This window comes from Plutella xylostella, chromosome 21 (genome assembly GCF_932276165.1).
Source record: "Plutella xylostella chromosome 21, ilPluXylo3.1, whole genome shotgun sequence".
NCBI lineage: Eukaryota > Metazoa > Arthropoda > Insecta > Lepidoptera > Plutellidae > Plutella > Plutella xylostella.
Window position 1 is genome coordinate 4,002,230 of NC_064001.1, and position 72,089 is coordinate 4,074,318.

General features: G+C 38.7%; 3 protein-coding genes across 3 annotated transcripts; all 3 read left to right on the top strand.

The window, feature by feature from the left end:
• Positions 1 to 10,604: 10,604 nt before the first annotated feature.
• Positions 10,605 to 11,636, top strand: LOC105394108. The gene has a single exon (XM_048628759.1). It carries the CDS (start codon positions 10,605 to 10,607, stop codon positions 11,634 to 11,636), a length of 1,032 nt encoding a protein of 343 aa, XP_048484716.1.
• Positions 11,637 to 14,131: 2,495 nt separating this feature from the next.
• On the top strand, positions 14,132 to 22,627 carry LOC105394100 (T-complex protein 1 subunit gamma). Its single transcript, XM_048628750.1, has 12 exons — positions 14,132 to 14,258; positions 14,336 to 14,397; positions 14,491 to 14,667; positions 15,069 to 15,266; positions 15,663 to 15,787; positions 16,989 to 17,184; positions 17,954 to 18,108; positions 19,018 to 19,186; positions 19,729 to 19,821; positions 20,444 to 20,558; positions 21,810 to 21,985; positions 22,430 to 22,627. The coding sequence occupies exons 1-12, from the start codon at positions 14,228 to 14,230 to the stop codon at positions 22,550 to 22,552; spliced, it is 1,620 nt and encodes a 539-aa protein (XP_048484707.1). The 5' UTR covers positions 14,132 to 14,227; the 3' UTR covers positions 22,553 to 22,627.
• Positions 22,628 to 24,450: 1,823 nt separating this feature from the next.
• On the top strand, positions 24,451 to 30,123 carry LOC119693239. Its single transcript, XM_038116095.2, has 3 exons — positions 24,451 to 24,599; positions 28,485 to 28,601; positions 28,788 to 30,123. The coding sequence occupies exons 2-3, from the start codon at positions 28,506 to 28,508 to the stop codon at positions 29,994 to 29,996; spliced, it is 1,305 nt and encodes a 434-aa protein (XP_037972023.2). The 5' UTR covers positions 24,451 to 24,599; positions 28,485 to 28,505; the 3' UTR covers positions 29,997 to 30,123.
• The last annotated feature ends 41,966 nt before the right edge of the window (positions 30,124 to 72,089 follow it).

Genomic DNA, 72,089 nt, shown 5'->3' on the forward strand with positions numbered 1-72,089 from the left:
CAAACCGTGGGTGGTGGAGTATGGTCGCTAATGGAACCCATTGTAGTATGACAATCACAGCCGGGTAGGTTTTGTGTTTAGAATTCTTATTTTTTATTAGGAAGTTCCCTTCACTGTTTGAGGATTGGTTTAATTCCTTGGAGAATTGTGTTTGTTGAGATATTGCAATTTGGTATATTTGAATATTTAAAGTTTGCTTTTAAATTGTGTATCTCTAGGATACTTATATTGGTAGGCCTGTATACTTCGGCTTGGTACTTACTTGAAACATATTTCATAAACATGCCCTTTGAACATAATGACACATTTTCAAAGCGTCTTCTGAAAGCGGTAGGTTAGTTGTAAAAACTAGTATTTATTAAAAACCAATAGTAGTAGTTTATTTGTTGTATCCTTCGATCCTTGCCAAATCACAAGCAATAGCCAGACCTTTCAAAGAGCCAGACCATAAATTCTATTTGATTTACGAATGCGGGTTCCAAAGCACGACATAAAATTCAAATATTAGCACAACATGTGACGTTCTAAAAGTTACCTTTTCAGCGGCAGCTCTTTTATTAATAATCCGGTGGATTTACGATCTCGCGGAGAAAACTTTTTAATATTTATGTCTTAGCAATAAATCTGCGGAGACAAGTTGGCAAAGAAGGGTTGCTCAATTATTTCTCGACGGGGGGTTCTGAATCAACAAGTTTAAAATTGGCTGGTTTAATAAGTATTGTATCATGTTCTTGTTGTATACAATATATAGGTAAGTACCGAATGCGTTGCCTGAAACATTATTCACGATTAACTTCGCAAATGGAAACTTGGTATCAATCCTCAACTCTATTAATAAGATCATTGAAAAATATAAATTAATAAACACACAGCTACTATACTTTAAGACATATTGTTAGGCACCCATGTTTCAGTCACATGAATATATTTAGACAATTAAATAGGGTATAATATAATATAGACTGTGGTAGTCTGTGCAAACTTCAACCACTTGGGTCGGCAGTCGTCGTGACTAACAATTATCCTAAGAGGCTGAGGTAGCGCATTACATTAATTTCTCAAGATGTCTGCTACTGACTTACTTAGGCTAAGGACCCATTCAGATTACTATTGTTAGATAATTTCTGAAAGAATAACAAAGAATAAGGCATTTTACAACGATCATAAATCATAATAATGAGTTAGGTATACGGAATTAAATCAGATAGGACAGCTCTACCGTTTACGAAATTCCCAAAATAAAATACCTACTTATCGTTTCAAAAGTTCATTTACAAGTACATAAACAAGTATTCAAGTGGTGCTTTTCTGGACGCTTCCGTGCTTCGGACGGCACGTTAAGCCGTGGGTCCCGGTTGCTGCTTCGGTAGCAGTCGTTAAGCCTAGTCAGAGGCCTTCGGGCGGCTTGAAAACATCTGACAGTCGGGTTGCCCACTTACCCGACAACTCTCTCAGCACAAGCTTGCTTGTGTTGGGGTCCACCAACCCGCACTTGGCCAGCGTGGTGGACTAGGCCTAAACCCTTCCTTCATTGGAAGGAGACCCGTGCCCCAGCAGTGGGGACGTAATGGGTCGTGATGATGATGATGAAACAAGTATTCTTCCTTTTGTATCGACTATAATAAACTGTCAGTTACTAATCTACGATTGTGCTATTCCATGAAGATCGTTTTTTTACGGAACTGTAAGTACTTATTGCTAAAAATCCCAGGGTCCATTACAAAGCTCCATCGGGTTTGAGTCTCGAACCATCGCGTTATTAGCCAAAGACAATGGGTGGGGTGTGGACGGATTGAGATTAACGCAAATCGCCGAGGTAGAAGATGAGATTTGCAGATACCATTGTCCTGTTTGATATTACAGGGACTATCGCTTGGCGGTTCACTGTTACGATTTTTGGAATACCTAATTAAATTTTACGTTAGTCCTAACGAAATATCTGGAGCCGGTGGCAGGTTATTTTTTAGATGAAGTAAGTTCTTTAGGCATACTCATGGCTATTGATAATTCTATTAAAAGTACGTACCATCTCAGTAAGGAATTTACTGTATTTTAATTCCATCCATAGCAAATCTGATCCTCTCCGAACAATTCCCTCTTACATGGAAATAAAGTCGGCTCTGAAACGGTTTTAATAACTCTATAATCTACCCATCACAGCGATGATGGCTCTCGCATCCGTCGCGAAGTGCTCTACAAGTGTAAGCTGACAGAGATGTTGTGAGGGCAGATGCGTTACGTAAGAGAAAACAAAGCGAAAATAAATAGCGTCAGGTACACAGGTGTACGTACATTGGACTAGACTCGCACAGGACCGTAAGATATGGCGTGATAGGGAAGAGGCTTACACCCAGCAGTGGGCAGATACGGGCTGAAAATGATGATGATGATGACACAGGTATTTCTCTACGATACTATAAATTAGGTCGTGTATAATTATATCAATCACATAAACTTTTCCGCGAGAGTTCCGGGATGAAAAGTAATATATAATTATGTGTGAATCCAGGTTATCAGGCTCCTCAGTACAAAATTTTCATCATAGCTTATAGTCCATTCAGTAGCTTTTGCGTGAAAGAGATAAAGATAAATATAAAATACTCTTTATTGCACACAAACAGAAACAGAAAAAGAGTAACTAACATGCCCATCTATTCATAGATAGATAGAATAAGTATTATTGATTTGTACACTTGCATTTTTCACGTTTATACACCTGTTTCACGAGCAACAATAACAAAGTTCCAATGACATAATATGGAACGGCAATGGCAGGTGGAACTATTTGACTGCTCGCGAGGCGGCGACAACCACTACGACATTAATCAATCTGGCCAACATTTAAATAAAGAACTAATAACATAATTGACGCATCTGCATACATTTCCCTACAAAACGCATCTTTGTGCGTTCAGCTCCCAGGGCCCATTGAATAGAAGACTCCCTCACAATATGTGGTGCACTTGAGTATGAATATCTACCAGCATAATGCCTGAAGGGGCCGGGGGGGTGAGGCGAGGGGCCGAGGGGGGGAGACGTTTTGTTTGAAATTGTGTCGTCGCGTGATGTTGATAGACAGAGTATTGTCGAGGTATTTGAATATTAGGGAATGGGAGCGGAGCAAATCTCCTTCAGGAAACAGGGTAATGTAATAATGATATGATAGCAATGATTTATAGTAACGTTTTCAGATTATTTCAATATTTATCTTTTTCAAGTGCATTCTATTTCTTCTCAATCGAAAAATATGAAGAATTATCCAGACCTCCTCTATAATCGAAAAAAATGTCAGCCTGTACGTGAGGGAGGAATACTTGATACATCACTGTTGGTTTTCCATAAATAAATAATAAATAAATAATCCCTCAAAGAGGATTACTTTGTGCACGCAATGCAAATACTGATAACTTATTACTTACTCAGGTAGTATTAGGTACTAAGTAAGTCCTAAAATAGAGAATTCTTCTTTAAGTTATTTTAGTTTTTTTAGAGATCAAACTGGTTTGAGTTTGTAGTTTGATTTCGGACACGCAAAAAACACCGGTACAATCTCTGCTATTTCTCGGGTCTCTCTAGCTTACCAAAAATTTGGGTCATCAAGCTCTGCAGCGACTCTATCTTGTTGTATTATACCGATTGCATGACAGCTCTCATTTGTCCCGATTTTTGCAATCTTACCAAGGTAGTGTAACCCTCCGGGCCATTATTTTGTTCCGCTCAGACAGCTCATCATCACAGCGGCAGCGGGATCCTGCATCGGGGTTACTCTATACTGACGAAAAACGAACGAACGAGGGCTGTCATGCAACCACCGGCACGTTTATTACAACAAGTGATGTAGTTAAGTTAGTTTTTCGTCATGTAGAGTGACCCCCAGTAACGGCGTTAAGGGCGGCGGCGGCGGCGTCACCCGCCCGCGGACAATGAGGCTTTCACTCGCCACCGCTATTGTCTGCCGGTTGTCACTGCAACTGGAACTAAGCCTTTTATGTAATACCTCGCAATGTACTCTGTGGCTATCGTGAAATGTATATGGTCACACTATGCATAGCTATATGAGTATTATGTTCCTTTTATAACAAAACAATAATTTTATTTATTACCCTACCTTTGCATTTTTGAAAGGTACTACTGGTTACTTAGGAATTTATGATTAAAAATAGTTTTTGCTGCTATCGATTAATAATTTTCTATACTTCTACTCATTAGATTCTGATTTCCCATACCCTAGCCTTTTTCACATTTGTGGGTTGAAAATATATAGTCATGAATTAAACGTCCCTCATAGAAGGAATTTTATAATAAAATCTGGATACTAAACCGGGTAAATCTAATGAACAAACAGTGCACGCAAATTGAGTCTGCTGTTTACATTGGGGGATTCACCTGTCTGCGCCGGCTTAGACGAAAAACCTCTTCACGGCTTTGTCTCTCTTATACCAGCGATGTCTCCTATCAATACGACTATCTAAATATATTATGTGACTCACTGACATATCACAGCACAGTATCACTCTAGCTGGAAGCATTGGAATGGCTGTTTCATGTTCGTGATTTAAAAGTTGATTTCAATAAATAATGGCTCAAATTACCTACCGACGGGAAGTTTAGACCCTGACCATATGACCTTACAGGGTTAGCGATGAGTAGTATAAGTCGGTTACTAAAATAAAACATTGTACGCAATCTAGGTATGTACATTATGGGCAAAGTACACCTATTTCGTTTACATGCTCTAAAACATTTTACTCTTTCCATTTATACACTGAAAAAACCCCAAATGAAAAACATGCAGTTAAATTTTGACTCTTACAACCTACGAGTTAGGAGCGGCAAAGCCCAAAGTATTTTACATTACAGATATAAATCTACCGCACTGGGGGTATCAGATCACAGCAATAGAACGCAACACGCAAATACACTCTGATGTGTTCTCAATCTAAATGTACCCGCGTCTCCGAGACGTGTGAATTTACATTCTAGTACTGTTGGGAATAGTCACGTTTTCATTGTTAATCGTCTATTTTAATACAATCACATATTTCGATTTATTTAGGCGCTTTTTCAGTCTATTTCATTCTTCTTCTTTGGGTACCATCTCCTATCGGAGGTCGGTAATTATCTGGCTTATTCTTTCCTTCGAGACTGCTGCTCGGAACAAGCATGTGGTGTTGGTGCTGTATCAGCCTACCAAGTCTTGACTACCAAGTCTACGTCTACCAAGACGGCCCTTAATTTTCCCTTGTAGGGAGAGCTTGCAATAAAACGTTTAATTATTCAAAAAATATAATGAATAGGTGCAATTGAATGGCAGTTATTAAATTAGTTACTAAATTAACTAATAAATTATGTATGTAGACTAAAATTTTATTTCTTTACTTATTTAATATTGATAAATAATTCATAATATTAGATTCAAGAGATGAGAAAAAAAATAACAGAAAAAAATATCAGTATCAGAAAATGGCTACGAGACTACGCCGTAGCTCGTAGCACATTGTAGCTCGTAGCGTATCGTAGCCGTACCGTAGCACGCCTTTATTGCCTGACAAAGAACGTTGTCAAAGTGAAATCTGAGTATGAAGACAAGTTATTAGTAATGGATTTTCACACAATCTTCTGGTTAAGGTTAAAATAGTCTTGAAGTAGTAGTAGCAGTAGTTTTACTTTCATTGTACGTTTCTAAAATCTCATCCAAGTACCGTTCTAGGAGAGACAATTGAATTGAACTACTACTCGTACAAGTAGATTAGTAGTAGTTTTGCTGATCGTTTCATGAGTATGTGTTCACGACAATTTTTTTTAAGTATAATTAACTTATATTAATAGTACAATTTACTTGAAAGCTTCCTTTTTCACAGTGATCTCAAAGACTTGAGTTTATACCTAAATGGAAGATCCGCCTTGTTTCGTGCATCCTTGCCGGAGATACTTTGACGGAATGTAAATGGATGCCTGCTATTGTGTTGCCATATTATGTCGTTTTTATTATTATCCCTAGACGCCTTTGAAGGCACAGGCTATGAAGCTACTGGTTGGTAGATCTTAGTAGGTAGGTATCTTTGAAATTCAAATGGAATAGCTAACAATTAAAAACTTTCGCGATTCCCGATAAAGGATAATTATGCTTATTAGTAAGTATATATGATACACAGCATATATAATCAAAGTACACATCACATTTGTATGATGCTAAGAAGACACTCCCTAACATAAATACTTCATAATATAACAACAGAGCCGATAATCAATCTGTAGCAAACATCTCATTAAATAATTTGACGTCTTTGACTAAAATTGAGGCGCGTCGGAGAATGACGTCTAATTAATTAATTTAAACCAGCGTGTTGAATATCGCGAGGGGAATGTTCACAAACACTCGATAATTATTTATTAATTAGACATGGTTGTTACTTTGAGATGTGTGGGAGTGAAGTAAGTACTGCGTAGGTATACGAATTTTCCACCGAGATAGTCTGGATGAAATTACTCTAGTAATAAGGCCGCCAATTGTACCGTGTATGTTGTGCATTTCGTTTTGTAATTTCTGTTTGTGTGCTATAAAGAAGTATCTATCTACCTCCATATTACCTATGTCTGCGTTTTTATTCAAAATCCGCTACCCTATTATATATACCAAGCTTTCAATGATGGCGGACCCCACTGACATTGAGCTGAGCTCATCCACCGTGAAAGCCTGAATTGCGGTAATTTCCCGTCGATATTTATCAAATCCTATCGCAGAAGAGGTACCTGCCTAATGAAGCAGTGAAAGAAGTATATTATTGTTATTATGTAAGCATAGTATCGTAGGTATACTGTAAGATAAGATCAGTAAATCTGACGTAAAAGGTGGAAGCAGTGTTATTTATCTGCGACAGCTAGAGTACATCGGATTTTTCAGCAAGTCCAGGGTTAAAATTATTTTGGTCAATATTTTTATTGTATGTATATTTTTATTGGTGCATTAGCACCACTAGTGGATTCCTTAAGTATCAAGCATATTAGCGTAAAATATAAGTTGATAAAAACATTAAATACACAAAATGATGTAAATATATTACTTAATTGAACTAGAATAAGGAAATGTAATAATTAAAGGTTGGTCGCATACGAACGGCAAAAATTCAATTTTTCGGGTAAAAGCGCGCTGTGGTGATTACACCGTTCCCGCGTTAGGTTTTTGTTTTTTATTTGCGTTCGGGAATTGACACAGACTACTAAAAGCCTAGCGAACAGCCTGATGGATCTCTCACACTCGCGTCCGCGACACAAAATGAAAGCTGTGAATTTATTTCACAAAAAATGTGTTTCAATTTTATTCCATGTAACTTTCCTATCGCCCACCTAGTTCAAAAATATATACCTACTGTCTTTTGATTAAACTGAAATATTTTTATTAAGCTTCATTTCATTCGAAATCAGTTTTTTTATATATAAAATACCGAATCTGGCTAAAATTAAAAACACCCGATGTCTAGAATTAGAATTTTCTGAAAATAATTTGTTCAGCCGTTTTGAGAAACCAAACAAACAAATCACAAAACTTACATCACCTATTTTGATTTAAAAATAAACCTGACAATCGCAATCCTCCATCAACTGCAGCCGTCGCTAAACAAATATCGGCACAATCTAAGGTAAAAGTACACTCAGACGGGTAATAACCGGGTATATTTTAAAGCCGTTCGTTCGTGCGGCTTACCGCCTCCCCGCGCCCCCGTCTTGCCGCCCCCACCCCGCTGGAGGCGCTTTACGTGCGTTTTGACAAGATTATCATACCCGCTCCGTATCTGAGCGCAATATTGTTTGCTGTCGCGAGAGCTACGAAGGTTGTCCGAGAAGGGTGATAGAGACACACTACACACCGCTGTGACTAGTGATATAGACTCATAGTATGTCGTCGGTACTGGTGTCTAACTATTATAACGTAGGTACCTACAATGTAGTAGTGGTATCTAACATAACTAATTTTATAAAAGACTTTTGATCTAAAAGTAAGACAGTGTAAGCTTCCATGACAGCGTTGAATAGAAGTAGAAGAACGTAAAAGAATTAAAGACAACTTTTAATTAACTAATCACGGCTACGTTCCGATATATTTAAAAAACTATTTTTACTACCTTCTTATTAGACAATCGTGTAAACTTTGAATACCTATATGCCTTTTTACTATGTAATTTTTTCACTTTACCACCTCCAATCCGATTCCGAGCTCTGCAATAGGTGTTCTAACCACCCCACTTGGTTTTTGAATCTGCTTCCTCTTTGTGCGGTTTTAATAATATGGAAATTAGCGGTGGCGTGTGACGTCACGGCGAATTTCCCGCCGAAACTCGACAGGTAGGTAAGCGTCTAATTGAATTTTTTGAAAGCGACGAAAATGGTACGGATAATTTCAGGCATTTTCAATTTCATGTATATTCCAGAACAGCGTTTTATTTTGGTAGAATAATTTTGGATAGGTAGGTAAAGAATAAATCATCATCACTGCCATTAATTTAAAACATCATGTAGAGTATCTAGCTAGATGATACGAAACTTTTATTGCTCATGTCCAACTATTAAGTGCTTGATGATGATGAAATGATGAAGAATCCACAACTTGCGAGTGGTAGGTATAACTATCTCATAATATTTTGATTTTGACATACCATTTTAAATTTAACTGTTGTAGGTACGTAGCTGGGTAGGTACTTCAAATTATCACCGGAACCAGAAAATGCAATGAAAAATAGAATCGTCGTCTATTTTTTGCTTTTAAATCAAACAAAAAAAAGTCCAGTCTCGCTCGTTGAAATGGACATCCATTTTCACAGTGTCGTTGTTTCATTTCCTTTTTGACGAAACCTGTGTTTGTATCTTGTTTCTCGCCAATGAGTGACGATAGCATCAAATAGAGACATTTTCCGGGGGAAAATACGAGCATTGATTTAGATACTATTTAGGCAGGTTGCGGAATTGTTGTGTCTTTTCATTTCATTTCTGCCAAAAAAACATAATATCTTCTTGTAATATTGTAGGTTTATAGGTTCGCGGTATTGCATATCCAGCAAGGTAGCCAAATTGTTCTTGCGAACAACAAATACTTTTTGAATAAAACTTTTTTCCAGTTTGTAGCGCTGCCGCTGGCCTATACAGGCACTAGTGATGTGCACATGTCGACTCGTCTGTCGAGATCGATTTTTCACTTCATCGAGGTTTTATTGCCAATATTCGAATGACGTCGCGTTTCCGAATTCCGATAGCTTGTCGGCTCTGAGTGCTTTTGCAGATTTATTTTTTAGATCGTGATTTATTTTTCTGTAAAGGGAAATGAAGTCTTTAAATATTTATGAACGGAGGCACAGATAACGTGGAATACGTATGTTTTGAATTTACACGAGCGATACGATAGACGCGTGCCTTTGAATTCCAATATGTTATTTTTCAGTTCTGAAAATGCCTACAGCGTATGGAATGGCAAAGGAGGGAGTTATTTAGAATAACAAAACCTACTCTACTTTTTTAAACACAAATATACTTAGACAGGTATATTACTTTTTGGTTCAAACGATTTCCTTTGAAACCGTGTTCAATAGGGCCTCACAAACTTTCCATTCAATATGGCTTCCCCTAAATACCCAACATTATTGAATCTGGAACAATACCTCAGGCATAGGTATCTACACGAACAATGATCGGAGATAAGTGACTCACCCCCAGTAATAGGAATTAAATGTGGTATTAACATATCGTTGAGTGAGTTTCAAGTGAAAGCGATACATCGGATTTGGCTCACGATTAACAATAGGCGGAGGGGGAAGGGCTCGTGTCGCTTGGTGATGCTTCCATTTGGATGGATAATATGTTATTGATATTGATACCTACATTGATACTGAAAACAGGATAGATTATAAATTATGGTTATGTAGTACACTTTTGGTTATGTATGATAAATAGGAAACCAGACCATTCATATTTTGCATGAACTTATCTATATGTACTGCATAAACCTAGGAACCCTATGGGATGTAGATCGAGTTTTCACCTATTCTTCAGCATTATCTTTTGTTGATCGCTATTGTAATACATGCCTTCCTAATTCTCCAAGCTCTGCCTATATACTGGGTATAACCACAGGCTAAAAATTTAATATATTATTTTACATATTGAAACATAACTAAGAAAAGACTTGTTTTTTGGCCAGTCTATACATAGGTCAAACTTACCACTCATCTTTATTTCAGTGGTAAAAAAATACAAAGTACGAAACGCGTGAATACCGAGTCGGCACAAACCTGCGGAGCTCACAATAAATTCAGACGAGCGTATCTCTATTCAAACAGTTGATACGGAGCGTGAATGCAGATCTTGGCGACGATGAGCAAACACGCCACCCCGCCAGACTGCCTCCATCGCGGGGAAACCGTTTGAATATGGAATGTGTGTTCGAAAAGATTCCGAATTTAAAATTAATTTTAGTTTTAACTGCCGAACGAATAGGTGTGCATTTTGTGCCAGTAATGTAAATCTTTAGATATTTCCTCAGACACGTAAATATAGGACTCATTTACAAATTATCTTGATTGTGTTAATTCAATCCAAACCGTTTGTTACAGATCATGAGCTCCGTCCAAGAGGAGAAGCCTCCCACCGAGGGTCCGAAGACTCGCATCCACGAGCTGCGCAACGCGGAGCTGGTGTCGCGCCTGCTGGCCGCCACGCCGCCCTACCTGTACAGCGCGCTGCCGCTGCAGCCCCACGCCTTCTTCTTCAGTGAGATGCTGCGCTCCTTCGTCAGCGCCCGCCACGGCTGCCGCCCGCCGCACCACCACCGCCGCTTCAAGCGACGCTCGCACAAGTACTTCGCCGAAAACGACGATAATTGGCAACGACGCGCCGACTGGGCTAAACCGGAAGAGGATAAGAAGGACCCTGAACCGATACGTCCTGAAGTACCGCTAGAATTGACAGTTGACAAGCACACAAAGATAAGAGATCCTTCTCCGACCAGACTGTCGCCGTCACCGAAAACTGAGGACACAAAACCCAGCAGTCCGGGGCGCCCGGAGCGGCGATCGTCGTTTGTTGACGTCGGGACGGAGGACCTGGCCAAGCCGCTGCCCAGCGTGGGCCGCAGCCCTGTCGAGGCCGCACCCCCATCTAACTTGATCCTCCCGCCCCCCCCGCCTATGTGGTACCCACCGATCTACAATCCCCAGTTCGGTGTCGACCCTCTCAACTTCTTCATAGACCTACGCGTTTCAGGCCACATCTACGATCGCAAGCGAGCAGCGGCTGAGGGTCTAGACACTGGCGTGAGTGCCGAGGTGAAGACAGATGACATTCCCAGCGTTGGCAAGACCTTGGGCCGAGATTTTGGACAAAGGCCGCGACATGTCTCAGCATTCTCTGTCCCGGTGCGGTCTAGTAACATCTCCGTCGACGCTCCAGCTAAATACTTTGACCACAGCCTCCCAGAACGAAGCCCTATGAGCGGGAAAGTGAATGGTACTTCATACGTGATGAGGAACTTGAAGCGCGTCTACGAACATTTGCAGTCGGCGCAGAACGTGAAAGAAGATAAAACGGAAAGGGAGGATGACACTAAAGAGGATTCCTCAGATGTTATTGATGATGACATTATGGAATAAGCTAATGTATGAAGTCAAAGTACCTATATGTATAGTTATCAAATAGCAGTAGTTAGTCGCATAATAAGCTCACACGGTATTAGGTATTTCGATACCAATGATCTCAAAACCAAATCATCTTATGTAAATAAATTAAACTACCTACCTTCTTACATTATAATTTTATGTTTAGTGGTTATTTTAATTATCTATGTATAAAAATATTGTAAATACTAGGACTAACTTGTACTTATTTAACTTAATTCTCATATAAATGTTCGCAGGTAGGTGTATGTAAGTATCTATCTGTATGTATAGCGTTCTAGTCATAAGCACGCAAGAATTAATACCCATTTAAAAAAACTAGTTACCTAGTCATAGCAATACCCTACATAATAATTACGTAACTACTTACAGAATTCAAATGTTAAATATCTATAAAATCTAGTAAAGGCATTTCTAAACTATACCAGTCACCTACTTATTTATTTACCAACTTTTGAAATATAGGTAGAAAAACAAACTAGATATTAGTGACAGTACCTACACTGGATCGACGATCTTGGACAGGTTGTAAATAGTGGTTGACGAGGAAGTCCGAGAACAGAGCGTTGTAGCGCTATTTGGTATAAAGGTCTATGTCCAGCAGGGTGCGACTATAAACGGATGGTCTTTGCTATGTTATTATTGACTACATTATCATGATTGGAGAAGTAGGTACCTAGTTAATCTTGGTAAAGTAGGTAAGTACCTTATTAAGTAAGTATGTCACCCATGTGCCTTCTGGGGAGAGCGGCGGCGTGTTGGTTGCAGATGGTGAGGGTTCTTTGAATTTTAGGTAAGTAATAATCTATCAAGTCCTGAAAACGGAAGTGGATCCTAACTAATTCTTACAGACCGTATTTAATCGATGTATTTTATTTATTAAATGACAAATCCGTTAAAATGCTATTGCCAAATGGTATTTTATTTTTTAAATGTATGTAAATACTTAACTGATAATGATAAAAAGTTTTTGCAAAATCGCACTCTTTAATATCAGCTAGGGGGGTTCCCCTCATCTCGCCTAATCTTTATTGCCCAAAACTCGTTTCGCATAACTCGTAAGGTCTAAACTTTTTTGGTCAAATCATCACCTCGCCTAGACTTAAGTGGTATAAGACTCGTTTCGCCTAAAACTCTTTTGGCACAATCTTGAAACATCTAAGACTCGTTTGCTCAATTTCCCCTAATATTATCTAAATAAATAATATAAGAAATACATGTTGTAAATGTACAAACTGTGGTATTTTTCTCCTACATCCCGAAAATCACGATATTGAATTATCAAAATATCGAAAGTGAATGATCATGACTTGTTTATTACAAACGCCATTAAACCCCATGGGATTGAAACCTAAAGATAGGTGCGACGACGAGCAAAGCGAGGAGGAGCATGTTAGGTGCACATGTTCGTCAAAAGCAAAGCGGAGCGGAGCGGAGCGTTTCCCACATAGAACAATACAAGGCACCAGTTTGCGCTATGTAAGGAGACGCTCCATCAAAGTTTAAGACAAACGAATATTATTAATTTGTATATAACCTATGCCATAGCACTTATTAGGCTATTCAAGATTTGACCATACCATTATTAGGCTAAACAAGATTATGCGAAATAACTTTTTACTAAACGAGATTTATAGCCATACGATTTTCGGTGAAACGAGACAATGACCAAACGTTACTATGCAATACGAGATTAGGCAAATAAATCTTAGCCCAAAAAAGGTAGAACCCAGCTAGGGTTTTATATTTATACCGTTGGTCTGATGATCTGCGGAAGGTAGCGGGAAGCCGCTGGATGCAGATGGCGGGTGACCGTTTGGGGTGGCGATCGTTAGGAGAGGCCTATGTCCAACAGTGGACTACAGAAGGCTGAGAGAGAGAGAGAGAGAGAGTGGTGTGCTGGTGTGCAATATTATTTTTGCAATATCCTGTAGGATGACAAATCGCAGCTTGATGTCTTCTTACCCATTTCCGGTATTTCAGGTTCCGTTTCGAAAATACCTATATTAAAAGCGCTCGAGCGCTTGACAAAATCTACACACCTACAATACATATTTTAAGTCTGGCAATTTTCAGAAAAAAAATAATGTTTTCTACCCTTGCCATAAAGCAAAATACTTTGAGTACCTTAGAGGGCGCTATTATTCTGAGATCTAGGTAGTAAATTTTCGGTGAGTCTATCCGTTATGATTCCTATACAAACGTTGTACAAACTGTTTAAAAAAATTATACCGTCTATGTAGTAAAAAATCTTTGTTAAATGAGATAGATTTTCATTTTGTTAGACTTTCCACGAACTCTGAGCACTCAATGCCCTCACAACGGCCAAATAGTGTATAGTGATGCAAATCCATATTATTATTATAGTTGTTCTTGTGGTTAGCAGCTACAGCTATTCAGTAAAAGATTATTATTTTAAGGAAAAGATATATAAAAAAATATTTTGTGGTAGTAATTTTTTATAATTTTTGGCAACACCAATCAACACGCGATTTTCAACTTCAAGTTGAGCCTAGAGCAGTTTAACATTTTATTTTACGATAATACTCAAGTAAATTTGTGTAAAAATGTTTGGTGGTCAACCTATTTTAGTCCTGAGTAAGTTTAGCATCCGTTGAATGCATAAATTTGACTATTTTCACAGATTTAATACAACAATGAAATTCAACTTTCAGGCCAAAACACAAAACGTGAGTCCGGCAGAAAAGTTCAACTCGAGAATATCAATGCTGGAAAGGTATAATTGCACGGCAAATGAATGTTTACGGTTAATTTTCACCATACTCTGTCATTATAAACAAACTCTGATGCAATTACCTTTATATTTTAGACAATAGCAGACGTTATCAGAACATGCCTCGGACCTCAGGCTATGTTAAAAATGCTCATGGATCCTATGGGCGGGATCGTGATGACTAATGACGGCAATGCCATCCTCCGGGAGATCACAGTGCAGCACCCAGCCGCCAAAACTATGATCGAAATCGCCAGAACTCAAGATGAAGAGGTTAGAATTTTGATGTGTATTTGTTAGTCATCAGCCTCTAGCTACTGCATTTCCTAAACTATTGTTAGAATGTTCAGTTCTATTTACACTAAAACAGATATTCGTTGATAGGTAGTTCATATTTGATTGCCAAAATGTTTATTAATTTTTTTTGATAGATAAGTTTATCCATCACTTAAAATAGAATACTGACTATATATAATCATGGCAGAACTGACACAAAGACAGAGTCTTACTGTGCTACCACAAAAAACTACACTATTTAACAAGCATTTATAACAAAATCTGACACATTTTGTAGGTGTTTCACAGTGCTAAACATCTGTTAACTGTCTAAGTTTTTGTGGTAAGGCCCTTAAGTTTTAAGCACAATAAACAAATACAAAACCTACTAATTCCAGGTTGGAGATGGCACCACATCCGTCATAGTCCTGGCTGGAGAGATGCTAGTGGTGGCCGAGCCGTTCCTCGCTCAGAACATTCACCCGACAGTCATCATCCGCGAGTACCGCCAGGCGCTCGAGGATGCCATCAAGCTGCTCGAGGACAAGATCTCCATTCCCATTGACATGAACGATCGGGAGAAGCTGAAGGAAGTTGTAAGTATTATTAAATTTATAAATATATGTGTTAAAGATAATTGATCTATGTTTTAGCATTTAATACTACAATTAAAAAAAGCATATGTAGGTATTCAAAACCATCAACAAAGTTAAATAGGCTTGATTTTTGAAATTTTGTGACTTATTATTTTTGACTGTTGTAGGAGACAAAGAAAGATAGACACTAATCATTGGAGTGGTCCAACAGATTAATTTGGTGAGCCTACCATTGAAAGAGCTATATGCACCAGCATTTTTTTCCCAATACTACTAAATCCTCTCAACTTTGTTGTCTTCATTAGGGGTCTTATGAATCTATTAGAGTGTATAATGTTGTGCATAATCATGTACCTCATACCACAGATAAACTTCGATTCTTCTACTTTTCCCCAGATCCGTTCCTGCATCGGCACAAAGTACATTGGTCGCTGGGCAGATCTTGCCGTGGACATTGCGCTGGACGCAGTCAGCACTGTCACCATCAACGAGAACGGAAGAGTCGAGGTGGATATCAAGAAGTAAGTTCAGTTTGTATATTTTATACAAAAGATTATTTGTTATAGTTATGTAGTTTTCTTAACACTTAATGAAAAAGAAAACAATTTATCTATTGAATAGCCCTAGATGCCAATTTTCCATCAAAATAGGTTTCCTTCTAATTTATCAGACACTTTCTCCTCGACCTCAGCAATATACCCGACATACTCTACAACTTTTATTTATTTTACACAATATGCAGGCAGGATTTGCTGTAAAATTGTAGTATAGTATATTACTTTATTGATTACACAGAACACAATAACAATTTTATACAAAGGAACATTACTCAATAGGTGGTATTATTGCAAGCGATCTCTTGCAGACAACCTTTGGGTGTAAGAATGACTTAAAGAATAAATGAGGAAGGTGTACAAATATTATGTTGTTTACATTGTTATTATATTGTAACTTACGGGTTCCGCTCATCTGGCATAATCTTTATTGACCAAAACTCATTTCGCATAACTCGTATGGTCTAAACTGTTGTGGCCGAACCATCACTTTGCCAAGACTTATGTGGCATAAGGCTCGTTTCGTCTAAAACTCTTTAGGCACAATCTTTAAACACCTAAGTTTCGTTTGCTCAAATTTATGTTCGTCTATACCTGTGTATAATCTTGTTTCTCCTAATGTTATCTTAATAAATAATATATTAAGTATGTAGTAAATGTACAAATTGTGGTATTTTTCTCCTACATCCCGAAAATCACGATATTGTATGATCAAAAAATCGAAAGTTAACGACCAATATAATTATTACAAACCCCATGAGATCGAAACCTAAAAATAGGTGCGACGACGAGCAAAGCGAGGAGGAGCGTGTTAGGTGCACATGTTCATCAAAACCAAAGCGGAGCGTTTTCCAAACAGCGGAAACAATACAAGGCACCAGTTTGCGCTATGTAGGGAGACGCTCCGTCAAAGTTAAAGCCAAACGAATATTATTACTTTGTATAACCTATGCCATAGCATTATTAGGCTATTCAAGATTTGGCCATACCATTATTAGGCTAAACAATGTTATGCGAAATAACTTTTTACTAAACGAAATTTATGCCATACGATTTTCGGCGTAACGAGACTTTGACCAAACGTTACTATGCAATACGAGATTAGGCAAAAAAATCTTATGCCAAAAAAGGTAGAACCGTAACTTACACATACCCTCTCACCCACCAGCTACGCTAAAGTTGAAAAAATCCCCGGCGGCACCATCGAGGAGTCGAAGGTCCTCAACGGGGTGATGATCAACAAGGACGTGACGCACGCCAAGATGCGGCGCTACATTGAGAACCCGCGCATCATACTGTTGGACTGCAACCTCGAGTACAAGAAGGGGGAGAGCCAGACTAACATCGAGATTGAGGGGGAACAGGTATGGTTTTATTATTAACTAGTTGTGCCCGCGAGCTTTGCTTCGCCTTAAAAAGTTTTCCCGTGGGAATTCCGGGATAAAATCCGGCCTATGTTCTTTCTCAGGGTCTAGACCATATGTATACCAAATTTCATTCAAATCCGTTCAGTAGTTTTGGCGTGAAAGAGTAACAGACAGACAGACAGACAGACAGACAGAAAGACAGAAAGACAGACAGACACAGTTACTTTCACATTTATAATATTAGTTAGGATAATTAGAGTTAAGCTTCATTCCCAGTAGGCTAACTGTTTTCCCGTTTCTAGGCGCATGTATGCCAAGACTACCGACTGTTCTCCTCTGAAGCCAACTAGCTTCTTCTTTAGAACAATGAAGTCTGTGGAGACTCTTACTTATTTCCAATTTCCAAGTTGAATTGAAGCAACATCACTTTCAGATCTTGTGGCAGCTCTCCAGCCTCTTATTAACCACAACTTATAACAAAAGTATGAAAAACCAATTCAAAGAACTTTCGAGGATTATTATATATTTACTAATAGTCTACATTCTTTGTCTTTCGTATAAGTACGCCAACTTTACTACCTACTAAAAATGTATGTTCTTACCAAACACGTATAATAGATGTAACGATTAAAGGCTCTGTCAAATACCTTTTGCATCCGTGAAATACCGTGTGAAACATTGCCATGCCTGTCCTACAATGAGACAACTAAGGTGGTTTAATCATTTTTGTAAGTGGAGTCATTAACCCTACTTCCCTCCTCAACAGGACTTCACCAAGCTCCTGCAGCTAGAGGAAGAGCATGTCCAGCGCCAGTGCGAGGACATCATCGCGCTGAAGCCCGACATCGTGTTCACTGAGAAGGGAGTCTCTGATCTGGCACAACACTACCTGGTTAAGGCGGGGATCACCGCTATTAGGAGGTAACTATAGGGGCTTCTGCTGATTTCATGACTTGTCATCTGTAACATAGTCTAGTCACTAGACTATGTTACAGATGACAAGTCATGAAAGGTTTTCGGAGCCACGCACTAGACTCTAGTGCGTGGCTCCGAAAACCGAATACACCTCTCAACGGAGCTGACAACTTTAGGATGTGAGCGAAATCTGCTATTTACTGTCGAGTGTACGCATACTCGAGTGTAGTACACACGCATTATACATTACTAGCTGTTCCCGCGAGCTTCGCTTCGCCTTAAAAAGTTTTCCCGTGGGAATTCCGGGATAAAAAGTAGCCTATGTTCTTTCTCAGGGTGTAGAGTCTAGACCATAATATATGTATACCAAATTTCATCCAAATCCGTTCAGTAGTTTTGGCGTGAAAGAGTAACAGACAGACAGACAGACAGACAGACAGACAGACACAGTTACTTTCGCATTTATAATATTAGTAAGGATTAGTAAGGATGAATGGAGTCCGCTAAGTATTACATATTTTTTATATCGAATCATCGACTCGAATATTCACAGGTAAGTGATTTCAGTTAAATTAACACCTCAAGTACTACCTTCATCTTATCTCGGTATTCGTGATTTGCGCCACCCACCGGCTGGCCCGGGCGTGATCATTTATACTTATCCATAACGTTTTAAAAAAAACGTTTCTTTATTTGTTTTACCAACAAATACCCAAATAAACTAGTTCAGGGCTCAAAATTATGATGGTGATTTAGTTGACTAAGAAGAGCTGCTTGAGCAATGAGCAGCTTCTAAGACAGGCAAAGAGAGATAATTTTGATATGGAGGTTTTATTGGTTTCTCTGTTTATCCATTTTTCTAATAAATCAGTAAAATATGTAACTTCCAATAACCTCCACTCTATTACCCCTCAGACTCCGCAAGACCGACAACAACCGTCTAGCCCGCGCGTGCGGCGCCACCATCGTGAACCGCACGGAGGAGCTGAAGGAGTCCGACGTGGGCACCGGCGCTGGCAAGTTCGAGATTAAGAAGATTGGCGACGAATATTTTACATTTGTTACTGAGTGCAAGAACCCTAAGGTGAGATTTTAATATCTATACTTGGTAAAATATAGCCCTATGACAGCTCCAAATCTATAAATTTTATTTGTAGTACGATTTCAATCCAACTTTATTTACCTGGCATCAGGATGTGTCATGAGGCTCATGCTTTATTTTACAAAATATAGTCTATAAGAGACTGTGGGGTTCGTGAAATACACTTCTGCGTGCGGAGTGGCGTGTTTTTACACCGTTCCACTAGTAATAAGTAAACACAATGCGTGGAAGACTCAACACGTAGCAATACAGGCGCTGCAATAGCTCCGCACCAAATCTGCGTCGATTTTCACGGTTCCATCTTGTAACAAAAATCATCACCATCGTGAACCGCACGGAGGAGCTGAAGCAGTCCGACGTGGGCGCCGGCGCCGGCAAGTTCGAGGTCAAGAAGATCGGAGACGAGTACTTCACCTTCGGTTAATATTAGTCCCAAATGGTGGTGCATTTAATGCAATCCTAAGATCAAACATAATGTAACCATAACACACAATTTATTTAATAAATAAAATGTAATGTTTCAGGCGTGTACGATCCTGCTACGTGGTGCGTCCAAGGACGTGCTCAACGAGATCGAGAGGAACCTGCAGGACGCGCTGCACGTCGCCAAGAACTTGGTACGTATCATTTATACCTATTGTTTAATATACAGGTGTAAACAATTTAAACTTACCTTACCATACTGTCTGAAACTATACAGACATACGATGTCTTAGAAAGCATTATCATGTACTTACTTAATACATTTTAATGGCAAGAACAAGTAAGACTGAAGAAGTATTATAACTTGTTTGTGTTCTCTACCCAATTTATCTATAGATGTGACGGCAAAACAGAAACAAATACATACTGCCTGTCTCCAAACTTTCCAGTTACCATACACATTATCGCACCCCAGAATGAAAGAGCTTGATAAGCTCTTTTCTTTTTGAAGTTGCAATGGTAGCTATTCTGAAGTGAGAAATTCTAATTTTAACCCTGTCAACCTATAAGGGTCACTATTACCAAACGCTAAACATATTTAAATCAAATTTTATATCAATACATTTTGTACTAACTCACAGACATTTGACAGGCTACTAAATACGTTCAGCGTTTGTTAACTTACGGGAACATTCATAGAGTTGAATTCTATTTAAAAAAAATTAAGGTTTTGAGAGCACTCAAATTAAAGTTTCTGTCTTCAGAATCGACATCAATGGCTCTCACTGTATTAACCCGATGTTCTGTTACCCTCAGGTGCTGAACCCGCGTTTGGTGGCGGGCGGCGGCGCCGTGGAGATGGCGGTGTCGCAGGCGCTGGCCGGCAACGCCGCGCACACCACGCCCTACCGCGCCGTGGCGCAGGCTCTGGGTAAGACGATAGAGATACATGTTGAACTACATATAAAAAAACACTAATATGTAATTCGAAAACCATTGTGGTAGATAAATAGTCTACTGAAGGGCTAGTACGGGGCGCATTTAAGACGTGACAAAAGTTTTGCATCGCGCAGCCTCAAGAGCGAGCGCGACGGAGAATTTTTGTTACGTCTTAATAGCGCCCCGTGCTACAGGGCTTGATGTTTATTTATTTATTTATTTATTATAAGCCTCCTATAATGTAACATTCAAATTAGTATTTAAGTATGTATAAAGTAACACAATTCATGCATTATTCATATTAATGGTAATTGTTTAAGTTTAGTTTTATATAATTCAATATTATAATTATTACATTTATTTAATTTATTCAGTGGTATTTATTTGTATATCATAATAATATATTTATGTGTATGCATGCACTTGAACTATATATTTTATAGGTCATCCCATTGCTGGGCAAAGGCCTCGGGCTTGATGTTACCTAACCTTTTATGAAGAAGATAATACGAGGATAAAAAAAAATGCAAGATTATTTAAAAAAACTCGCACTCACGCCTTGTACTAATGTACTCCCTTGCGGGGTAGGCAGAGGTGCATCGCTGCACCCACTTTTCGCCAGAGTGTTATGTTAGTCCCAATGTAATAGGGGGCGGGCCTATTGCCATTTTACGGGCACATCCAAGACCCGAGAACAAATATCTGCCCCAGCCGGGAATCGAACCCGGGACCATCGGCTCAGTAGTCAGGTCACTAACCACTACGCCATTCGGTCGTCAAGATTATTTCAGTACATACATGATTCGTATTCGTTTTCACTGCCATCTGTCGGTAGTCTTCGGTACTTGATTTGTAGCTAGGGTAGGAGTGCCTCACCAATGCTCCCATCAAGATTTCACTGTTGCTGTCGTATCTTCATTGGTTAATATTGGTAAGGTCTCTCCCAAGGAGCGCCACTGGATAGTGATCTCGGATTTCCTCATGCAACGACTTAGCGGGTAAATTCTAAAAGATAAAGTTCTTCGCTCTAGTTGGCTGTAGAGTGTTCGCTACTGCTCATTACAATGAAGAACAATTCATTTTATTGTTATATCTAAATCTACAGTAAATATTCTGTAAGTGAGTTAAATTTGTATAAATCCCTATAATTATGCCGCATTGTAGTACATACTAGTAGTTCTCATAAACAAAATCACAAGTTTCGTCGTCACAATCTTTAACCATATCACCTTTCTCCTTGCAGAGATCATCCCGCGCACCCTAGCCCAGAACTGCGGCGCCAACACGATCCGCACGCTGACGGCCCTGCGCGCGCGCCACGCCGCCGGCAACTCCACGTATGGTATCGACGGAGAGACGGGCGCTATTGTGGACATGGCAGAGAAGCGTATCTGGGAACCCCTTGCTGTCAAACTGCAGGTTAGAGACCAACATACTGAATACAATAATCAAAGAAGAAATGATAACAGTCGGAGCGTGTGAATGCTGAAATAGAGGAACAGTGCGCATCAAAGACGCTGTTGCTCGCACCCCACACCCCGGACCTGAACATGAAAATAATCAGCATAAATTATGTGCAAAGCTACATATTTACGATACTACGCCACATTAACTTCACTACGTATAACTAGGTTTGGACACAGGGCTGTAACTGTTTCTTTACTTAAGTTCCCTGGCTTACCTACTCTACCAAAATGTATTAATTATTAGTAGGTATGTAGCTTTACTATTTTCCTTCAGAGAGTTCCCTGATACCCCTCCTGAAGTTTCAACCTGTAGACCCGTCCAAATTACAAGTTCCACAGCAGCCTCACTTACACATCCACAACATCACATTTTCAAATCCCTAATCTTCCATTCCAGGTGTACAAAACGGCGGTCGAGACGGCGATCCTCCTCCTCAGAATAGACGACATCGTCTCCGGCTCCAAGAAGCGGGAGGGGCAGGAGGGCCCCACGCCCGGAGCGATGGCCGGCATGGAGTAGGGCCTGTCTGCGTCTATAATTGTTCATTAATCACTCGTATTACCTTACCACTGGAAGCTTTTTGAATTGGCTGACTTTTGTCTGAGAATTTTTTAGAAGTAAAGAGTTGTGGTAACAGCATGTGGAGTTTACTTCTCGGCCTGGTTACATAATCATTATTGGACATTTGATAGCAATAAAATAAAGTCGGAATTTTTAAAGCATTTTGTGGTAAGAGCTTAGTTAGGAAGGGGTTATGCTGGGGGTAACTAATAGTAATTATGATTTAGTTTCTCCTAAAACTCGAATGAAGTAACAGTAATTAATTATTTATTTACTGGATGTGAGGAGTCAAATGAGACAAATCAAGTTTTACTGTGTAGTGAGATCCCATCAGCGTAACTCCTAACTCCGTTACAATTTAATGCTTAACTCGCGTAATTTTAGTGCTAATAACGATGCCTTACTTATCATGAGATATTGGTGTTCTGAAAAGAACGTTTTATTTTCGATCTTAGTAACTTTTAGTTGTATTTATATTGTATTTATGGTCACACGTCTATTCACGCTAGAATTCAAATCTTAGAGACTGAGGTAAATTGCAATTTGTGGTAAAAATATAAAATAACATCGAATATCTGTTCAAATAAAAGTTGTTATAATTTACCTCGGGTCATCTAGTAATCGAGTATTTTGTATATCTCAATGCATTTAATTTTATGTTATCTAATCTATTGCTACCGTTATTTGAAAAGGAACAACAATAGTATTAATAAAGTTTTATATATGTACTAAAACTACACATTTGTTTAATTTATTTTATTTAAATCAAAAGAGTAGTACTTAATAGTTTGAACAACAGTTGTTTTAAAAGTAGTTGGTTGAAACAAGTGCTAAAGTCGCAATATTACATATCCAGACTCAACAATTTCAGTTAACATTTAACTAGTACTTAATTTCACTTCGGATTCGAAAAATTTAAATTCTGTAATTTGTAATGTAGAATTATTTGAGCAGTAAAAATAGTAACATTACAATTAAATAGTGTCACTATTACCCGTACTAGGTCATCCCTGTATTACAGGCAACAGTGCCCTCCATAAGGTAGCACAGTTTGTGAGTTTTACTAGTACAATTTGGTAGATTTATTTAATTAGGTGTAATTAGTACTCCGGATTCCGGAAAAGTCACCAGACATCCCGTCTACGCCTGTGATTGGAGATACATTTATTTATTTTGTCATATCCTATGTTAATTCAGTTTATCACGTAATTTATGTAATCTTTTTTGCTAAATCCACTAAATAATGTAAATTCGTGTATGACTCTCCGGTCACTCAAGCTTACGAAAAATTCGGGTATAACGCTGCGCTAATCACCCCTGTATCTCGTTCGCTCGCTTTTATAATCTGCAGTAACCCCAGTGTACAGTTGTACACACATGTAAATGGGCAGTGCAGTGCCCTGATGCCCGATAGATGTACGCGCGGCTATTGTCATGTCAAATGTACGAGATGCGCCGATAGCGGGCCATCGCTACTCGACGCGTTTCCATAAACCCACGGCTAGTGTAGTTAGTTAGGAAACAAAGTAAATTGATACCAAGCAAAAAATACGTTTTATGGTAGGCTAAGAACGGTGAGAGCAGCGCAACTTAGCTGCTGGGGTCATAAGCTTGTGATTGTAGATCTGCCCTCCTATTGAAAATGAACAACCTTTAACTTAGCGGGACTAATTAGCTAGAGCTAGAGTCATTATTTAATTTACATGCAGATCTGTCAATCGGTAACAGAAATATACGCAAAGTTTGAGAATAGCGGGATAGTAGCTTGATTCCTCCGTGCAAAAGTTATCATATTCCCATTTGTCCTACTCAAAACGTCATACCTATTGGGGGTTTTCAACTGCACTCATTACGACCTGTGGCCGTAACCCGTAACCTATTGGGCACGGATACCGATTGTTGTTCAAACAAAGCGTGCGTCCACCGTGACGCCACACGACAGGCGGGCTCGCTGCTCTCCGCGCCACTAGTGCCTTGGACGCCGGCATCAGAGGACTATGCTGGGGTGAGTACCTACCTACTTTTATAAGTTTATTTTGGATAAAAAAATTATCGTAATCCCTCCACATGCCACATGGACATCCTCATTATTAGTCTTTTATTCACCCAAAGTTTGCCTGGAAGATATCGATAGAAGCGATAAGGCCGCCTATTGTGCTTACGCTTACCTACTTTGTAACGTAATTTATGTTGTGTGTTTTTCGGTAAAGTTATATTGTATGGACAGAGCGACATAGGTACTCTAATCTCATTGGGAAATTTTATTTCTTTTATAACCAATTATCTGTGATCACGGTAACAGGCCCTAAGCTAATCTGCATAAACAAATGTCTGTCTCGGCCCGGAATCGAACTTGGTACCTTTCAGCGTTTTGATAATTTAGTAAGTATCACGAACAGAGTCGCATTGCTGGCTTATCGTGAACAATGACCGATTTCAAGTGGTTCTTTACTGGACGCTTCCGTGCTTCGAGCGGCACGTGGGTCCTTGGCCTTCGGCAGCAGTCGTTAAGCCTAGTCAGAGGCCTTCGGGCAGCTTAAAAACATCTGACAATAGTCGGGTTTCCCATTTACCAAATCTCTCAGCACAAGCTTGTTTGGCTAGCGTGGTGGACTACCCCTTCTTTCATGGTAGGTCGCTCGCTACTAGCATTATTAGAGATTACCTATTCTTGGATCTACAGAGTGCCTATCTCAGCTCTTACAATATGCTTGCTTGCTGCTCCAATTTACACGGGAGCACAGAATAATAACTAGTACCAGACGGGAGCTACGCCGGCTGTAGGGGATATGTACAAAGGTTGCATTCCAGAGAGCCACGTACAGAAGCTTCAAATATGTATAAGTTATGTTACTTATGGCTACGATAGCGATGCCATGCGATTAGTTGTCAGTCACTGTATCTACATATTATTATTTTGAATCGTTATTACCAGAATAGCCATCATGGTCTTCCAAGAATTCGATATTACTCGGTCCTAGGTCTTCCTCATGGTGGTTGACCACCATCACCCTCCTGTGCTGCCTGTTTAAATTCAAGCGTATTATTAGGTACTACCTGAGAGCGGAGGTAGCTCTTTCGGGTAAGCGCCCGCTTCGAACTCCAGAGATGCGGGTTCGAATCCTGGCGCTGACATACTAATAAGGTTTTTTGGAATTTAAGTACAATGCAAACCGTCGCTCTTACAGTGAATGAAAATATCGTGAGGAAACCGGCACATCTTGATTCTAGATATGTACCCTAAGTGAATTGTAGGTCCTTGTAGGTACTCATTTAAAAACGGCGGTACGGCTCGCACGTGATAGGCACGTGAGTACAAAATATACAGCGAAAAGCGGGCGACTGCACCACCGCTGAACATTCATATCACCCGAGTCGATGATACGCTACTATCCTATACGATGCTGAAAAAGTGGTGTTAGTACTACACCACTTTTGCAGCTTACTTAGCTTTTCGGCTTATTTAAGCCGAAAGGGGGTGACTCAGATGGTCATCCTAAACAATTTTTGTTCAACGAGACAAAGAAATCCTCTCCAAAGAAACTTTGTGAGTCACGTGACTTTTACTATGGCGAGCACATTAAATTATATTTTTGGCTCACCCTGTGTAGGCAAAAACTTCTTGACAAGGCCAAATAGCCTAGATTGATTAAGGAAAAGTGCATAATTTGGTCCCTTATTAGATTAGGAAGACCGTAGGTAGTGGACACGGACACATGAACAACCTGATGATGATGTTGACTACTGCTTCTAGACTGCAGCCAAAGTAGTGGGATCGAAAAAGACTTATGTATTTTTGTAAGTCAAAAGGAAATCTTCACTCTACAAATTCTTTGGGAAATCGATTTTCATATTACAGTTTACTTGCATTTTTCCTCATTTAAAAATAATATGTCATTTAAAACTTTAGATTCGAATTCCGTATGTAGCTTTGGACCGACCAATAATAACTTCTAGAATCTACACTGTTACCCTCGTATGTTTCTATGTACGAAATGGTACCTATGTACTTTCGAAAAGCAACTGAAATTTACGATGTGAACCCCTAAACTGGGTCACCTAACAGTCGTTTCAGGGCTATTTGCAGTGACAAACCTGAATGAGCATTTAATAGAGTTCATATAACGGTGATCGATACAAATAGACAATCGCATTGTCAGTTCGTCCATCGTCATCGCAGCTATATTTATGGACCGGAACGACAGGTTGCAAGGGCTTATAGACCGTGGGATTGGGATTTTCGGTGCTCCTTTGTACATTTTCCTAATAGTTCTCTTTAGTTGAAGTCTAGATTGAATAGGTCATCTGGTTTAGGCTAGGTCTCTTGTTAGTGCTTGCTTTATGGTTTGATGTTTACAAACATCCGTAATATTGTAGTGGCCCTTATTGTTTTGATTTATAAACATTTTCTGTGCTACCACAAAAAACTTTAAACACTGTTTATCAAGTGTTTAAAACGAAATTTGACAGATTTTGTTGGCGTTTGACAGCGCTAAACACCCGTTAAATACTGTCTAAGTTTTTGTGGTAAGGCCCTTTGTATTTTGCAGTACTTACATTTTAAAATTAAGTAAAATCCGATATACCGTCTGTCAATACTGCCTCCCATGCTCTTGTTTGCTTTCTTCTCATCACATCCAGATTTTTTCCGTTGACAGAATCTTCTTGGTTTGTCATGTTTGGACAGCTAGACCGGTATATAAGTCTGAAGTAAAAATAACATTAGGTATTTATCACCACTACATATACCTACGTACGACATATGTATAAGTTCTCTCGTAATGATGTCGTATAATTTCAACATTGGCGTGTTACATTACAGCGGTCATCATCATCGTAATTAAATAACAATCCGAACTATTGTAATTCGCTCTAACCTAGATCTAAATCTAAACTGCGAGCAAACTACCACCATTTTACCATGACCTACATGTGCGGGGGAAATTCTAATAGGCATTGCTAGATTAACCGTTTTCGGGGGTCAGGTTAAAGTGGTTTGATGGTGTTTGGTAGCAGTAGAATGAGTAATATCGGAATTAATGCGAGGCCAGGTGTCGCCAACCTTTTAAATAATAATGTTAGAATATTCACGGTTGGTCGCTGATTTCTCTGCTTCCGCTTTGATTTCATCACCAAACATCCGTGTGTGTCGACTGTCTAGTCAGTGCGGTCAGTGTGTATGGGAAATGATCGTATGCAAATTTTGTGGTTTTCCACCGCTTTGTTTGTGTTATGATGTTTATGTTAACAGTAGCGTTACGTTAATTATATTCACCGTTATAATGAATTATGTGAGTGTGACAGACCATTATGATTCGATGTTACACAAAAACACGTTGTTAATTTACACAAAAATTCGGTAATAAAGAAATTTTAGGGATACAGATTGACTTGCCAACGATGATTTGTGATAGGGACAGGGCATTTTTAACCCGACTTTATAAATCAAAATGTTTTATAACGCAGATAATATATCTACATAAATAAAGTCTATCCTTCCTCTCAGCCTATCGCACTACCAACCACTTCCTCGACACCACCAAAGGTTAACTGGTAGAGAATGCTACTAGCATTAAGTTCGCCTTTGTACAATGTTTTTATGTGCAATAATCAATTTATAATAATAATATCCTTGTCTATCCCACATCGATCTCTTGCTCAAAGCTTCTTATGTTACAATGAACGAGTGCTTATAAGAAAACAGCTATTTGGTATAGCTACTATTGTATACAAGCACGAAACTAAAAGTTGAAAGGAAAATTAGTATCATGAACCCTACATTATACATACTTACCCTAACATCAGTATTTAAGTATGCTATTTATGTATTATCTATCATCCTATTATTTCCAACACCAATAAAACATCAACTGAATCCTTTATGTTTCAGAACTCCCGAAGTGTTGTGAAAATGAAGTGTTATACGTTGTTGCTGCTGTGTTGCGGGTCTGTGGTGGCGGCCGTCGCTGAAGACACCTACCAGCTTATGGGCTTTGAGCAAACTGATGTAAGTAATACCAAGTTGTTAAACACTTTTTATGAAATGCTGACTGACAATACTACACCTCTAAATCGTCATATGCAGTTTTTATACTGGAAAACAGATAAAATTGTCAAAATAATTTGAACAGCCACATATTTGGTGAACCTACTAAATAGAAATAAAATTAAACATTCCATTAAATGTTTTCAGGAGGACTTCGACTCAGAAGCTGCGAGGGAACGCCGCGACGTCATCGAAGAAGAGAAGTACTACAACATCCGCGAGCAGAAAACCAGTAGCGCTCCGCCGCCGTGGGTACCTGGGGCCCTGCCCCCCGACGACCCCACCACCCGGGTCTCCCTCACCAACGACGACCAGGTACTACCCTTATATCACACCACGGAGAAGCCAGACAAACCCACCGGCCGCGGCGCGCGCGCCTCCAACGAGAACTGGATCAAACTACCCTTCCCCGGACGTGACGAGGTCGAGCGAGACTCCCTCACCCCCCCGCAACCCTCCGGAGACCTGCTCAGCTCCAGAATGCCCAGAGTCAACTTCGTCACCCAAAACAAACCCCTAGACACCTCCGAGTCCAGAAACGATAAGGAGATCGTTCAGCGGTCGTCCAGAAACGACGAGCTGAGGACAGAGTTCGTACGCCCTGGTGAGGACCCTAAAACGGTTAAACCTGTGTACCCGAGACAGGCGGTTTACTACCCTGACGAGTCCAGGCGGTACTACGACGACCGGTACGTTCCACCCGAAGAATATTACCGACGGGACCCCTACTACGATATGTACGACAGAAGGAGGCTGTCAACTGTCAACTACTTCCCCTCAGGGTACGGCCCCAGGGTCGACAGATTCGACGAGCCCTACGACAGCTACGCGTCCAGGAAGCCGAAGAGGATAATCTACTACGCGCATTTGCCAGAAGTTGTGCGGACCCCTCCAAGCGTAGACTTGAGGTACAGATACTCTGTTGACCCTTACCGGCGTTTCGATGATGATTACCATCCAGGCTTGCCTGTCACTAGGGCTGGGAGGTACGACTACAGGTTTAGACCGAGCAGGTATCCTTACCCCTACGCTCCGCTTAGGAAGGAAGAAAGGATCTACAGGGATTTAGCTGGAGCTGGTTCGACCGCTAAAGATAAGAAGGTCGAGGAGAAAGTGACAGCGGCGCCGGTCCTGCCTCAGAAGGACGACAAGTTGAGGTCTAATGTGAACTCTAATAGGAACAATAGGAATATGATCAACAGTCATCAGTATCATGACGGCGTGGCGGTCCACTACAATGATCCCGCGTCACACAAGAGCTTTCAAGACGTGGTGAGGCCTGACGACAGCTACCTGCGGTTTGAAGAACCTTTGTTCCACAGCGCCGTCGACACATCGTACCGGCAAAAGTATTAAGCAGTCAATCCATTTAATGCTATTTTTTTTAAGATCGGTGTAGCATTTATTCATAGAACAACTGGGGGAGGCTGATTTCCAAAATTAAAAACTTATGTAAAACGTCGCTAATAAACGTAATGCCCAAGCATGAGTTTTAATCAGTCGGTGAGCCGCGACAAATTGTACAAGCAATAAATCCTCTCGTAACTGAGCATTTAAATTAAAACTGGCGAGGGTGAAGACGAATTTCATTAAGAATTAATTAATGTCATCCTTAAGCCGTTTTGTTTTTCCCACTCACTCCTACGAATAAAAAACATCTGTTGAGGACGATCTAAACGGCGACGCGTTTTCTTAAGGTAATTAAGCAATAAATTTTGTTTCTGGCAACACTTAGAGGTGGGGGCAAATTACATCGCGCATTAAAGAAAATGGATAGCGTAAGCTGTGAGCGCGGACTTTACAAAACCAACGTGACTAATTAGAATGGAGGGCTTAGAGAAAAAATCCTGTGACAGCTTGTAATCAAGGGGATAGATTTGGTGTTTTTTTTCTCGTTTCTTTTTTTAATAGCAGCCAGTGGTTGCGGAGTAATGGTGCGGCTATAAATTAGCCGGTAATTAAATATCTTGTCCCGAGGGTTCTCTGGGAATCGAGAAACAGAAGAATTTAACGTAGAATTGGTCCGTAAGTGTATTTTAAGATAAGTGTAAGTACTAAATAAACTAGGATGATTTTTATTTAATCTATATCATAATCTTTTAAACCATAAAATCGACTTAGTACCTAAAGCATACACAGACACGAATCCATTCGGAGTCTAAATTAAAGATAAACTGGCCAGATTAATTTCGGTCCTACGCAAACATTTTTAATAACGAAGCGTGCCGTCAAAGCCTCAACCCGTCCGTTCAAATATTGGCCATGATTTGACAAATACAGGGTCGGCCAGTGAAAAGTTTAAATTTTAAAAAATCACAGAAAAAAAACTATAAGAAATATTTCAAAAAATCTTTTTTTAATATAACGTCAGAAGTCGGGAATTTTTTTTGAAATAATTTCATATGACCACCGTCGCGACTTCGGCATTCTTCCAAACGAGAATGGAAATTTGTCAATACTCTTTTGCATATTGTTGGTATTGTCACCATCTCTTCCCTAATCTTTGCTTTTAATTCACGCAGCCTCTTTGGTTTATGAATGTACACACGGTGCTTCAGGTATCCCCATAGAAAAATAAACTACTGGGACAGTTCAGAGCTCCTGGGTGGCCAGGATATCGCCTCTCCGTGAAATCAGCTTTTCCGGGAAAATTTCTAAAACTACCGGCATGGACTCAATTGACGTGTAACAAGCGGTTTCGTGTTGCTGGAACCACGTTATCGAATTGTAACCTCAAATTCCTATAGCTTAGGGGACAGAAACACTCGTAACACTTCCTATGGCAATACCGAGGTCCCTATGCAACAAAATTTCCATTCTCGTTTGGAAGAATGCCGAAGTCTCGACGGTGGTCATATGAACACTATTATTATTTAAAAAAAAAATCCCGACTTCTGACGTTATATTAAAAAAAGATTTTTTGAAATATATCTTATAGTTTTTTTACTGTGAATTTTTTAAATTTAAACTTTTCGCTGGCCCACCCTGTACTATCAGCATAGCGGTCAATAACTGAAATGATTGGCCACGGGCTGAATAAAATAATTATAAAATATTGTTATGTATAGTGAACTCTGGAATTTGGAGTCATGGTGGTGTAACGGATAAGGTCTCGGCTCTCATTCGTGCGACTGTGGGTTCGAATCCTGCCATGTGCAAATTAATTATTTAGAAATAATGAATTTAACTACCTACTTTCATACCACGTTCCTACGCTTACGGTGAAGACAACATCTTGAGGAAACATGCACATCTAGATTTTTCACTTTCAGATACTTTTGATTGAACCTTTGATTAACTACAATAGTCCAGTCAAGGAATGAGGTGTAGAGTGCGTGAGCAGGTAACTCAGCGATTCCTTCAGAAACTTGTTCAGGGGGCTTAGGTTGTTAACATACCAAAAGTCCTGACTCCTAGGTGATGAGCGGGGGGGAGGAGGGGGGATAAAGATACGAATTTTTGGTTTTTTGCTTATATCTCAAAAACGGTGCATCGGAGACAAATATTATGAACTACTAAAATAGAGGTCATAAAATTATCTAAAACTTTTATATCATATGTTTTTTTCTAATTACTAACCGTTTTCGAGCTATTACCCTCGGAAAAAAATTAAATTTACAAGAAAAAGTATTCATGTCAAAAAATTCATAAACATTGCATCATATTGTCTTAACCAATACATAAACGAAAAAAATGAAGAGAAAAGAAGTTGTAGATTTTTTTATTCCCTTTTAGAATATATTACATATGCTGGTCAATGTCCAACCCGCCTAAAGTTAGAGCTATTTTAAACTTGCATTTTGGTAAAGTCACTGACATAGCTCACCGAATTAGTAAGGTTAAGTGTGAGTAAAATAGCTGTACCTTTAGGCGGGTTGGACATTGACCAGCATATGTAATATATTCTAAAAGGGAATAAAAAAATCTTAGGAATTAGAAAAAAACATATGATTTAAAAGTTTTAGATAATTTTAAGAACTTTATTTTATTAGTTGAAAATATTTCTCTCCGATGCACCGTTTTCGAGATATAAGCTAAAAACCAAAAATTCGTACCTTTATCCCCCCCTCCTCCCCCCCGCTCATCACCTAGGAGTCAGGACTTTTGGTATGTTAACAACCTAAGCCCCCTGAACAAGTTTCTGAAGGAATCGCTTAGTTACCTGCTCACGCACTCTACACCTAATTTTGAGTCATTTATTGACTGGACTACAAACAATCTTAGACCACACAACAAAGACAAAGACGTCCTAATCTGATTAGAAGGTAAGTATACATATTTTTTCACTTGTATCTTTACCTACCACGTCAATGTAAGATTCATTAGATATAATACATCTACCAGTAATATAGTATTGGTGTAGGATGACCACAATATCAGCTGATGAGTTGAATAATGCATGGGGCGCGCCGCGTCGGGTGACCACGAGGCTGTCTTGATTGCGGATTGATTGGGAAAGTTTCGTCGTGATCTAATGGCATTCTTCGGACCCTCACAAACAAATAAATTAATGTACTTACCCAAACTATATAAGTGTATAGGTAGTAAGTACCTAGAGAGTGGAGTGGTAGGTAGCATTCATAAATAGAAGTAGTTATAAAAAAATTGTTGAATAGCTATTTTCAGCGTTTTATCTAGTGTTGCCCAAATGCAAGAACAAGACGAGACTTAGCCAGTCTTGGTCTTGGTCTTGCGCCAATACACCTGGTCTTGGTCTTGGTCTTGGTCTTGCGCCAATACACCTGGTCTTGGTCTTGGTCTTGGTCTTGCGCTCCCAGTCTTGGTCTTGGTCTTGGTCTTGCAGCAAGAGTCTTGCAAGTCTTGCAATTACCTATTAGTCTATTACTATTTATTAAAGTTTACTTTTTGATTTTAATAGATATTTTTTTATTCGCTATGTTTATGGTATTAGTCGTAATGCGCATAGGTCCAGTTTTTCATTTTCTTTGATACAGTTTTTTGCATCTCATAGAATTCCTAAGCGTACTTACCTATACACCGAACTGTTACACCTAACTACTCAGTGAAATAGCGCTCTGCAAGACGCAAGAGTCTTGCAGGCTATGTCTTGTTCTTGCTCAAGTCTTGCACGGTCAGTCTTGGTCTTGGTCTTGCTAAAAATACGCGGTCTTGTTCTTGGTCTTGGTCTTGCAAAAACGCAAGAACAAGACCAAGACTGCAAGACCAAGACTGAATTTGGGCAACACTAGTTTTATCGGACTTGGGATTTAATGTTTGAGCTATAATTGAATATTAAATATATTTGTAGTATTACATTCTATGTTAGTATCCTAATTCTACACACATTTACAGGTACAACTTATATTATAAACAATTAATAAAGACCTTTCACAACAGCAAAAGCACATACACAACACATTCACAAGCAGCAAAGTGTTAAAAAAATAGGGACGTACGTTTGAATTTATAATTTTCAAACAGTCGCCTTTACACTTCGTGCCGAGAACCGTTCTCAAAAAAACTGTATTTAATTTAATTTATACTGTTTAACCGTGGTTTAACCAAAAAATATATTATATTACGAAGTCACAGCAACGCATGGCCACCCTACTGAAAGGGTGAACGCGACAGATGCCGCCCCCGCAGCTATATCCACTCCAGCATCACAGAACCGAGCAAACAGACCCACCAGCCTCGGGCCCATTCGTTACCGTCTCTAAATTGCCTACCTTAGGTTGGTGGAATAACTTAAGATACTCTACAAACGGATTTGTTGAGATAATAGTTTAAGCATCTGCTAGTTTAGTTTGTTGGTCCTTGATTAGGTTACGTGTAATTATGTTATATCAAAATATTATGCAGAATTCATGTGAATTCTGTACCTATGTAGGTTACGTTACAGCTCCAATATCGTATATACCAGTTTTGCGGAACTGAAGTAACTATCTACAGCTAAGGGAATAACAAAACAAGCTACTGACACTAGAAACACAGAACACTGATACAAGAAAAATGCCCGCTCCTTTTAGCTATTCCTCGCTAAGTCCAAATTACACTACTACTTAGTTCACAGAAGTCGGAAAAAAAAATAAAGCCAAAGTGCGAGCCTTCCGATAGCCTCACGGTAAGTAGCCGTGTGACACTGCGCTGGAAACTATTACCATGCCAATAACAATTTGCTGAATTGCTTTTATGTTGTTTTGGTATCCTACAGGGACGCACTTCAAAGGGGTCAGGGTACGGTTAGCAGTGTAGGCTAATAGTAGTAAATATGCACGTTTATAATAATTGAACAGAAGTTAAAACCTCTGACTAGAAATACAAATGAAACTTGGGTAATAAATAACGTAATACCTAATACTCCCAAACGAAAATTTATTACGTAGCCTATTCAAATGAATACTTACCTTTTAATTCATATCACCCTTCCCATCATTTCTCATCCAATGGAATAAAAAGTGTACACACCATCAAATCTATGACTCAAAATTGTTCAAACATACTTAATTATATATTTAACTAGCTGTTCCCGCGCGCTTCGCTTCGCCTTAAAAAGTTTTCCCGTGGGAATTCCGGGATAAAAAGTAGCCTATGTTCTTTCCCAGGGTCTAAACCGTATGGATACCAAATTTCATTCAAATCCGTTCAGTAGTTTTGGCGTGAAAGAGTAACAGACAGACAGACAGACACAGTTACTTTCGCATTTATAATATTAGTTAGGATTAAATTATATCGATGAAGTATCGCTTCCGAATTTTCACCCTCTCTGCTAACCGTACTTAGCCCTGTCTCAAAGTCAACCATGTCAGGGTCGTAGGGTAAACAGGCGACATGGCGACCCCCCCCCCCCGCCGCCGCCCTGAGACATGCCGAGACACGGGACTCGAACCTCGACCAAATTGATAACTCGCCTTACGTCATAACAGTTTCATTAGTTATTCATTAAATTGGGCCCAGCAGTGAGATAGGTACCGGCCGGTGGTTAAATTAATATTTATCACCTAATATACCCTTTTATGTCATGTTCTAAATTAATTAGTGGATTGTTTGAATTGTCAGTTGGCCCCGAGATGGATACTTCGGACAGTGTTATGGTAGTTTGTAAGTCTTGGATTATGCTCATAGTTTTGGGTTGATATTAATAGGGTAGTTAGTAATAGTGGTGTGGAATTGTAGATTACTTAGGTAGGTACCTAAGTACTTGTGGGTTTTAGAAAATAACAGTAGACTTTAGTTAGTTAACGTCAACACGGCGAAAGACAAATATACCATGGGCTTTTGATCACAATGACCATTGTAGAGAGACAACTATAACTGTAGCCTGAAACTCTTCAAAACGAAAAAATACACAGTACCAAGACATAATTCTTAAAGTCCAGTCGCTATAAGTCATCGTTCGTAATGTTTAGTGGTAATTACTTTTAAATAACACGCTTGTAAAATAATGACACACGCCTAACTTATGAATCATTTAAATCCATACGAAATGTGTCATCGCGCATAAATTAAATAAATTAAGCATGTCAACATTGTATCCAGACTTGTTCTCGGAAGAATCGAACCCGCTATATCTCATATGGGAAGACAAACTTACTCATTCATACTTTATGTGACATTTTATTAGAAGTTAACAAAGGTATTTCATTCGACAAAGGAGTTATTTGATTTCTTAGAAGAATTTGGCCATTCGGCCGGTGACAAAGCCTTACGTATGTTACTTTGTAATGTGAAGTAGTTTACGGTGTCATTTCAGCTTTTATGGTTAGGTTTAGATATTTAAACATAGCATTTAATCATGTCCAACCTGCAAGTTTGTAATGAGCCGTTGTTTATTAATATTAATGAGGGTCGTCTTCTAGACGCACGGGCCTCGCCGCGCCATGTAAGACATGTCACTGACATTTATTGCAGAAAAAAATTACAACATAAATATGCTACAAGAAACAATATTCCCACCATAAGATAATATAGGCTATAAATAACAAAAAAATGGCCGGTTTAAAAACAATTGATACGTTATACAGGGCATGCGACCGTGTCGGCCGGACGGGTATTTATTAGGGCATGCAATACCGCAATACCGGTATCCGTAATACCGGGATCCCGGACAAAATTCCCGCTTTTTTCAATACCGGTATTGAAAGTTAATACCGGTATTGAAGTAATACCGGAATCGGACTTTTTTAGGCTATAAATAAAGCGATTAAGATTTAGTTAGCCTTGGTTTCCTATATACTGTGAATGCGCACTTGTTTCCAATCGTTTAATGCAGTTTTCGGCTGCTAGAAATCTACTGTTGACCATGCGTAAACCGACACCGGTTGTAAAAAAATAATTTATTCTAAAATTTAAACTCTAAAACTTAATTCCCGTAAAAATCTACAACAAAATACAGAATATGATTGCATTTTCTTGTTTTATTTTGACGTATACGACCTTTAAACACAGTATATGCCATTTATTACAAGGAAGTCTAATACCGGTATTAATACCGGGATCCCGGTATTGAGTTGTAATACCGGAACTCAATACCGGTATTGAAAATTGTTCCGGTATTGCATGCCCTAGTATTTATGGTTAGTGGCTCATCGACGCAGGTTCGGTTCCCGGCTCGGCTGCGCATTGAGTGACCGGGTACAGTGCCGGTAATATAATGCGGGATGATGCCCCGTAATGTGTGTATGGATGGTGCGAAATATTGCCTCCGAGTCAACGCGGAGTGAAGGCTGCTCTACCTACACGTAGATATGCTGAAGCAACGCCAACATTTTCTACAAGAATTTTTTCACTTTTAAGTTATTTGTTCTTGACGATTGAGTCACTTACATCAATATTTTCAGGAAACTCTGAAACTTCAAGCCTATGTAAAGATCGATAGAAAAGCACATGTATGCCTGAGCAAATTACTGGAAAGATAAGGTAAGTATATTTTATAACGTAAGTTTAGTGCATTATATTGCCTGCGTTAGTGTAGCTAGACTATTGATACGCACTTAACAACAAAGCTGCAAAGTTAACAGTGAAGTAGAGCGCTATTCCCGACAGCATACAGTCGAACGCAGCGGAGTAACTTTATAGCGGTGTCATATCAGTTAATGGCCGGGGCTTTGTCCGCGCCGCCGCGGCACGGCGCGTATCGAGACATCGACAACCGCGCCGGACTTATGCACTGCGATCTAGGTGCAGGTTAGGGAGAAATAGGCTAGAAGTTCTAGACGTAGGAGTACAAGGCTGATACTTAAAATAAGATAGAGAGACTCTGGAAATACTACCCAATATCTAACTAAGTATTTATTTTTATTTATATACACTTTATTGTACATTATAAAGTTACAATTAATAAAAGGTGAAGAACATTAAAAGAAAACTAACAATGTACAAAGGCGGGCTTATTGCCAAACAGCAATTTCTTCCAGCCAACCCTTGTTAGGTTGGGAGAAGAGGACATTAACGCTTTCAATCAATTAATAGCACAATAAAATATTAACAAATTAGCCTATCAGTATTTCCTATAAGTATCTTCTACAGGTTCTAATAACTAACAACGTTTCCGTTGTTTATAGGTAGTATCCTACCGTTTTGAGAGTATTTGGGACATTGAAATTTGTATAGCCCCACAGACCTCATCCTGCCAAGTAAGTAAGTACCATGCTATATGTAATAACATCATGAGAATGAGAACCGAACAGTTTCCATAACACTCCCGAAAAAGAGAGCTGTTGGACATGGAATTGTATAACAGCAAGTACTTTCCAATTTATGTTTACCATTATTACTCTATGGTGTTAGTAAAGTAGCGTGATTCACAAGGAATGCCCCAGTCCCACGCGTTGAAGCGCCGCGACCAGGCAGCTCACTTGATGACCTGCGCCCGGGACCTCCGCTGACACTGCCGCGAAAAATGTGACACCCGGCTGGGTTTTATACCGGTACAGTGTTAGAGGAGTGAAGTCTATGTTCCGGTTTGTTAGGTCCGTATTATTTTGGATTAGTTAAATTTATACATAGTACTTAGATGAGGTAGTAAAGCTAGATGACTTGATGAGTTTGTTGGAAATACGAAAGAAATAAAATCGTCTATTATGTGTCTGCATAAAAGTTCACCTCAGTGGCTAAATTTAAAGCTGAAAATTTCCTTGCAACGATAGAGTATTACGCTGTATCTACCTACACCTTCCCACGTATTTCGGTCGTCACTTAGAAAACGAAACGAATATTCAAGTAAAGTCTTAGCTCTATAAATCACAACTGCCACGTGTCGTGAAAGTTTAACACCTGACAACTTTTGACCACAGAGCAGAAAACTTGGGCCCGAGATAGCAGGGTAGCGGGTAGCACACAGAGTAGAAAACTTTCAGCAGGTGGAAGCTATGGAAGCAACTTTACGACGGCACCGGGGGGGTCACTCTTTCTGACGAAAAGTGCGAGAGCCCCGACTCTATCTGGCCCTGTAGCACAGGGCGCTAATAAGACGTCACAAAAGTTCTCCGTCGCGCTCACTCTTGAGGCTGCACGATGTGAGTGAGGGCGATGCAAAACTTTTGTCACGTCTTATATGCGCCCCGTACTAGCCCTTCTGGTTGTATTAAACGTGCGTAGTGCACGACAGCTCTCGTTCGTTTGTTTTTTGTCAGTGTAGAGTAACCCCTGTCCCTGCTGACTCGTTCGTCACGGATGGCTGTTTAATATTCTTCGTGAGTTCTGAGTAGGGCATGCAATACCGGAACTATTTTCAATACCGGTATTGAGTTCCGGTATTGCAACTCAATACCGGGATCCCGGTATTAATACCGGTATTAGATTTCCTAGTAATAAATGGCATATATTGTGATTAAAGGTCGTATAGGTCAAAATAAAACGAGAAAAAGCAATGAAATTCAGTTTTTTGTAATAGATTTTTACGAGAATTGAGTATTAAAGTTTAAATTTTACAATAAATTATTATTTTTACATCCAGTGTCCGTTTACGCATGGACAACAGTAGATATCAAACGGCCGAAAACTGCATCAAACGGTTGGAAACAAGTGCGCTTTCACAGTACATAGGAATACTATATCTTAATCGCTTTATTATAGCCTAAAAAAGTCCGATTCCGGTATTACTTCAATACCGGTATTAACTTTCAATACCGGTATTGAAAAAAGCGTGAATTTTGTCCCTAATACCGGTATTACGAATACCGGTATTGCGGTATTGCATGCCCTAGTTCTGAGGCGTCTTGAAAATATTATTGGTATGGCTATGTGATTACGTTTGCGTATGGAATTTTCGTGGTAGGGAACTATGAATAATGGTCATAAAGGTACAACGTTGTCGGTGTAGCTCATTTTGGTACAGAATCAATTGAATAAATTTGAAAAGTTCCAGTGAAATAATTATTAATTTATAAGTAGAACGGTAAGGACAGGAAGCTATTGTAGTGTTTTTTTTGTCATATAGAAAATTACTGTGGACAGAGTCGACTACAGTCACAGGCAATGAAAAAGTTCCACTCACAAAATGCCGAGTTGCCGACACTAAACAACCCCAATTTTTTCAAACATTTAATTTAATTTTGAACAAAATATTACCATTTTTAGTTGGTAATATCCTGATGCTCTGTTACTTCAATGTTGCAGAAGGCGTAATTAAGTAAGCCTTTTCTGTTTTGGTGTTTTTCTCAGTGGAATCTTTTCATTGCCCGTGAGTGTATAATAATTAGGTACATACTGTAGACTGTGTAGAGGTAGTACAATAGTAGGTATACATTGTCTCACAGCCAACCTACTTAACTAAATTAGGTACATCTTCTGTACCCTTTCAAACAATTTCCCAACCTCATACCAATACTCATTATTACAACAGAACACCAAAAGCATCTTGCAAAACGTACCCTTAACCGCATTAACATGGAAATAAAATAAACATTCAAACTCCCTCGTGTTACAGACACCCCATACTATCGACAGTATGAAACCGCAATATTTTACGGCAAACATGTTATAAATGGCCGTCGGTTGAATTGTCAAATGCATACGAAGTGCCACTCTCGCGAAATCATGTGGTGTGAGAAAGGGGTGCCGCAAGGCGGTGTTCTAGGGCCGGTGCTTTTTGTTTTGCATAGTTTGGTTGATTTCGATTTTTAAATCGTTTGCCTTCAGTTCGATTATACACAAATGTAAGTAATTATTTTCCAAAAAATATTTAAACTACACTGACGGGCAATGAAAAGGTTCCACTGAGAAAAGCACCAATTTACTCCTAAACGGGAAAAGCTAGCTTAATGACGCCTTCTGCAACATTGAAGCACATTTATCAGAGCATTCAGATATAACCAACTAAAAATTGTAATATTTTGTTCATATTTTAAATTAAATGTTTGAAAAAATTGGGGTTGTTTGGTGTCGGCATTTTGTGAGTGGAACTATTTCATTGCCCGGGAGTGTATTTGAAGATAAGCTGCAATTTGAAATATTGTCGATAGAAAATTCTTTATTGAACGCCGAGTGACAATTAGAAACATTGTGACAAGATTATACACAAAATAATGGTCAATAGGCGAACAAATACGTTAAGACGGGGAGATACCTATAAGTCAATGGAGACTGTAGGTACTTAATAGATACTTATGTGTTTCTTAATTGGCTTTTTTACCACCAAAAAAAAAAAAGTTACAACCAAATACATCAGTATAAATAGGCGTTTCTTTAGCCCAGCCAAGATAACTTTCAAAGAGAGCCACGGAACTCGCAAACTTTTCCATTTCCTGTGCCTACCTCAACTTCTCAAGACTAGCTCCTATCACTCTCTCAATAAGAGCCACCACTTTAATGTAAGTTGTAAGTACATCGAGTAGGGTGGCAATAAATTAGGAGTCGAAACCAGAAGTCCTCGCTATCGGGTGGGACTGATAAAAGTCCTCGCTCCAACGGTCAACATCTTGTGCCGCAGTGATGTGGATTTCTCAGGTTATCGATAGGCTACGTGTGTCTATAAATCCTTACTTTAAGATGTTGCTGCGGATGATTGTGGCCATGAAGATGGTGATAAGTATAGGTTTGACATTTGCACCTCCGTCCGAGGTTTGCCATTATTGTTATATGCGCAAGACCGAAATTCAAGAAAAGGCCGTCATATCAATTTGTATTACATAAATTCAGTAATTACAAAAACAAATTTATTATTTCATCACCGCACTGTTAAAAATAACAATATAATTATAAGGACATTCTCATACACACACGATCATCTGACCGCAAACTAGGCAGAGCAATATGGTTATCGGGCTGCTGTTATATCTACGGACGCTTGCAGATTCGGCTATATTTTTGAAAGGCTCCAGAATTAAATATATTCAGTAAGTAAGTATATAATTACGTCTCATAAATTGACCTATCAATTCCAATATAATTATAAAATACATAAAATTCCACCCTGAATGATATAAATACATACATAATTACATGCACGGTTAATGAACCAAATTAATCTATGAATCGACGCTCTACAATTCTACACCATCACTATCACTCCAGTTAGTGTTCAGAGCACGCGCGGGGCCCGCGTTTGTCTGTTTTCTTTTTAATTACCCACAATAAATACCCTCTTTACCCCCACCCCCTTCTTACCCACCTAGGGGTTGATAGGTTCCTCTTCGTGAATGGATGAAGTGCCAATTATGTCCAGTTTCTATAACTTACGATTTTTTATAAGTTCAATATAGACGGGCCAACAGATTTTTTTTCCGCCATCTCCGTCCTATCTTGACTGATCTATAAACTTCTCAGGTCCAAACTGAGAAACTTACGTAAGTGTGTTCTTATTTGATACATTTTTAAAGTGTCCCTCCGTCCCCCTGTCAAGGTACACCCATGTAACGACACGGAACATCAATAAACCGCCACAACTAAATGTAAATCTCGTAAAACACTTCGGAAGCCGCCGCAAACTGTCCTAATCGCCATTATAAAAAATAAAGTGTCCCATCAAAAGGGCAGGGCCGCATTTAGGTGTTTTCGGGCACATTCGTAACTTGGCTGCGCCCGCTACGACCCCCGTGGGCTCGCGTTTGTGTTTTATTGATATTTTAGCTTCGGAATGATTTCGGTAGCGACTCTACGGCTCTCGGGGGGCCGCCGCCCGTTAGTATTGATGGGCAATATAGGGGACGGACTCAGGGACTTCGTGATGTTATTTTATTATAAGCAAGTTATACTTACCACTTAATCCAAATGGATTAAATTCTACAGTGGCAAATGTCCACTAGTCTTGATTATTCGTATAGCTTTTTTAACATCCCCAAGAGACATCCTGCTGGGCAAGCATATTATCTAAGTTCTATGAAATAGTTAGGAGTGAATGACAGGCGAGTCACCTGCGCATCGCAAGCACGCTATGCAGGAACAATGAAAAGTAGGTGGCTCCTTATACTCCTGCTCCTGACTGACTGACACATCGATTATACGTCAATACAGTCATGAGCAAATGTATTTGCTACAAACCTGAGTCCGTCCCTGCAAAACCAGGGACATATCAGTGATTGAAGCGGCCATCTGATAAGACAGTCCTCTCCATCAGCGGCTGAATCTTTTACGATAATATCGCGATACACTCGCATCGCCGTACTTCCGTAAAACACGATTATGGTAGGCGAGCGGTGTTTATCTAGAGGTAAATACGGTTTCTAGACGTGTTGGGAAAAGTGTAAAAACTTAAACCTAGGTATATGATAGGTTTTGAAATTGTCTTTGATATACGTAGCTATATGATATACTTATTATAATGTATGTAAATTATTTCAATCTTAACATCCCGATTAGCCCGACGATTACCCTTCTGCATCCCGAAGTCGCGATATCGCAAGATACACAATAGATTTTTATTGTGTCTGATTTCAGGGGAACCAAATCAGAGATAACTTCCATAAGACTTTATTTTAACATAAATTCAGCAAAACAACGTGGGCATTTGGCCCCTTGTTCGGTGTCGATTTGCTTATCATATTTCGACGACTACACGACCGGTATCATTGTCACCGGCATAAAATATGCGGAGAATAAATTCAAAATCGATATCAAATAAATAAAATGGTAATGTATTTGTCGTGCTTCGCCGGACACGCGGGGAGGGTATTCCGTAAGACAATACGCAATAAGTCCACACAAAGTCCCAGGAACATGAGCTTCTTTCCTCCCTATCTGAATCGCAGTAAATCGTAATTCGATAACACGTCATGTACCCAGAAAACTTTACTAGGCTCCGCTAGCGATGTTAGTGAGTTCCGCAGGGTACATTGCTGCAATGGTAGTGCTCAGTTGTGCGAGAGATCTAAAGGGAGAAGAAATGAATGGTTTGTTGGAAAGTTTTACAGAAAGTTTCACTTTATAGTTCATGCGCTGAATAAAGGTTGAGTTTTTCATGAAAAGTCATGCGACGTTGATTTTTGACGATGTCTGACGATGAAGGGAAAATAAAAATTTCCTATGTCTATAGAATTGAAAACTTTTGTATTTTTTCACAACAGAAAAAAAAGCCAAAGCGATGCTTGGTGTAGGGATTTAAAATTAACATCTTTAGCTAGACCTTATACGAATACTATAAGGCACCTTCTCGAGAAAGCTTTCCCAACCACTCCCAAGACTCGCACCACAATTTCTCGCGCACCCTGTAGCCAGCCAGCCTGTATTTGTCACCAAGAGATAAGCGCGATGTCGCTATCTCGCGCTGAGTGGGCATTCTTGTCGGACAGTGCGCACGACTGCTTTATGCGCGTGCGCCGATTTACGCGCGGCCGTGCGCGTAGATTAGCCGTGCGCACCGGCGGCGGCGGCGGCGGCGGCGGAAGGTCGCTCTCGTGTTGTCTGACGGTTGGAGATTAAGCCGATTTTTGCGATAGCAATGCTGGTCTGTTGTCTTTTAGGTGTCGATGTTGTCGTTGGATTTTGAAATGTTAGGTTAAGGACTGCGCGTTCTGTGGCAATCGTTAAAATTAGGAATATGTCCAGCAGTGCACAATTATTGCTTGAATCATATTCATAAAATCAATAAGGCGTTTCAGTCCTTCAGTTCATTCCTAACATATAAATAACAAACGTCTTCCATTATTAAACGAAATACAACCTCAATCCTTGGACAGTAGTGATCTGCATTTGTAAATATCATCAAATATTTATAAGTAGATGGGGCCATGTAGATTTATAGAATACTAGCTGTTCCCGCGAGCTTCGCTTTGCCGATAAAAAGTAGCCTATGTTCTTTCTCAGGGTCTCGACCATATGTATACCAAATTTAATTCAAATCCGTTCAGTAGTTTTGGCGTGAAAGAGTAAGAGACAGACATAACTACAGACAGACAGAGTTACTTTCGCATTTATAATATTAGTTAGGATTAGGATTAGGATTCTAATAAAATAAGGATACTTAAATGGAATAGGTGGAGCTGGATGATATGCCTACGGAGACGTAGACGTATAATATAACTTATACCGGGTTTGAAACCCGGCCGCAGCACAAGTATTGCGTATTTTTTTTGTAATGTGTAAGTACTTATACACTTCAATGTTTACTTAACCCTTATATAATCAGTCACAATATTATGGATCCCGCCTTGTTCTGAAGTTTAACTTCTTGAAAAGTAATGAAATAATTTGAGTTGCCATTAAATGAATTTAAAAAACTACCATCAAAGTTCACCTGTACGCCACACCTCAATTATTCCCTGTTTACTTCGCCTCACAAACAACACATAAACAAGCAGCATCGAGTTTAATTTCTAACTAATAGGTTAGGAATTACGACGGCCATTCGAGGTCCGAGGCGTCTTTAGAACAAAGCGTCGCCATTACTCAACGGGGGAGGCGGGGAGAGGACAACTAACTAGCTGTTCGCTGTGCCATTTCCTAGCTTGTTCATTATCCCCTTATTGTGTGGCGATGAGGTATAGTAGTGGCACTGACCACTGTGTTAATAGATTCTGTAAAAAAAGACTGTGGTCGTCAGTGGATTTCTTACAAGAATTGGGGTTCTGATAAAGGCTACGCGATACAGTTCCGTTAAATACAAGGAAAACACTGTCATTATTATCTTGTAAATGGAGCTAAGAGTAATACCAACTGTTTCATACCTAATTATCATTTTATTTCAAAGTTGAGTTATACAATTATTCAATAGAGGAACGACTTTAAGCAAGCAAAGTCCGTATACTTCAATTGACTGTACCTTCGCTACACGAGCGCGCACTGTCCCCAGCTAATTTATCGAACCCTTAGCGCCCTCTGCCAGATGGATCACCTAATTTAACATTAAGGACTGGACCTTCATAATTTTTGTTATGTCTTTGTTTTGTTCAGGTATTGTATAGGTCTGTTTCTATACAGGGAGGAATTTTACTAAGGATTTTGCCGTTGGCCGGACAATGTACGCGACACTGAGTCATTGCGGCTACCGGTCTAACCTTTAGGTCCAGTGGATTGAATTGGGCCGATATCCTGTATAGTTACTAGTTATTATTCTATGCGTCTAGTAACAGTAACATCAAACTTCTCGGATCAATCAGTAAATCTCTCAGACTTGGTGACAAATACAACTAGAGCTAGATAAGGACTTGGTCACCGTTACATAATAAGGTTTGCCGGACGTATACACAGCTACCGAACCACAACCAGACATAAGCAATTAACAATCCATAATACATATGCAACGTCGCTCACCTGTCGATCTATCAGATTCATACAAGTTAGGTACATCAGATTTGACAAGCGAGCGACGCTACTTAAGGATGGTTAATTGCTCGGTGGTGGTAACCCCACAGTTGATTCATCACCTGAGAAGTGAGAAGGCTCCTTCAGTGCGCCCCAATATGCTAGAGGTAGGTACCTACACCAGTCTCAGGTAAACTCACTATTCCATACAAAGTGCTGGGCATAGCGATGTCCATTCGTATTGAAGACAGGGGTCGTTCGTCTTGAGACCGTGGACCCTCCAACAAGACGCGTAATGACGTCCTCACATTAATTATATCCAGGGCTTCCTTGACCCTTTAGGAAAATTGTTGTTCTGGATAATACAGGGAAGTAAACTAAAAACTGCATTAAACTAAAAACTGGAGTGTTTTTGTGCACTCTGAAAGTGACAAATACTGAAAATACATAATGTCGTTGAAATTGTATGTGTTAACTTCGCAAAGTCAGTTTTTTTGATGGAATCATAAAAAAATCGAGAAAAATATACTCAGATTTTGGAGAAATGACAAATTATCTCCTATAAAAATTATAGGTATTTGTCACCATGCCGAAGGTCATGGGTTCGATCCCCGGCCAGCCGGTTTAAAGACAAAAAAAGAAAAACAAACATGAATTGTAACTTTCTTACTCTTTCCACAAGTTGCGGCGTCGCTGTTAACTTCCGGTGATGGCGGCGAGACGCGCCGTTTCCGGTTCCGGCGGCAGTGGCGCGAGATCACACACGGGGTAATCGACTGGCTAATTCGTGATGAATCTTTTGTTTCAGCAGCTTCCGTAGCGAGAGTATTCGCTCTATTGTTTGCGGGTAGGTTTCTACTCGTACTGGTATTGTATAATTATTATAGATAGCTTTATTTTAACGGAGAGTTTTGTATTATTTTAAGATTCTTATTGTAAAAATCAATAAAAAAGGTTGTTTGTGAAACATACCTACCTGTAAAAATTATATTAAGTAAGTACTAACTTACTCTGCTACCTATATAAAAAAAATCGTGAGTTTTTTCTTTTAGCAATCTGTTAAAATGCTCAATTAAGAACTGTCACTTGTGCTGATACAAAAACTAACAATACCACGAAACTTGCTCAAACGTATCCATAAAACTCTGCCTACAAGACTAACTAAAACTAAATAATGTATCATGCAATCTCACCCGCAAATCATATTCCCCACAGAGAAAAGATCATCAATCTTCCATCAGGGGGCGCACAAGTAACACACGTCAAGATGTGACAAAAGTTTTCCGTCGCGCTCACTCTCGAAGCCGCGCGGTGTGAGTGAGCGCGACGCAAAACTATTATCACGTCTTGCCGGCCGTGTCTTGTGCCCCATGCTAGGTAGGCAGGATGGAACCACGTTAAGACAAACTTCATTCCTTGTCCTTTGACCCAAGTCCCCGAGTTTTGCAGCAGTTATCCGTGTTTCTTATTGCAAATATCTGATCGGAATTGATTGAATTGATTTTTATAAACTCCTCTTAGAATTTTTTTAGTTACTTACATAAACTACGTAAATGGTTCCGATCGCCTGTTAACTTAAGTTTATACCAAAAACTATTTATTTACATACATTTTGCTGTAATGTAATGTTGTTTTTTGATTTAATTTGTATGATATATAGGTATTTGTACCTACGTTTGTATAAGTTATACGTGCCGTGCATCATCACAATGTAGCTACGTACATACGTTGTAGTTACGTAGTGCCATGTGTTTGTTTTACATCTCTATAGCTAGTGTTGTTTATAGGTTGTTGGAAGGACAGTAGTGTTGTCCGCAGGTCCGGGGGGGCGGGGGGGGGGGGGGGTAGTTAATTACGTGTAGAGTCCCGAGAGCCGCGTGCTCTTCACGCCAATGACAGAAAGATTGCTTTGTGAGCGTCGTCGGGCCACGAGAGACGCGGAGGAAAAGCTGTGGCAGCGGAAGGAAAAAAAAGGTGTTGGAGTTATTAGTGGTTCTACTTCTTAGCTTCTTAGCAAGTTGGTGACAAACACTAGATAGGTATAGCTTAAGGTTTGTAGTCGTGATGAAAGGATTGGCCAGTCAGTGTAGGGTGCGCAGGACGTATAGGTAGTACACGTGGATAATTATTTGTGATGATAAATGAATATAGGTACTATACTTGTGTCACATAATAATAATACACTCACGAGCTATGAAAAAAGTCCCATCTGCCATTGCCATTCCATATTATGTCACTGGAACATTTTCATTGCTCGCGAGTGTAAAATGTTTGTTGCGGATTAGCAAACACAGTCTGAAGAGGTACAGAAGCCGAATGTTATTGAATCACTATAGAATAGAATAGAATTCATTTATTCACCAGAAACAAGGTATACAGTAGTTCTTAAAGTACAGTTTATAGAGACAATCATGTTTCACCGAGCAGACGGTATGTGAAATACAATTTTAATGTAATTATAGGTACAATTTTAATTCATGCAATTTATTTATATTGATTTAATATGCTATTAAGTCAACAACAATAATAATTTATAATACTTTATGTCTATTTATAAAAGCTTAAAATACAATTTATATAATTTAATTTCATTCTCATTTCTTCTTATTAATAATACAATTTAGTATATACACTGATTACAAACAGCAAATTTTTCTATAAATAAAATAATAAATAAATAAATAAATAGTCATTTATTTCAGGCTAGACACCCATATTACACATTATATAAACACAAACGTACTTACACAATCTATCAACTAGACTCAAATCTTTCATTGTCAAAAAAGCTGTCAAATCCTCGTTTTTCCTAGCCGTACCTCCGCTAAGCACGTAGGAGGTAATGTCATTCGGCAGCAGTTTATTGTCCCTAGCCCGTGTCGGTAATCATCTGCGCGGTTCGTGTGGGAACTGAACGACTGTTCCTCCTCACTCTCATTACTGATTGTCTCCCTGTTCGGTGATTCTTCTTGACGAACTTTCTTGTTTTGAGGTTTTGTGTAGGTACTTTTAAGTGTATCTTGTTCGTTCGTTGGTGTGTGTTGTGTTGCATCTGCTTTTACGTAGGTTCTTATAAAGGTATATAAGTAACTGTTTCAAAATAACTTATTGCTAAGTTACGCTTTCCTCGAGTGTCACTACTGTCCTACACATAATGGGTCTTACTACTAAACTAAGACACAAATTTGCTCTCAGAAAAAGTCTTATAATTAACGTGTAAAATTTTGATTAAGACGCCTATTAAACAAGGTTTTTTTTATAGAAAGACAGAGTGTGTATACACTTACCTATCAAAATCTCGACCGGAAGTAAAAAATATGTAGGTATATAAATAACAATCATAATAATCATTTATTTGTGTTTTAAGCGATAATTCATATTGTGTTTCTTTGTTCTCTCGAATATGATATTTGTAATCAAATTTGATTTCTTTAGGATATAATTTAGGTACACATTTTACATGTAGATTCATTTTAAAACAAGTGTTCTTGGATATTTTAGTCAATTAGTGTAGGGACTTAGTATGTAGGTATAGAAAACAAATATGGTTTTGTTTTTTAAATAAAAAAAACACCGTATATCTAAAGATTTCGTTGTCAATTTACCACGTATGGAACAATTAATAAAGTAATTGGTTCATTATTTTATATTGTAATTACCTAGCCATTTTCTATTCGTACCTTTTTTTTTTTAAATAAATAAATAAGTTTATTTGCCAAAAAGAACACAGTTACAATTAATGTACAAACAGTAGGTATATAGGTACAATGGCAGAGAGTCTACAGTAGAAATATATGGGGTAGTAACCCCTAAACTAGGCAGAGCCTGTAACTTAGGGGATACTTAAATATCCTTAATTGCTACTGGTATGCAACACACATTACTACATGGATTTACGTAGGACATTAATTGGATTGAAATTTTAGGATAAACATTATTTAACTTTAAAGTTAACTTATGTTACTGAAATAAATAAACAATAAACAATGATATTATATAAGCCAAGATATAACTAAATTTTACATATAAAATACTACTTATCTAAAACTATTACAATAAAGTTTTGAGCAAATCCTCAATCTCTTCATAGGTTAAGGTTAGCAAAAGTGTTGTGACCCTTCTTTTACACTCAAAGTTATTTGTGTGATAAATATTGATCAGTTTATTAATCTTATTATAGAGTCGAGAGCCTTGAATATCGTAATTTTGACTGGAAAACTTCAACCTGTGCTTAACAGTCGGGAAAACATTTTTGCCTATACGCGAATTACTTATGGCAGCGAGATGTTCAGCTGTAATTGATTTGTGTTTTCGTAATACTGTTTTTTTAATATATAATTTCCTAACTGACAACACGCCACATTCTGAGTATAGTGCAGCAGTTGGATATCGGAATGGTTTAAACATCAACACTTTTAGAAGCGCGCGTTGAGCACGCTCAAGCTTCAGTAACAGTGTTTTCCCGGCTCCTCCCCATGCACTTATACAATAGGTAAGATTAGATTCTACTAGGGCAAAATATACCATTTTTAATGTAGAGAAGTCAGCTGAGCGACGGAGATTTTTAAATATGGCTATTAGTTTTCTGACTCTGTTTGTAAGAGCTTCTATGTGTGCATGCCATTTAAGTTTCTCGTCAATATAAACGCCGAGGTATTTGGCACTAGTAACCTTAGTTATGGGAATACACGAACATAGAGTGCCGTTATTGCATGTATGGGCTATGATGGAATAATTTGGTGGTGGTTGTTGGGAGTTCAATAATGCAAAAGCGACATATTGTGTCTTCTTAATATTTAAAGTGAGCAAGTTGGTAGATAACCACTGTTGTACCCGTCGAAGGCTGATCTCCGCACTCTCCTTAAGTTCCGACCAATCAGTGCCGTGGATGACAATAGCTGTGTCGTCGGCATACGTGAATATTTCAGAATTTGACAGTTGAAGGTTACATAGCTGATTGATATAAAGTTGAAAGAGAGTGGGGCCGAGAATACTGCCTTGTGGGACACCATAGGAGATACCTTCTTCGTCACTTGTAAGAGACTCAATCTGAGATATGTAGAACAGTCCAATTATTTAATAAAAGGCGGCAACAGTTTAATCTCCAATCCGTCCGCGGTCCAGCGGCGATCCTCCATCGTCCCCGGGAGCTAAGTAATTTCCAATACTTAACATGTTAGAACTCCCATACAAATTACCATTTTCGCTTGTCGCTCTGTTGTCGAACGAAATTACAAATTTTAATATGACAATCTTTTCATAAAGTTAATAGCTGAAAATTATACGAATTATCGGATTATGACCGTCACAAAATTATTCTAACGCGGGCCTATCTACATAATTCAATGGTGGTTTAAAGTGTTCAATTTTGGTTGCGTCGTTGTTTTGTTGCTGTCCTCGAGAGGACGGTGCATCAATAATGATGAGGTATTCGGACAGACGGTTTGGGACATCTGCATAATTATTCAATGGTAGGTACAAGCTGCAGGGTTGCCAAACACGCGTCGTTTGAAGGCTAAAACTTTGTAAGTTTCTTTTGTTTATCTAATGGTCGCTTTGTAGGAGTAGGAAGATTGCGTAGCATAAAAAATATGATAATTTTTGACAACTTCAATTAAAACTTACAAGGTCTAACTCGGAAATATAAATCTAGGTACTCTCTTTGTATTTTGTATTATAGAAGCCAAGCCATGTTATGTTAGAAAATTGGCTAATTAATTCATCTCATTCGAGTGCAGCAGCCCTGAAGACCTGAAGATAATTTAAGCATTCAGCGTCAAGAGTGACCGTTCGTAAATTATTTGTTCAAATTTAGAACAGGATCGGCTAAACGTTTCGGGGCATCAATAAGTAATACGCCACCACAGCATCTTGACCTCCCGCTTGAGTTTGGTTCATACTAAACGAGAAGGAAGGTTGGTATTGCAGGTGGCATCGGAGGTCAGTGTAATCTGGATGTTGTATAAAGTCGGATTGCAATTACTCGAGTACGGTCGAGTGACGAATGTTTATGAGTTTGTCACTTGGACAAGGTTTGTTTGTGCGCCCCGGGGCGCTTCGAGGTTTCGAATTTAACTTTCATTTAGATCGATGATATCGGGGGTGGATGAACTTGCTTCGTTGCATCAATTGTTTCTGGGGTTGCTTGTCTTGTTAATGAGGGGTCAGTGTAATTAAAACATTTAACGTTTAATTAAATACCTAGTACCTACAACTTACAATCTATTTGTAATAAATAAACAATAAGTAAAGGAACAGTAGTAGAATCCCTCCTTAATAATCCCTTGTAATAGATATATTACAACATGAACCTTATTACAGGAGTAAATCAGTAGATAAGCAAGTACAAAGCTACGAGAACTTAAAATGATATTGGATAAACATATTTCCCTCAGAATAAGGGAGGGGACCTCCCGGAGTGACGACAAATCCTCAGAAAAAACGGAAATGAACACCAACATTGTTTTATATTTGTAATATTCTGACTATACTTGCTACCGTTCTATAACTATACAGCGTATTATAATTTGAAACTGTAAATTAATTTATGGGTTATGTCGGGAATATTCTTGGCCAATTTGAATTTACAAAAAAATACTGCTTGCCATGTACTTTCACTTTACTCTTCACTTTCGGTCGTAGAGGTGTGTAAAGTATGTAGCTTTATACATGGATTTTGAAACCAGCAATAATCATTATTGGTTCAAGAACAAAGGTATCACTTAGTAATAAGAAATCTATGCATTGGTTGTGCATGTGCACTAAAAATAAGAAACACAAGAAAATTCCAGTAGATTCATAAAAACCATCTGTGTGGGTACATAAAACAACAATAAAATTACTCTTACCTCATAATAGTGTATCGTAACCCGTCTAAATCTACTGTGGACCTGTAAATTGACACTTTACCCGATGAAAAAAACAACCCGACCGCAAAACGAAAACAGATTCCAAAAGTCAATTTCCAAATTGGTACGAGACTATAAAGTCAACCCCTCCTTAATCCAATCACACCCCGGTCTTGTCAACGTTTTGTTTTTCTTTTTATTTTAAAACCAGCCTTTCAGATCCTCAGATACATTTCCCTTAGTACCGTGATACCCTGATGTGAACTAAGCGACAATGGGGGTGCGAGAGCTCCACAGTAACTGGTGCAGGGACCTAAAGAATGAACCAGTGCGGTGCCATCAAAAGCTACAAAATTGTTTTCAAAAAAAGAACACACGAAGAAATAATCCATTTAGTCGCGTGCCGTGCCACGCAAATGTCTGAGCTGTTAAGGGGATGCAAAGCACGAAAGAGATCAAAACGTATTTGGTATTGAAACGGCATTCTTTTATTGAAATAAAAGCTGGGGTTTCGGAATTTAAAATGTACTTAAATTCCATCCACATTTCCGTTTCCGAATGTGTTTTTCTTTTTAATTTACGATTCGTCCGGCGCTTGTTTTCGGCCAGTAGTTAACGTGAGTGATCTTTTGTGGGGGCTCTCAGTCAAATTGCACCGAGGGAAGGTATGTTTTTAACCTTTTTGGGCAATCAAAATCCTCTTCTGTGTCGCATACTGTATTTTATAAATTACTTTTTGTGCAATTGAAAAATATTTCAGCGAAATGGAATGAGTCAATATTTTACAGAGCTAATATTTTTTAAAGCTTTATCCAACGTATTTTTGTTTATTATACGTCAGGTTTTAACTTTAAATATTAAATAAATCAAATTCCGACTATCTAGTCCGCTATGTAGAGATTTTTTTAAGCACTTAGTTTGTGTCATAGGACCATAAAGGTTAGACATTCAGTCTTATATATGTAACTTAAAATCAGAATCAGGTGATGGCATAGCATAGGACTAGGCGTACCCATTTTTACTAAAAAGTATCTCAATTACTAACATTAAGTAAGTAGGTGTAGTACAAACAGAAAATGGACCGGAAAATAAAAGCATTGAAAAGCTTTAAAACACCCCTCTAAAACGAGTCGACAATAAAAAAAAGCGGTAAGTGATCTCGATCCCTCGTTCTTTGAATTGTGGCTGCGAGGCGGCCGTGACACACATCCTAATAGTTTGATTGGGGTCGCCAGTGTGCGCCGCGCCTAATCTATCGGAAACCATCTTGAGAGGAATGCCCCTTGAGGAGCGGGAAAAAACGGGAATTTTCAATCGAATTTCTTTTGGACGTCACTACGGTAGATTAACCTCTGTTTGGTCAAGATTTATCGTTTACTCGTGTGAGTATTTAAATAAAATAAATGTAATTTCTGTTTGGAATACGTTTTTTTAAAAACAAAACTAGTTTATTTGCTTTCTATGAGTAAGAGTTACCTCATATCCCTTACTAAATGATCGTTCTTTGTCAATTTTAAGGATTTAGAGATGTGTTTACACACGGTCATGTAGTAATGACCACGACCTATCGTCGGCGTCGGTGGAGTGAAAGTTTTCTATCATTCAGTCGGAACATGTTGTCCGACATTAGCACAACAAAGAGCCCGATCACTCATGCGATCATTTCAGATATATTTTAATGGAGATCCAGCTTTTCATAGGCAGTTTTTCAGTTACAGGCTTTGAATTTACCTCTGTCATAGATATGTACCATAAAATTGTATCTATTTTTTGTGCTGGGTAATTGTATTGATGAATAGGTGGGCCTTTATAAATACCTACTACTGAATGGCCTTATATTGACTACCCAGGCATATGTCAATTTGACATAAATACGTAAATATTTATACAGGGTGTTGCAAAAAGGGTATACTAAGCCGAAACCTACATGTGCAGCATGGTATATCTAAGCCTGAAACTGAAATCATAATTTGAAAATTCGCGAAAAAAAAATTTCATTTGCCATAGAAACTTTGTTGGTCACGTGACCTGTATTGTAATGGCAGATGGCATTAAATTATAGAGGTGATTCAACTTCCAATAATCTCAGTTCAATGTATTTTTCTTTCCATATTTTACTTTAATTTTATTTAAACAAGATCGAATTCGGTTTACAGACCGGAAGTGTTTCCAGGATCCTCTATCAATCACTTACGGAACCTATCAGGGCACATCCATTATGCAACAACGAACTTCTCCAATATGGCCGCGCGATAACTTTCAGTCAATGTGGCGAAATATCGCTCTTCAACTTTTATATTTATATTATAACTAAGTAATATTGATAGAGGGAGAGTAATTTACGTTTTTACTTTAGTGCGATTTCAAGATTAATAGGTACAATAGGTACAATACACAATTTCGGAGTATCGAAAAACACAGAGACCATCTTCTTTTCACAACTTTTTAAGACCCTTAAAATAAAATAAGAATACCAGATTGTTCTGAAGTTGGGTATTTAAACGATTTTCTTAGAATAAAGGTAAAACATACATATTTATTAATTACCTAATACCTATAATAATTCTGTTGCATGAGGCCCACATTTTGCATCTAGGCAATGTATGTAGGTATTTTCAGGTCGGTATCACTTTAAAAAATACTACAAATCTATCTAACAATATAAACGAGTAATACTTCCTAATATGGAAAATATGTTCCAAAATGCTTCGCAACAGAAACAACCCTAGTTTTATGTGATAAAATGCGACAATTGCAATGACGTGTGACACACACGTGACCCGGGGGTCGAACCTCGACCCCTGATCTGGGAATCCTCAGAAGACCTTCTAGTTGGCTACCTTGTGCCGGTAGAGGGAGCTTAAAGCTCGCGCAAGACGTTCCGAAACTACGATTAATTGATATTTTGATTTGAGGTCAAATAATATAGGTATATCATCGTATCCAATTTTTTCAAGTCAATGAATAATAATTAAATACCAAATTTGGTTTTTAAAAGGGGTGATTCGTAAAAGTAGGAAAAAAAAGTTCTTTACAATGACCGATCTTATTTCGTTTCGGCCTTTCTCTGAGATCCTATATCAGAATAGCGCAATGGTAAATATTTTATAACTAATACTTACAGACGACCGAATGGCGTAGTAGACGACCGAATGGCGTAGTGGTTAGTGACCCTGACTACTGAGCCGATGGTCCTGGGTTCGATTCCCGGCTGGGGCAGATATTTGTTTAAACACAGATATTTGTTCTCAGGTCTTGGATGTGCCCGTAAAATGGCAATAGGCCCGCCCCCTATTACATTGGGACTAACATAACACTCTGGCGAAAAGTGGGTGCAGCAATGCACCTCTGCCTACCCCGCAAGGGAGTACATTAGTACAAGGCGTGAGTGCGTGTGTGTGTGTGTGTTTAATACTTACAGTAAATATTTGCTTGAAAAAAAATTACAAAGCTACAATTCATTTTGCTTTGTTCAGAGAACATAAGTAATTACTCCAATCGTGCTTTAGGATCGATTTAAGGTTTATTACCAGCTGACCATTTTCCTTGTAATTTGTCGTAATTATTACCAACAAGAGTCTTCGATTCAATCGATTCATCGATGCGTAACGCACAAAGTATCGAATAGCACACAAAAGGTTCGCAACACCTGCATATTATGCAAATTTCAGAAGTTGTAAACCATTAATTAGAGAATGAGTTTTGGCCCTTCGCGTTCTTTCTAAGCCTTATTTCGCATTCAGCCAGCTACTCATATGATTATTCTAATGCTATGGTAACAATGAAGCCATGTTTGGTCAAGAATGATTCCGAATGGTTGTATAGGGTTTCAACACGAATAAACTGTAAAACTACACAATTGATTGTATCTTGCACAACAGTAGACCGACGACGTGTGAAGTACCTACTAAATACTACTTCGCACTACAAAGACTACTTCGTCTAATTTAGAACCTACCTATTATTATTTTTTAATAAGTACTTATTATTATTTACCTACCTATCATAAGTAGATAAATCTGTCATAAAACTAAAATTTATAATATAAGAGTATTATGTTATTAAATATATATGTATCATGTAGGCAGGTAACCTACACTTGTGCAGATTGACGCATCTAAAACACCTAAATGCCATTTAAAAAGCCATGAAGGTGAGCTAACTACAAGTGGTTTCCTGTTTTTTGCTTTAGATCTCCAAAAAGTTTGGAGAGAGCATTTCGTGTCAGAAATTTTCTTTGTATGTGCCATTAAGGCTCGTATTGGTCGACAGATCGCCATTTGGGCGAAGACCGGATGTCCTATTAAAATAATCGCTATTTTTCAATATAAGCCCATTATATTGTGTTGCACTCGCAATTTTTGGGCGGTGCGTGATTGACTTGAACGATCTTGATACTTGGCAGTTGCAATCTTAATCCATGGAAACCAAATTACGTTCTTAGTTGGTATATCCTTAACCTTATGCGCTGTTATCGTACTTCAGTATTTTAGGAGGCGTCGTTAAGCTAGTTTTTTTCGTTTAGTAGTAATTTGTTGCTATTTTACTGAAACTTTTTCAAGGCTCAAGAGTATGGTAAGTATTCTCATTTTAAATTAAATGTTAAACATAATTCGTTAGATTTGGTTTCTGCATTTTGTGAGTGGAACTGTATCACGGCTTCTGAGTGTATTTCAATTACCTATAACCGTTTCATATCCAAGTTTCAAATTTTGCAAGTATCAAGACAGTTTCCCGCCGCGGTACAAATGAAACTACACCGGCTCCCGTGCTACCCGCAGGCACGTTTTATTTTGTCTGCAGCCGTGTCAGGGGGTCACTCTGTACCACGAAAAACTAAGTTTTAAGCGCTGCTGTGCGAGCCACGACTCTATCTCGTTGTATTAAACGAGCCGATTGCACGACAGCACTCGTTTGTTCATTTTTCGTCAGTATAGAGTAACCCTCCAGCCCTCGCAGGGCATACCAATTTCTTCTAAGCTAACCCACTATCGTCGTTTTGTTGTGTGAAATTGATATGAGACAGCCGGGAGTCGGTGGAAAAAACAACGCGAAATTTGGGTGATGCGTTCACAAATTGTAGATGTAAATGAGGTCTTTGAAAACTTAATTCGGCTTTGAGCTGTCATATTAGCCGGTGGTAATAAGCGGCACGTAGGGGGATTATAATGATAGATCATAATTATTATGCATAAGTATGTATAGTAACATTGTTATTTTGTTTTTACGTATAAAATAGTCTAACATAATTTTACAGCAAAAGTTTACACTGGGAAAAGTACTGAATTCCAAAACGGAAAAGGCTAGATTAATGACGCCTTCTGCAGCATCGAAGTACATTTAACAGAGCAGCAGGATATTGTATCCAAATGAAAACGGTAATTTAATATTTTCATCAACTTTTACATTAAATGTTTGAAAAAATGGGGGTTGTTTGGTGTTGGCATTTTGTGAGTGGAACTTTTTCATTGCCCGTGAGTATACTTCATCGTAAACTGTTTCTCAATCACATCACACATAAGTGATTAAAATTTATAAAGCCACTAATCAAGCATAGCACCACATGGATCACGTAACATAATTTGTCATTCATTCTTAATTCGTGCATCGTAAAGCTGAAAATCGAAGTTATATTGTCCTTGTATTGCCAGAATCGTCCTCCGTCCTACTGTCCCTTGAGGATCGCCGGGTATTCTTTATTACCCCACACCCTCCCTTACCCCTTACCCCGCTGCAGTAAACAACTCTTTGACACGGCGACACGGTGGGTAATTGAAGTCTCGAGGCGGTCTGTAGGAGGTTCGGTACTTCTGCCTTCTGGTGACAAGGCCATTGACTTTTGTTTTGTCACTCTTGTTTTGTTTGCTGTCCGTACTTAAGGTTTTTTGGTCGAAATCTCGAAATACATTTACGAGCAATGCAAATGTACCATTGACAACAGCACCAAATTACTATTAAAAGGACTAGACTAGCTTAATGACTCCGTCTGTAATATAATATTGCGTAATATTTAACATCGCATCATTATTATTAACTAAAAACGTAAAGATTTTGATCACTTTCTAAATTAAATGTGTTAAAAAATTGGGGTCATTTGGTGTTTACAGTGTTAAAAGTAAGTTGAACTTTTTCATTGCTAAAGCAATTATAAGTTTAGGAAAATCTGTGAAAATCCGGTGGTCTCTAAACCAGTAAAACAAAAGCAATAAACTTAGCCAATTTACAAACAGCGAAACAAAACAAAAACAGAGATACGACAATCACCCCTAGCGCTACCATTGGCAGAAAGCGTCTCGAACGAATTCTCTTTTCAAATATTAAAATTTAATCGCAACGGTGTCGCAAGTCAAATTAGGTCCTCCCGAGGATTGGCAAAGATTAGACAAGGGTTCAATCGCAGAAGAGATGTGGGGCTAATTTGTCAGACCGCGTCGAGGTCCGCATTGGACGTGAGAAAAGGGTTTGTAAGACTGTGAAATCAATGTTGGCGAAGATTGGAATAGTTTCTCTAGAGCCATGAGAAGTATAGGGTATGTTGTGTTAGGTCCGTCGTCATTTAAGTAATGCATGCATACCAGTTTGTTTCGTAAGATATTTTATTTATTAATAAATAACCGAATAATAGAGGGCAGAGGGTGATAAATGAAATTATGTATATTTCTTTAACGAAGTAACTTACATTTATTTATCATCCATGTCTCTCACGTAATAATCAGATAAAGATAAAGATAAAAATTCTTTATTCGGTGTCCAGCACCGCACACCAAAAATCCACAAGAAATTACACAAAAAGAAAATACACAAAAAGAAAATAACAATTAAAAAAGCCTTATATAATATTAGTAAACTTAAAAGTAATAGCGGTGTGTGTTGTCCAGCACCGAAAAGGCCCGCGCCTCAGCTTACACCGCTTCAAGTGAGGTGGCATCCACCCACCTGACGCGGCACTGATTTTCAGTCGCGTCCTTCCGTGACTATCTCCCATCTGATAGAGAGAGACAGATATCTTGAGACATCTGATACCTAAGTGTACAATATAATACAATACAATACAATACACTTTATTTGCACCAAGAACAAAAATTACAAAAAAAAAACAAAATTTAAAAATAAAACAGTACAAAGAGGCGGCCTTATTGCTTATAGCAATCTCTACCAGACAACCTTTGGATGGAAGTGAGTGAGTCTATAATGATTGTGAGGTAGTTGTGGTGCAAGTATATACCTACATAAAAATATATACTACTTAAACAGTACATACACTAAATAAATAAAACAAATAAATATCTAATAACTATATATATATATATATATATAGTTATTAGATATATATATACCTATAATATACTTACATAATTAATCATACATAAATACATACATTACATAATATTATATTCAACTAGTTAGTCAGTGACTGTAGGTAGTGCATTTTGACCCTTTCTTTGAAAGAGGCCACAGATGGTGCACGTCTAATTTCTTCAGGAAGAGCATTCCAGAGAACCACTGATTTCGTCGTAAAGGAGTCACCATAGAAGTCAGTTTTGTGCGGCGGAACTAGCAGTCGCAAGTTCTGAGCAGACCGAAGTGTGCGATCGTGTGAGCAGTGCCGAAACTGAAAACGCTCTTTTAAATATTGTGGGGATGCCGGGTTAAACAGTATGTTGTAGAGAAGCGTTAAGATATGAGTATTCCGTCGAAGGCGAATTGGAAGCCACTTGAGTTTAGTACGAAATTCGGAAATATGGTCATATTTACGTAAACCAAATATGAACCGTATACAAAAGTTTTGAAGTCGCTCAAGCTTATTAAGTTGCTCCTCGGTGAGATCGAGATAGCTGGCATCGGCATAGGCAAGAATTGGTAATAATAGAGATTGAGAAAGCGCAATCTTAGTGGATGTAGGAAGGAAATTACGCAATCTCCTAAGCGAAGCAGCTGAGCCGAACACTTTTCGGCTGACTGATTCAATATAATAATACGGTAATATTATAAATAAATAGATATAATACTTAATCAATAGCTACGTGTCACGTCTGCATACCTTGTCTACTCTTTGCATTAATCGCACAAGAACAGTGATACTGGCACTGTAATTGTAGAAGAGACGTAGAAAACAGATATTAATTTTGCTCTCGCCTCGTCGTTCCATCGCTGAATGATTTAGCAGTCCTTGTTTGCGTATTAACGCTCTTTCCGACTTAATATTGCTTGTTCTTGCCTTATTATTGCGTATTCTTGCCCCCAGTGCCATCGTCTGCCCTTCACAATGTCGGATGTCAGTTTTATTGTTGACACGGCGATTGGTGATTGTTTTTAAATTAGGTTTCTTTGTTTTGCAACGGTGAAAGCTGTTGAGTTAAAACGTCAGGTTTTTTAATGCGGATTTGTTTGATGAGTCACCTGAGCTCCTTTAGGGATTACAGTGGTGAACATATATGCATAATTATGCTTCATTCAACTTTTCTGCAGAAAGGATCATTAAGCTAAATGTCGGCATTAAATCTATATATGTCTCTTTCTGTCCGTACCGTACACTCTCAAGGCAAGGCAGCAATATATATGTATATTTAATGCAGCAATAGCTTAAAGTTCCTTTGTGCAACTCAGTGCCAAACTCCCAACAAACGATTTATACTATTTTTCTAACCTAAAATATGTATGATCAGAATCTGTTAGCAGAGGTCACGAGACGCGGCTGGCTCGGGGTCACAGCTTGTCGCGAGCGATCGATACAGCCTCCGTGCAGCCCTGGCAAACAACACCCTGTGGCCTGAGGGTTAAGGGTTGCTGTTGAGTGGCACAGTGATAGCAAGTTAGCTTGCCCTCTGTAGACAAGTCATTATTAGGTACTGAGTATAGAGGTTTTACGAAGTATGACGAAATTGAATGTGTTTAACAAATTGATACAGAAACTTGTAGACAGGTACTTATAATAGCTGAACATATACGCACAGATCAGCCCGAATATACCCCTATTCTTGAAAGACAATTACATCTGAAAATCTGTCTGTTTCTGGGCTTATGTAAGTAGGTAGCTGCAGAATTTCCTTTCAATGTTTTCATGATTGAAATCATAGGGTATGTGTATTGTGTACACGTACACCTTTACTTGAAAATTATGTATGTAGGTTCTGACAAATCTAAATAGTCTTTATAAGTCTTGTCGCCTTTTCAGCCCTTCACTCTTCTACGTTTCTATATATTATTTTCTCAGAGCCCGCACACATAGCATATCGCGCATCTATCCCGATTTCATTTATTTTTATAGTCGCACTGAAACGGCATTTGAGCTCATATAGACTTTAATAAAAAACAACCATCTCTTGTGCGATTGGTGGAAAATGTCCCGTAGGGCGTGGCTTAGATTTGTCGCAGCTGGGCGTGGCGAGAAAGAGACAACTTTGTCAGTCGCTACTCTATGCTCTATGGACGGTTTAAAAAGTTTACACAAAGAGGTTGCGTGGAAGGAGGTCGCACGCTAGAATAATCTTTTGAATGAGGCTGAGGACCGATTACGGTGCGCTGCTTTTGTCTATCAAATTATATAATATGTTGGAGGTCTTATTGCAAACAATACCATACATACCATCATATTATGTTTTTACTTACCATAATCCTAATCCTAATCCTAACTATCCTAACTAATATTATAAATGCGAAAGTAACTGTGTCTGTCGGTCTGTCTGTCTGTCTGTTACTCTAAACTACTGAACGTATTTGAATGAAATTTGGTAAACATATGGTCTAGACCCTGGGAAAGAATATAGGCTACTTTTTATCCCGGGATTCCCACGGGAAAACTTTTTAAGGCGAAGCGAAGCGCGGGAACAGCTAGTTATACATATAACTAGGCTTAAGACTATATAAATAAAGAGAAACTTAGTTAAGTGCGACCTGGATAGGAGGACAAATATTGATATTTAGAGCCCGACTCAAACCGCAAACCTCTTTAATTCTTTCAATAGGTCACGTTAACTGTATTAATACCTATAGGCACTTACGACAGGTAACCTAGTTCTATACCAATAGGTAGGTTGTATTACGTCTTCATTAACTTATCTGTGAAGTGATAACAGTTATTATAGGTACGTCCGATAACGTACGGTGGTCTGCGCCTAAAAGTATACAGGCGGCGTTTTTTAAAATAGCGATCTCAAGCTCACATGCTGCTCAAGCACATCCACATAAACACCACTGCTACACACATCACACAAAACACGTCTCCGGATTTATAACAGATGTAGCTGGCCCCTTCATAATCAGGGATCGCTATTTTAAAAACTCCGCCTGTATACTTTTAGGCGCAGGCCACCGTACTATACAAATTTAGTATAAAAAGTAGGTATATTAGGACATACATAATACTTGTACATATGATTAGGAACCTCACTCAGTCCGAACCCCCTCTCACCCCCTCTAGAAGATCGAAAAGGGGGGGTAAGGGAGGCTACCCGGCGGATGGAACAAAGCTTTGTTTCTTTTTATTTTATAAGCCGTCCTTTGTAGCGTCCCCCGCAAAGATAGCAATTTTCTAATAAATAGAAAATTGGGTTAAGTATTTTTCTTTCACATCTGATGGAGGTTTGTACTGAAGGAAACGATGGTTTGTTCGGTAAAGGAGGTTAGTTGCTTATACATATTACTTGGCTTATATATTGTAGAATGTTATCCAATGATCTCTGGACGAGGAATAAAAACAGGTGTCCCATTCCACCACAGTACTGGTTGAGTTGGTTAGGTAAGTACCTAACTAACACTTAAGTTGCTCTGTAGGTCGGCTACATTGATGCCTCCGACATGACGTTCCACCCTGCGTGATCGGGGGCTTTTTGACATACCAGCAGGTCTAGTACTAGTTTGATATTTAGGCGAAAACTATAAAAGTTTACGTTTTCTCTGTGACGCCTCTAATGGAAACTATCATAAAACTTTTGACAGAAGTATGCAGATAACAGGAGAAAACGTAAACTTTTTTCGTTTTCATAAATAGCAAAACCCGTACTAGAGGGTCTGGACTAGATAGTTTACAGTATGCTATCCCAAAGTTAAACAGCTTTCTTCAAGACATTTTGTTGTATCAACTTTTTTCTTCTTCTTTGGGTACCATCTCCTATCGGAGGTCGGCAATCATCTGGCTTATTCTTTCCTTCGAGACTGCTGCTCGGAACAAGGATGTGGTGTCGGTGTTATACCAGTCTTTAAGATTTTGTACTCAAGATGTTCTTTTTCGACCGGTATATCAACAGAATACTTATTCTGGATAGAACTGGGAGTCCTAAGCATTCCAAAGCAAACACTATAAAAAATACGGTCTACCAATTTATGCTCAGAAAAATTATCATAAAGGCGAAAAGATTAATAAAAATACGAGCTCATTATAGAACCACAAGCGCGCGCGTTTGTTTATTTATTTAGCAACATCTTCATTCATTCGATATTGTATTTTACAATGCAACCCTAAAGTAACATGGTTCCGCAGGCATTCACTTGGGAGAGTGGCCCATTCAGCGGCCTCCTACACTTCATTTATATTATTTTAGGGTTACTCGGATACCTTCATCGTATTTTAAGGTTTTTATCGAGAAGGTGAATGGAGGAAAGGTTTATTTGTTAGGCACTATGACGAATTCATTTTGATGGGAATTCGTAAAATATTATAGAAGAACAAATTGACGAAATACCAAATTCTTATTCTTTTCGTATGAGTGATACAAGAACTAGAGTTTCTAACCACGGTGAAGGCATGATCAGCAGTCAGAGATATTAAAATCTATGTGTAAAATAATTAACCAAACCACCAAGATTTTTATTTCTAAAATTTATATATACAAAAAATACCTTAGGTAAAAAAAGATAAAAAAAGAGTAAATTTTAATGCGGAACCAGAATAAAAATTCAAACCTTCCTAAATAAAATCATATTACATAATGTGGGCAGAAAAAGTTCCTTTTCTTCAATGTAAAAGTGTGCTATTCAGGGTGATTTCGTGTTACATTTATTAAAATGTACACAACAGTATATACAGGGTGAGCCTGAATAGCGTCTGAGTGCTTGGCCTTGTGTTGCCGCAGACAGGTCTCAATTAGGGCGATATTATGCCCACCCTGTATACAAATATTTAAGGTAGAGTTATACTGTTTTTTTTACTTATTGATTTACTAGATGGAAAAGTGAGTGTTACGTTACGTAGGTATGTAATTACGTTATAAGGTCAACCGGGGCCAAGTCACCTACGGGGCTAATGCCTCGAATCCATTTATCTTCCAAACCACATACTTTAGAACTACTGGAGTCATCTGCTATCTATCTTTGGAACTCAAACTTTTACTACTGACCAATAGATGTCGTATCCGAGGATATTTTCTTAAATAATCTGCCATTTTAATTTTTTCTCCTCCGGTTTCCTGACACGTTTTTTTGAATCGTTCCAAATGTGTGTTTGTTTGAAAGAATCTATGTTTCCTAACTATAAATACTGTTATTGTTTAGTTGCTTTACATATTTTTTTGATTATTTTATTGAAATAAAGTAAGATTCGGACACAATATGCAATAAAAAAATTGTTGGTTTAGCTTTTTTTTTGGGGTAAATGCATCTGGGCTTATGGGGTTATTGCCTCTATTGCGGTGCAATAGCCCCATTTCCAGAGGTTCTAAACATTTTGTGTTATAATAAAAGTAGTTTATACACTCACGAGCAATGAAAAAGTTCCAAAGCACTAAATTACTTACAAAAAATACAAGGTTAATGACGCCTTCTGCAATATTGAAGAACATTTAACAGCGTATCAGAATTAACATTCTTAGATTGGTAATCCAACTAAAACGTAAATAATTTGAATATATATATTAAACTAAATGTTTTAAAAAAATTGGCGTCATTTGGTGTCGACATTATGATGTCGTTAACACGGTATATAGAAAATAATCATATAAAAATAATAAATAAAAAATAGTCATATAAACAGAATGATCCCACTTGTTTTTAAAACTCTGAATAGTTTTGTTATGATTATCCTTGTAAGAGCAAAATTCCCTCAGACTCTACTTACTTAAAAACTCCGGTATACTTACTAATTTAAAGTTGTGGTTTAATTGCAAATTAGAAAAAATATGTCCTTGAATGCTTTTATACTGTATTTTAATTTGTCATGTAAGTATTTATATTTTTTTATGTCTAATAAAGTATTTATAAATAAAATGTTGAGCACCCCTGGAATCTTGGATGGGGTAAATGCCACTACAAGAAATTTGGGTATGTAGGCGACATAGCCCCGAAAATTTTTGATCAACTAATTCTCCTTAACTAAGCGCTGTATTTAGTTTACAAGCTAATAATTAGCTACGTTAATAGTAATTCTATAAATGATATCCACTTAAACTTGTAAAAAGCTCTTCCAAGCACACAAAACTAGTGAAAGAGGCATTAGCCCCACTAGGGGTTATTGCGCCTAAAAATCCCATTTTTTGTAGAAACGTCGTTTACACGTAGAAGATATTTAAAATTCTACAATATTGCATCAAAATATGAAATTAGATAAAATTTCCTAATATGTATCACAAGTTATAGCTTAATAGGGCGTATAGTCTGTTTGCTATGATCAAATGAATATGAAAGTCAAAGTATTGTGGCGCAATGGCCCCGGTTGACCTTACTCAAGTAATTTTATAAATAGTTTTAATTTCAATCACCTATATCGAGTCTCTGAATACTTAGTACATGTAGTACATAGGTTGGTATAGTATGTTTTATTTTTAATTTAATTAATATAATATTGGGTCTTGGATGTGCCCGTAAAATGGCAAAAGGCCCGCCCCCTATTACATTGGGACTAACATAACACTCTGGCGAAAAGTGGGTGCAGCAATGCACCTCTGCCTACCCCGCAAGGGAGTACATTAGTACAAGGCGTGAGTGCGTGTTTTTTTTTTTTTTTTTTTTTTAAATATAATATTGAGATTGTAAATTCGTTCAATCAATGCATATCTATGTATATCTATCTTCCACATACTTATATGAGTCCTAGGATCAAACTCCAGCATGTGAATTCAAAGCTGTACATTATAGCTAAACTGTATTACAGCTTTTACGCGAACCGCCCTCATTTAATACGCAACTTAACAACATTAAAATATGAACCACTATTATGCGTTAGCGAAAACTAAAAACATAGCATTTCAAAATGTCGTTATCGTAGTTATTTTTGTACATTAAACATTAGCATTTAGCGGTTACGGTTGTGCCAAATACCAGTTGTGCTCAGGGCCTAACCGGTATACTTGGAACATGAAGTATTGGCCACCATTTCTGATGTTTCACGTCTGTTGAGTGCAGATTATTATACAATGTGGATGTTCTGTAACTTCACTATTTAAAGTAGCAATCAGTATTTCTTAGGAAAAATATTTATTCAGTGTGATACACCGGGTCTGAGTAACGTGAAATATTTAAATCACATAAACAAGTTCAAAAGTACTAGAAAATTATATTATATGATCATTGGGTTCCATTGGAAATGGGTTGTTACTCGTTAGTATAACATTCATGGCTGCCGGATACAAATTAACCACACTCGCAAAAACCATTGCTAGCATATTATTTAAGCTCGTCTTCTTGCAGGATACGATGTGCCAATCCACCTCGCCGCCAACTATAAGGCAGAACATCATTTTCCACGGACATAAAGCGAGAGACAATGGCTGGTAATGACCACGTTCTATAGAAGACATCGCTCTTCGGCAATGCTTTCGCAGAATAAGTATATTTAGTCTATTTCAGCACGCCCATATCATTAGTATAATTTGCTGTGACAAATTTGATGCGGCTTTCAGTTATTTATAAGTTTTTGAGCACCGTATTTAGAGTGCGTTTCGGTGCTTCGGTTCGCTCCGGGTTTAACGTGTGGTTGAGCGAAGGTTCAGGATGTTTAGGCATTAGTTAGACAATGTGCTTGAATATAATTTAAGTAAGGATGTGTAACAGGATGGTCTTGGTTATAAACATTTAACTAAAATGTATACAGGTGATGCAAACAGTGTAGAGTAAATGTGGTCGCTCAACTAATGATCTGATTAACTTTCAAACAGACTTTGGGAAAGTAACTTTTAAAAAAATACTTTATAATGCTACATTAAAAATAAAACCCTCTTAAAAGCTAACAACTAGTATCAATAAGGCTGCTTCCCCACCTGCACTAATTGGGCAAGAAAAGTTAATTTCCTTTCAAAAGGGTTCCGTTGGACGAGCCCCAAAGGACCATTACCACGGGTCCTTAGAAAAGAGTAAGCCGTTATACCGAGTCAAATAATTAAACAGTGTTCACAAAAATATGCAAATGGGAAGAGCCCGCTCTAAATAGACTTTTTCATCATGAATTATGTCCTTTTTAGCTTCTTCGGGGGCGCTGGGAGTTTTAGTAAGATTTTACAACGTTACGTAATTATTTTTGGGGTGACGAAATATGAAGGCGGTGTAGGGTTAAAAGTTTAAGAAAGGTTATTTTAAAGTTTTTTGAGGGTTTGTTTCGTTTTCTGTTTACCTTTAGACTTTTATAGGGTTTTCTTTTTTAATTTAACAGAATACCTAATTTGCTTGTTAGAACAGGGCTTAAATATCAATGTCTAGCATAGAGTCGAGTCGCCGGTGAGTTGTTATAATGTGCGAAGACCTTAATTATGAGGCTTAAATACTAAAATAGAAGTTATCAAAAACTAAAAAAAGTTGTGAAAATAAAACCTACATTGATTATTATAATCTAGAATAGTACCCTGCTGTGACAAAGTTTTACACAGTTAAAATATTATTTTAGTTTTTGATAACTTCTATTTTAGTATTTAAGCCTCATAATTAAGGTCTTCGCACATTATAACAACTCACCGGTGACTCGACTCTATGCTAGACATTGATATTTAAGCCCTGTGTCATATGTTCAAGGTTTAATTTCAAAAAATGACATTTAGTGTACGATGCGTAGGCCACTCGTTGTACACTACTTTATAATCATTTTTGAAATTAAACCTTGAAGATATGACACAGGGCTTAAATATCAATGTCTAGCATAGAGTCGAGTCGCCCCGGTGAGTTATAATGTGTGAAGACCTTTAAAGCACTTGTCATACATACAAGACTCTCTTCTGCTTGTGACGCGACGGCGACGCGCGGACGTGTATTTTGTTGCGCATCATAGTTCTACCGATATCTAATAAACCAGTTTTGTATAGTGATGGGACATAGACTTATCGATAAACTCGTCGAAAAGCAATGTCGATACCAATAACACCGACAAACACAATGGACAAGTACATATCGAAATCTGCTACCTACACCAACGCTAGTGGAAACAGCAAACGCCTGCGTCCTGATGGAATCTCCGAAGATGGATGGCAGCTGCCAAAGCGCACTGCTACTGGTAAATCGCCGGCAAAGCCACTAACTCCCACTACTAATCGGTTCGGCAAGCTGCAGGCCGAACAAGGGTTAGATCCTGTGTCCGCTACTAATCTCCGCGCGGCTACCACGCGCAAGAAGACACACATCCCACCTATCCTGATCAAGCTACAAGATCATTGGACTCACAATACTGTAAAGGAGCTGATAACCAAAGTCACTACCAGTTTCCATTTACAATACAGGGGGAAGGGCAAAGTGGCAGTACACTGCTACGCACCTTCAACTCATGCTGAGATTAAGAAAAGTCTCCAGGATGAAAATATTGGCTTTTTCTCATACACTCGTCGTGATGAGAAATTATACAAGGCGGTGATCCGTGGTGTTCCTCCTATAGAAGAGGATGATCTTGCTGAAGAGCTTGCGACCCTTGGGTTCAAAGATGCGAAGGTAACACTCATGAAACAAACGGCTGAGGGGTCGTCCTACTACCCCCCATTTCTTGTGCAGCTCCCATCTGGTACCGATATACAAAAGTTCAGGCAAATCAAGTATCTCAGCAACTGCGTGGTAAATATTCGCAAATATAATCCTAGAAACACCGCAGTAACACAATGTTTTAGGTGCCAAGAATTCGGCCACGCATCCAAGAACTGCAATATGCCTCCAAGGTGTGTCAAATGCGAAGGAGCCCACCTCACAATGGATTGTCCGAAGAAAGATAGACAAACACCAGCGCAATGCTGCAACTGTCACGAGTCACACCCTGCTAACTATCAACAGTGTACTACTCGGTTAGGATACTTGGAACGCCTTCAGAAGCAGCGTGATGCCCAAGTCAAGCAATCAATGAAACTCTCGAAGCAATCTAACTTTGACGGCCGATCCTGGGCAGCTGTAACATCTAACGATCGCGTTCATGACGCAAGACCCACATCCATGGCTTCAAATCCAGTCCTGCCCGTCTCAGCCAAGTCCTCTTCGGAAGATTCAACCACGAAAGAAATGTTGCAAATACTCAATATTGTTAAAAACTTAAAACAACAATTTTTAGCTTGCGAATCAATGGTAGACAAAGTCATCTTAATTCTCACCCATCTCGATAAGTATGTATAAAGAAGCGGAGCTCCGTATTTTATCCTGGAACGCGGATGGCGTGCGGGCCAAGCTGGACGAGCTGTTGCACCTCGCGGTAAGTGGACTATCTGTCGATGTTATCGCATTATGTGAAACTAGGCTATCCGAGAAAACGGCAATAAACATACCAGGTTTGCGCTGTTATCGCCTCGACAAGCACCGAAGTGGTGGTGGCCTGGGTGTGGCCATACTAATGAATTCCAACATACCACATAATCTCGTCAAGCTTCCAAACACAAAACATCTAGAAGCCATTGGTGTAGAACTTTCTCTCTCAAACAAGAAATACATCATCATCTCTGTTTACCAATCTCCTAACATGCCTCTGCTACCAGAAGACCTAGACGCCTTACTTAATGTTGGTGAGTGCGTCATCATTACTGGTGACTTCAATGCTAAGCATGTGGAGTGGGGTTGCCCAAAAAATAATACTCGTGGCCGAGTTCTACTAAATCACATGCTTAACAGTGACTATTTTATACACGCACCCCCTGATCCAACACTAGTACACTATCACACCGAACACGAACCTACAAACCCCGACCTGGTCTTAACCCGCAACGTTCCTGAGATAACTGACTTGAGGACTATTCCAGCTCTTTCATCTAATCATTTACCCTTTACATTCAGCATTCCCGGTACCCTAAATAAATCAAATATTATAACGTATCGCTACGGAGACACCAACTGGAATGGCTTTCGTTCGTACCTCGACGATAACTTGTCACTAACTTCTAAAATCCTTGAGTCTACGGCTGAGATCGACGAAGCCGTAGATTTATTCACCACTGTGCTGCTTGATGCAAAAGAGAAATTTGTTCCCAAAGGCACCAGCAGTCAAATTAAACCTACAAAATTACCTCGTGACATCCGCAAACTGATCACTACGAAAAACAGACTCCGTAGGTTATCCCAAAAGGAGACATGCATCTTTGTTCGACAAGAGCTCCGATCCAAAATTAACCTCATTCAGAAAAGAGTTAATTCTATGATAACGGCGCACAATGATAAAATTTGGCAATCTAGGCTTGCCAAAGTTGATAACCCCACTGCTGATCTCTGGCGACTTGCTAAAAAACTACGTTGTAAACCTGTCATTATTCCACCTCTTAAACGACACGATGGTACACTCACTCAGTCCACCATAGAGCAATGCACCACCCTAGCCGATGCCTTCAAAAGTAATATGACACTCACTCAAGACTGTCCTAGTGAAGACACAGAAAATGTAGTAAAAGCGTCTCTTAGCTTGCTCTACGACGCGGAACCCTCCACACTGCGGTTTCAAACTAGACCGAGCGAAATCAAAAAATGTCTAAGCAAGCTCAAGCGTCGAAAAGCGCCTGGTCCTGATGAGATCCACAACATCTTATTAAAAAACCTCTCACAGAAAGCCATTGTATTCTTAACTAAACTTTTCAACGCATGCTTCCGCCTT

What these genes read in the sequence shown, in the direction of transcription:
- LOC105394100 (XM_048628750.1), top strand. Translation starts at nt 14,228, where the DNA reads ATGTTTGGTGGTCAACCTATTTTAGTCCTGA. An exon ending in GGGAGAAGCTGAAGGAAGTT is followed by an intron (nt 15,267 to 15,662) that starts GTAAGTATTATT and finishes ACTTTTCCCCAG; the next exon opens with ATCCGTTCCTGCATCGGCAC. An exon ending in TCGAGATTGAGGGGGAACAG is followed by an intron (nt 17,185 to 17,953) that starts GTATGGTTTTAT and finishes CCTCCTCAACAG; the next exon opens with GACTTCACCAAGCTCCTGCA.
- LOC105394108 (XM_048628759.1), top strand. Translation starts at nt 10,605, where the DNA reads ATGAGCTCCGTCCAAGAGGAGAAGCCTCCCACCGAGGGTCCGAAGACT.
- LOC119693239 (XM_038116095.2), top strand. Translation starts at nt 28,506, where the DNA reads ATGAAGTGTTATACGTTGTTGCTGCTGTGTTGCGGGTCTGTGGTGGCG. An exon ending in TGGGCTTTGAGCAAACTGAT is followed by an intron (nt 28,602 to 28,787) that starts GTAAGTAATACC and finishes AAATGTTTTCAG; the next exon opens with GAGGACTTCGACTCAGAAGC.